Source organism: Cetorhinus maximus, chromosome 21 (genome assembly GCF_964194155.1).
Source record: "Cetorhinus maximus chromosome 21, sCetMax3.hap1.1, whole genome shotgun sequence".
NCBI classification, from domain to species: domain Eukaryota; kingdom Metazoa; phylum Chordata; class Chondrichthyes; order Lamniformes; family Cetorhinidae; genus Cetorhinus; species Cetorhinus maximus.
Genome location: NC_135899.1, coordinates 24,295,630 through 24,366,705, shown reverse-complemented (window position 1 = coordinate 24,366,705; position 71,076 = coordinate 24,295,630). Strand labels below are relative to the sequence as shown.

Genomic DNA, 71,076 nt, shown 5'->3' with positions numbered 1-71,076 from the left:
GCAGTAAGCTCAGAGCTTGCATGTTAACTTGCATTGTTGAAAATACAAATTGGCCAGAAAAAACAACAGACCTGAGGATTGGGAGCAGTTTAGAATTCAGCAAAGGAAGACCAAGGGATTGATTAAGAAGGGGAATATAGAGTACGAGAGTAAGCTTGCAGGGAACACAAAAACTGACTGTAAAAGTTTCTATAGGTATGTGAAGAGAAAAAGATTGGCGTCTCTAACCTCGGTGCAGCTCCCAACCTTGTCGACGTACCTGGCGAAAAGGTGAACACGTCGGCGACAGGGACGTAGGGGTTGTAGAGATGCACCATCACCACACGGTCCCGTTGCAACGGCAGAGCAAAGAGCGGCTTCACCGTCAGGATCTGCATCTCCGGCTGGTCTCTCTTCCCCTCGAACACCTTCAGGAACTTGACGCAAGCTGCCACTCGCTTGAAAGTCACGTCGAAATATCCAGCGCTGGGGAAGTCTTGCAGGGAGTAGATCTCCTCCGCTTCAATTCCACACACCTTCAACAGGATCCGCTTGATGAAGAAGGCCCGGTCCATGGATGCTCCCCCTTCGCTGTCCTTCACCGTGACCCGAGATGCGATGCTTGTAGGATACAGTATAATAATAATACATTAATGATACACGACTGCAAAATTTGTGGTAGTGGGGGACTGCGTTCACGCTCTCCCCTGAATTACTAATCAAAAAGCAGAATCTGAATTTTCTTCACTAGTCTAAATTCTCACCGCCTTTTCTTTAGTTACCTTTTCCCATTCGGAATTGTTCTGGTCATCCCCCAGAAAGTTTCACTTTCACCCCAGGCAACTTTTTTGCCTTGCCATTTATTTCCTGCCTGCCAAGTTACATTTTTGCACCTGCAATTCACCCACTCAAGCATTCTTTCAAAGCCGCCATCTAACACTTCACCCAACGTGTCAACACTCTCTGGACTAATTCCAGCCCCCATACCACCTTATCTCTCAACTTCTGTAGTAATCCAAACTGACATTACCTGTCTCATTTACTTTCATATTTTGAAGCATGTAGGAGCAGCCTGTCCCCTTGTTAAATATTAACTGTTAGCCAGGCCTTACAATCTAAAACTTACATGTTAGCCTCCGGTGTGTGAGGAACAGGAGCCCCACAAGAGACAATGAAAAGTCCTAATGTGAAGCTGTTTAAAGTCTTGTTATAATTCAGGGATGATGCGTGTTTTGGGCTGTGCGATCATTCTGACAGTTAATTTGGATTTGTAAAGAAGTCCGGAGAGATGCGGGGTGGGGTGGGAGGTGGAGGGTGTTGATAGAACAAGTCCGGAGACTGTTCTCATGGTGAGTTGGGTATTACATGGGGGCCTGAGAGAGAACATTGGAGTGGGCAAATGCGAGGTTAAAAATGGCACGTGGAATTTGCCGGCCACGAAATAAATTGCAGGGAGAAAATTATGCAGAGAAGGAATAATTGGCCGGTGATAATCGCAGCGAGGAAAATAATGGGGGCTGAATACTTGTGGGGAGGAGAAAAATGAAAGGCACCAGACATGTTTGAAGTGTAGGTTGAATTAGAAATGGTACAAAATGCTCCCTCTATTGGAAAACATTAAAGAAGCAACAAAATATGTTTTTGGATTTGGAAAAGCAGGGAGAGCGCGAACGCAGGCCCCCACTACCACAAAAAATGGAGGGGTGGAAGCAATTGCAGAATGATGATAAGCGATGCAGCGAAGGAATGGTTAACTGGTGATAATTGCAAGGAGGAAAAGAATGGGTAATGGATTTGCAGCGACAAAAATGAGAAGAATACAGCTAAGATTTTGAAATCTCTCAATGGGTTCGAGCACCTTGAATTATCATTGCTATTTTTGGATTTGTAAATCAGGGAAGAGCGCGAACGCAGTCGCCCACAACCACAAATTTTGCAGTCGAGTATCCCGCATTTGGGGACATCGCAGGCGTCAGCACACCCGAAGTGCAATGGGCTAGACTCGTCCTGGGAGAACCTTTTTATTTTTGAAAAATATACTTTATTCATAAAATATCTGGAAGAACATTCCAAACCATTTCAAAATCACCATCACAAAAGTACAATCAGGTTCAACTTTTACAACATGTATCACGAGGTGCATCAATAAAATCAATGAATCATTTGCAGACATTCATTTTGAGCTGTACAGCCTGAGGGGCTTTCAACAGTTCCCAGCCCCTCGGTGCACTATGGCAGAAAGGTCTTAGACAGCGACCTTTCCCCATTGCGCCTTTGCAGTGGCTGCCCAAAGCTATAGTGCGTCCCTCAGCACGTAGTCCTGGACTTTGGAATGTGCTAGTCTGCAACATTCGGTCGGGGACAACTCTTTGCGCTGGAAGACCAACAAATTTCGGGCAGACCATAGAGCGTCTTTCATCGAGTTGATGATCCTCCAGCTGCAGTTGATGTTTGTCTCGGTGTGTGTCCCTGGGAACAGCCCGTAGAGCACAGAATCCTGTGTCACAGAACTGCTCGGGATGAACCTCGACAGAAACCACTCCATCTCTCTCCAGACCTTCTTTGCAAAGGCGCAATCCTCAAGGAGGTGAACAACGGTCTTGTCCCCACCACAGCCACCTCGAGGGCAATGTGCAGAGGGGGTGAGACTCCTGGCATGTTGGAAGGATCTGACGGGGAGGGCCTTTCTCACCATCAGCCAAGCTACGTCTTGGTGCTTGTTGGAAAGTTCTGGCGATGAGGCATTCTGCCAAATGACTTTGACAGTCTGCTCGGGGAAGCATCCCACAGGATCCACCTTCTCCTTTTCCCTCAGGGCCTCTAAGACGTTACGTGCTGACCACTGCCTGATGGACTTGTGGTCAAAGGTGTTTCTCTGCACACATTTTTCCACGAGGGACAGGTGGTACGGCACGGTCCAACTACTTGAAGCGTTCCGCGGCAGCGTGGCCAGACCCACCCTTCGCAACACCGGGGACAGGTAGAACCTCAGCACGTAGTGACACTTGGTATTTGTATACTGAGGGTCTACGCACAGCTTGATGCAGCCGCACACAAAGGTGGCCATCAGTATGAGGGCGATGTTGGGCACTTTTTTTCCCCCTTTATCTAGAGGCTTGTACATGGCGTCCCTGCAGACACGATCCATTTTCGACCTCCAGATAAAGCCTTCTCAGCTTGCCCTGTCACCTTCAAAGATTTTTGTACATATATATCTTTTGTATAAATCTGATCCCCAGTGCCATTCCCTTGCATTCTCCCCGTAACTCTGCACATTCTTCCTTTTCAGATAACAGCCTAATTTCATTTTGAATGCCTTGATTGACCCTGCCTCCACCACATACACAGGCACCACAGCCAACTTGAGGGCACTGTGCAGAGGAGGTGAGACTCCAGAGATGTAGGAAAGATCTGGCGGGCCTTTCTCACCACCAGCCAAGCTATTTCTTGGTGCTTGTTTGAAAGCTCTGGCGATGAGACATTCTGCCAAATGACCTTGACAGTCTGCTCAGGGAACCATCCGACAGGATCCACCAACTCCTTTTCCTGCAGGGCCTCTAGGGCGTTAAGTGCAGAGCGATCCACAGCAGTGTGGCCAGACCCATCCTTTGTAACACCGGGGACAGGTTTTTTTTTTTGAAAAATATTCTTTATTCATAAAATATCTGGAAGAACATTCCAAAACATTTCAAAATCACCATCACAAAAGTACAATCAGATTCAACTTTTACATATGGATCACCAGGTGCATCAATACACCGGGGACAGGTAGAACCTCAGCACGTAGTGGCACTTGGTGTATGCGTACCGCAGGCCTACACACAGCTTGATGCAGCCGCACACAAAGGTGGCCTTCAGGATGAGGGTGACGTTGAGTGCATTATTATGTCCACCCACCCCAAACTTTTTGCCTAGAGACTTGTAGATTGTGTCTCTGTGAGCCCTGTCCATTTTCAGTCTCCAGACAAAGCAGGAGATGGCAGGGTCCGCAGTACTTTGCTTTTATTCTAATGAATCTTGTAAATATCAACTGTCTTTGTAAATGTAATGAGCAACACACAGTGTTGGAAGAAACTGATTCGGGTTTGTGCCTTATGTAAAGTTAATTTTGAACGGTGATGTAATGTACTTTTATAGAGTTCATGAATAAAGCATATTTTTCAGAAAAAAATGAATTGTGCAGGTCCTGTTTATCTCATATTGCAACAGATTAGACAGGATAGACAATGCTTCAGGGAGAAGTATTTTTATCGGGGAATATGTCTTAGGTTCAATTAAAAGGTGAACTCCTTCACTTTGGAATGTGGGCCTACCAAACACCCTCCAGGCTCAGTCCAGTCCTCTGATCCCAGATTACTCCGGCTGCTTGGCTTCATGTCCTGTGTCCACTGGGAACTTGTCCTGTTGTGGGTGAGGTGCACGGTTTAGGTCTCAACTCATGACCACTGTCTTGTCCAAACGTGGGACAAGTTTGAGCAGCGCTGATTCAAGGGCTCCTCATTCAGAATCTAGTTTTTTTAAAAATTTCCTCAGAATAGACCAACCTCTCTCTGTTTCCAGGAAAGTCTATTCCCCAGAGGAATGGGAAGGTCCCTGTGATTAGTGTGACTTTTCCAGTACCCTTGGCTGAGGAGGCGGCGGCCAGAATTTGTGCTGCCCACTCACTGACAAACTTGGTGGGTCCTGAAGCCAGTGAGGAGGGTCTCCTGTAGAAATGGCACTTCCACCAGTCCATCTACATAGATTTGTTTCATTTTGCCTGTTTGGGTGTTGGGGTCTATTGAGATGTATGGATAGAATGATGAGTCCAGGCTGCTTGTTTCATGTTGTGCCTCTGACTCTGGAGGCCACCCGGTTGTGCAGATATTTCCTAGTCAGCTTATTGGATAGTTTGAGTTGTAGCTATAGCCTGTTTGTACATTTCTCTTGTATCTAACTTCCTGTTTTTCTCCTTATCTCTCTCTCTCTTTCACTTTCGATTCTGCTGTAATTACTTTCCTCCCTTCCTCTCTTGAATCCCTTCATCTACTGAGTTATTTTTTTTAAATGATGTTAAGTAAAGCTTGGCGGCTAATTGTTTCCTGGTGCATTCTCCATGGAAATGCCTCTACCAATCAGAGTCTGCTTGCCAATCCATCAACACTCTTTCCTCATGCAGTATAAATTGTTGTTCTGTTTAGCATTGGTATTCTTGCAAATTGTCCTGATGAGTGTAAGAAGCAAAGCTTCTACAGCTTGTCTCTATTTTTAACAATACTCAAGGTCTGTACTACCAAGAGACTAGATGTTAATTCCCCTCCAACTTTTCTCTCTTCAACAGTTTTCCTTTTGCTTCTTTTAGCCTCCACCCCTTTTCTCTTCTCTTCCGGTGTCTGTACCTCTCTCCCTCTCCTGTTTTGAACCATCCCATAGCCTCCAGCACAGATTCCTTGTGTATTTCTGAAGGTCAGTGGGTCACTGTGCTGCCGCTGGGAAACACCAGGGGACTTGGTGGAGGGTGGAGAGGGGGTTGCGGTCAGGGGGGTGGGGTGGCAGTGGTATGGGGGGTGGGAGGGGTAGGGTGTAGGGGTTGTTGCAGAATTCCTGATCGGGATTGTAGGAAGTCTAAATCCCCAGGGAGGAGTGGATTCCAATCACACAACCTCTAACCCTTCGGAACTCCAAGAAACACTCTGAATGCCCACTTCAAAAAGAGCAAGTTGTTTAATAATTCGCAGCAGTAAATTAAGTTGCTGACAGCATTAGTTTAACACCCCCCCAACCCCAACTTCAGCCTCTCTGATAAAAGCAAAATACTACAGATGCTGAAAATCTGAAATCAAACCAGAAAATGCTAGAAACACTCAGCAGGTCTGGCAGCGTCTGTGGAGAGAGAAACAGAGTTAACGTTTCGAATCCAATAGGACTGCTCTGAAGAAGAGTCACATTCAACTTGAAACATTAACTGTGTTTCTCTCTCCACAGATGCTGCCAGACCTGCTGAGTGTTTCCAGCATTTTCCATATATTTTAAATTTCAGCTTCCCTGACTCTGGATGTGAAAACAGCGAATCCCTGGCTCATCGCCTCCGAGGATCTGATCAGCCCGAGCGTCGGAGGCGAATGGGGTGAGTTTCATATGGTGGGGGGGTGAGTTTCACACAGTGGGGGGTGAGTTTCACACGGTGAGGGGTGAGTTTCACACAGTGGGGGGTGAGTTTCACACGGTGAGGGGTGAGTTTCACACAGTGGGGGGTGAGTTTCATGTGGTGGCGGGGGTGAGTTTCACACAGTGGGGGTGAGTTTCACACGGTGGGGGGTGAGTTTCATGTGGTGGGGGGATGAGTTTCATGTGGTAGGGGGTGTGAGTTTCACATGGTGGGGGTGAGTTTCATGTGGTGGGGGGTGAGTTTCACACAGTGGGGGGCGAGTTTCATACGGTGGGGGGTGAGTTTCACACGGTGGGGGTGAGTTTCACACGGTGGGGGTGAGTTTCACACGGTGGGGGGCGAGTTTCATACGGTGGGGGGTGAGTTTCACATGGTGGGGGGTGAGTTTCATGTGGTGGGGGGTGAGTTTCACACAGTGGGGGGCGAGTTTCATGTGGTGGGGGGCGAGTTTCATACGGTGGGGGTGAGTTTCACACGGTGGGGGGGTGAGTTTCATGTGGTGGGGGGTGAGTTTCATGTGGTGGGGGGTGAGTTTCATGTGGTGGGGAGTGAGTTTCATGTGGTGGGGGGTGAGTTTCATGTGGTGGGGGGTGAGTTTCATGTGGTGGGGGTGAGTTTCACACAGTGGGGGGCGAGTTTCATACGGTGGGGGTGAGTTTCACACAGTGGGGAGTGAGTTTCATGTGGTGGGGGTGAGTTTCACACGGTGGGGGGGTGAGTTTCATGTGGTGGGGGGTGAGTTTCACACGGTGGGGGGAGAGTTTCATGTGGTGGGGGGGTGAGTTTTACACAGTGGGGGTGAGTTTCACACAGTGGGGGTGAGTTTCATGTGGTGGGGTTGAGTTTCACATGGTGGGGGGTGAGTTTCATATGGTGGGGGTGAGATTCACACGGTGGGGAGTGAGTTTCACACGGTGGGGGTTGAGTTTCACACGGTGGGGGGTGAGTTTCACACGGTGGGGGGTGAGTTTCATATGGTGGGGGTGAGATTCACACGGTGGGGGGTGAGTTTCACACGGTGCGGGGTGAGTTTCACACAGTGGGGGGTGAGTTTCACACAGTGGGGTTGATTTTGACACAGGAGGGGTTGAGTTTCATACATGGGCAATTCTACATGGGATGCCTCTTTTGGATACTGATGTTTCACTTGGGGGTTATGTCTGATGGGTGAGGGTGGGAGTGGGAGTGGGTGGTAGTTTCAAAATGTGGGCTGTTCACAAATTGTTTCAAAAAAGGGTCTTTCACACACATGGAATTTTACACCAAAGAGAAATTTTCACTGGAGTAATCTTTCACATGAATGGCGTTTACACGGGGGAGTCATTAATTAGAGTTGGTTTGGAGACCTGATTTTTGTTTCCATCTGTTTAGCAATGTCCAAGTGAGGTTTTAACTGAATAATCATTTCAAAATTCAACGAACTTTTATACCTGATGAATCTGCATCAAACAGTGGCCGCAGGGAGTGGTAAACAAGGCAGAATAGTGCGGGTTTGCACAAAGTGTGGTCGCGGGCGGGTAAAACGTTGTTGGTGGTGCATTTTGACGCTGTATCGTCCCAAATCCACCGCATTATTCATGTACTCCCGGGAAACACGCCGTTTCCATGGCGAACGGGCTCTCATTCGCCCGCCCGCCATCACCCCGCTGCTGCATCACGCCGGGCGCCATATTTAACGTCCAGCGGCAAGCACACATCTCGGTGCTTCCAGACCACCGATGCTTACAGAAAACATGGCCCTGAAACTGAAGAACCTGGGACTGCAGCCGTCAGACTCAGCGGCACATCCCTCCAGCGCCTTTTGGATGCTGTGGAGGCTCGCCGGGATGTCCTCTAACCCCGCTCTGGCTGCAGGATGGGCAGCAACAGCACTAGCCTGGCTTGGGAGGCGGTGGGCAGCCCTTCAAAAGAGGACAGCCACCCAGTGCCGCAAGTGGATGAATGATCTCCATTCCGCCAGGGTAAGTCACTCTTCTCATCACTCTCAACTCACACACTCACAAACCCATCACACACCCACAGGGCCCTCACTCACTGCCGGATCAAGGGACATCACCATTCACTCTTTCATACACACCATCATTGTCCTCATCCCATCCATGGGACCACTCACCACCCACACAGGCCAGGCACACTTATCATCTGGCCTGGCAGATCCTGTTTGCACTTTCTCCATCTCTACTCATGCAGGAACAGCTGGCACACAACAACAGGGAGGGGTCGCAGACCAGTGGCAGAATGCCCGAAATCAAAGTCCTCATGGGCTTTGAAAACAGAGCCATCCAGCTGGCCGGCGAGGATCTGCACTGTTCCTGTGCTGACAGTTTGGTGTTGCTCTACCAATCGAGGGTCCAGCAGTGTAACATCCATCAGACAACCATGCAGTGAGTGATGTGCCCTCTTCCACAGGTCACTGCCATGCACTAATTATCTCCCCTTGCTTTTGCAGGCACATCTGCCAAAACAGCCAATGAAGTCCACGACCCAGGACCTCCAATCAAGCCCCGAAGAAACCTCTGAAGTGGAGTCTGGAGGCACTGTTCCTGAAGTCCCGTCACAGTGCTCACCCACACCCTCCACCAGCGCAGAGACACACACCTCGGTGGGACCTAGCTTTAGAGTAGCCTCGGGATCACAATCTGGTGAGCATATCACACTGCCTGATCCACAGCAGGAGCTGCTGCAGGATTTAGCACCACTGGGACATGGAGGGCATCCACTGCCAGTGAACATGTAAGTGACTGTGGTGCTCAATTTCTACACCAATGGCTTCTTTCAGGGCTCCACAGGTGACCTCTGTGGGATCTCACAAGCCTTCACCCACAAATGCACCCAGACATTGAAGTTGGGCTTTTGGGGGACTCTGCTCTCGTCTCCAATATATTCTCTTCCCCAACCTCCCAGCCACACCTCAGCTCTCTTGTGTATTCTCTCTGGCATTGCCTTCATTCACTCACTCATTGGAAAGCCGTCGATAAGCACTATCTACATTTGCATTCCTGTGACTGCTGTTATTTTTTTTTTGTAAAAATATACTTTATTCATAAAATATCTTCAATCACATTCCAAACCATTTCAAACACAACATTACAAGGGTACAATCCAGGTTAAACTTTTACAAAATGTATCACCAGGTGCATCAGTACCAACAATATTACAATCATTTACAGCCTTTCATTTTGATCTGTACAGCCCGAGGGGCTCTAAACAGTTCCCAGTCTCTCGGTGCGCTGTGGTAGAAAGGTCTTAGACAGCGACCCTTCCCCATTGCGCCTTTGCGGCAGCTGCCCCAAGCTTTAGTGCGTCCCTCAGCACGTAGTCCTGGACTTTGGATTGTGCCAGTCCGCAACAATCGGTCGGGGACAACTCTTTGTGCTGGAAGACCAACAAGTTTCGGGCAGACCAAAGCACCTCTTTCACCGAGTTGATGATCCTCCAGCTGCAGTTGATGTTTGTCTCGGTGTGTGTCCCTGGGAACAGCCCGTAGAGCACAGAGTCCTGTGTCACAGAACTGCTCGGGATGAACCTCGACAGCAACCACTGCATCTCTCTCCAGACTTTCTTTGCAAAGGCACAATCCACAAGGAGGTGAACAACGGTCTCTTCCCCACTGCAGCCACCTCGAGGGCAACGTGCAGAGGGGGTGAGCTTCCTGGCGTGTAGGAAGGATCTGACGGGGAGGGCCTTTCTCACCACCAGCCAAGCTACGTCTTGGTGCTTGTTGGAAAGTTCTGGCGATGAGGCATTCTGCCAAATGACTTTGACAGTCTGCTCGGGGAACCATCCCACAGGGTCCACCCTCTCCTTATCCCTCAGGGCCTCTAGGACGTTACGTGCTGACCACTGCCTGATGGACTTGTGGTCAAAGGTGTTTTTCTGCATAAATTTTTCCACCAGGGACAGGTGGTACGGCACGGTCCAACTACTTGGAGCGTTCCGCGGCAGCGTGGCCAGACCCATCCTTCGCAACACCGGGGACAGGTAGAACCTCAGCACGTAGTGACACTTGGTGTTTGCGTACTGAGGGTCTACGCACCGCTTGATGCAGCCACACACAAAGGTGGCCATCAGTATGAGGGCGATGTTGGGCACGTTTTTTCCCCCTTTATCTAGAGGCTTGTACATCGCGTCCCTGCGGACACGATCCATTTTCGACCTCCAGATAAAGCGGAAGATGGCTCGAGTGATCGCCATCGCGCAGGAGTCTGGAATGGGCCAGACCTGCGCCACGTACAGCAACAGCGAGAGTACCTCACACCTGATGACCAGGTTCTTACCCGCAATGGAGAGGGAGCGTCGCTCCCACATGCCCAGTTTCCTTTTCACCATAGCCACTCGCTCCTTCCAGTTTCTAACGCATGCCCCGGTCCCTCCGAACCGTATCCCCAGCACCTTCAGGCCGTCAGCCCTGACAGTGAAGGGGACAAAGGATCGGTCAGCCCAGTTCCCAAAGAACATGGCCTCGCTCTTCCCACGATTTACCTTGGCTCCCGAGGCCAGTTCGAACTGGTCGCAGATGTGCATCAGTCTGCGCACCGACAGCGGATCCGAGCAGAGGACGGCGACGTCGTCCATGTACAGGGAGGCTTTTACCTGAGTGCCTCCACTGCCTGGGATCGTCACTCCTCTTATGCCCGGATCCTTCCTGATGGACTCGGCAAAGGGTTCTATGCAACACACGAAAAGGACAGGCGAGAGAGGGCAGCCCTGCCTGACTCCAGATTTAATCGGAAAGCTATCTGTTTCCCACCCATTGATTGAGACTGCGCTACTGATGTTAGTGTAGAGCAGTTGGATCCAATTTCGAATTCCCTCCCCAAACCCCATTTTGGAGAGCACATCCCCCATGTAGGTGTGCGATATTCTGTCAAAGGCCTTCTCCTGATCCAAGCTGATGAGGCAGGTATCCACACCCCTGTCCTGTACATAGGCAATCGTATCCCTGAGCAGCGCCAGGCTGTCAGAGATCTTCCTGCCTGGCACAGAGCAGGTCTGGTCAGGGTGAATCACCAATTCCAGAGCGGATTTGACCCGGTTGGCGATGACCTTGGACAGAATCTTATAGTCCACATTCAACAGTGAAATGGGTCGCCAATTTCTAATTTCCTCCCTTTCCCCCTTGTGCTTGTAGATGAGGGTGATGATGCCTTTCCTCATGGATTCTGACATGCTGCCGGCCAGGAGCATACTCTCGTACACTTCTAGCAGGTCTGGGCCGATCAAGTCCCACAGAGCCGAATACAACTCCGCCGGCAAGCCGTGGCTTCCGGGGGTTTTACTCTTCTCGAAGGACTCGAGGGCCTTAGTCAGTTCATCAGGAGTTAGCGGTTTTTCCAGGCTCTCCCGCGTACTGTGGTCTAAGACCTCCGTGATAGAGGACAGGAAGGACTGGGAGGCCGTGCTGTCCGTGGGCTTCACGTCATACAGTCCGGCATAAAAGGATTTGCTGATCCTCAGAATGTCGGACCGTGATGACTTTACTGAGCCGTCTTCTTCCTTCAGGCTGCTGATCACAGAGCGCTCTCTGTGTACCTTTTGGAAGAAGAAACCTGAGCACGTCTCATCCTGCTCCACGGAGCGGACCCTGGAACGGAAGATGATCTTGGAGGCCTCCGAGGCAAAGTGCGAGGCTTGCTGGCCCTTCACCTCTTGGAGCTCCTCCTTGACATCGACCCCCATCGACTGCAGCCGGAGCAGATTCTGCATCTTTTTCTGGAGTCGGGACATTTCCCTCTGTTCCTTTCTAGCTTTCTGGGTGCCTTTGCGGATGAAAAACCTCTTGATGCTTCCCTTGATCACTTCCCACCAGTGTGTCAGGGACTCAAAGAGGGGTTTCACGGTTCTCCAACCTTTGTAATCCCTCTTGAGCTCCTCAATGTTCTCTGGGGTCAGCAGTTGCACATTTAGCTTCCATGCCCCCCTGCCCACCCTCAGGTCCTTCTCCAAGTGGCAGTCTGCCAGTAGGAGGCAGTGGTCAGAGAAGAACACCGGCTTGACCTCGGTGGATCTGACTGTGAATGCACGGGACACAAACAGGAAGTCTATCCTGGAACGAATGGACCCGTCTGGCCGCGACCAGGTGTATCTACGCTGCGCTCCGTCTGCAGGGTTGCTGAAGACGTCGTGCAGCTTGGCATCCTTAACTGTTTCCATCAGGGATCTGGACGTAGCGTCCAATCTGCTGCCGGCCCTGCCGGATCGTCCAGCCGCATCGATGATGCAGTTGAAGTCACCGCCCAGAATGACCGGCCTGGAGGTCGCCAGCAGCAGTGGGAGCTGCTGAAAAACCTCCAGCCGCTCAGCCCCTTGTGCCGGGCCATACACGTTAATTAACCGGAGTGGAGCGTTCTTGTACATTACGTCTGCTACGAGGAGTCGCCCGCCCACCACCTCCTTGACCTCGGAGACGGTGAAGTTGCCTCCCCGCAGCAGAATACCCAGGCCGGAGGAACGAGAGTCGTTTCCGCCCGACCAGATCGATGGCCCGTGGGACCACCATCGTGACCATTGCCTGTAGGAGCTGAGGTGCGGTATCGCACACTCCTGCAGAAACAACAGGTCAGCTTTGACCTTGGCTAGGTAGTCCAAGGTCGCAACACATCGCGTAGTAGATTTAATGCTACGCACATTTATGGATACAATCTTTAAACCCATTTTAAAGCATTTATTCTCCTACCAAACCCACTGTCTCTGAGAGTCCCAGACCTTTAGTCTGCTCCTTCATACCCGTAGTGAGCTCAAATTCCTTCACTTTGGATGGGCTGAGGTAGATCTCCTTGGCCGTGTTCTGCTCCAGTGGCATCTGGAGGTTCACGTAGGGAGCGGGTTTTGAGATGACCTTTGCTGGAGAAGCTTCTCCAAACCTCACCCCCTCTGGGGTGTTGCTGTTCCCGGCTTCCTGGAGCTGGGGTGCGATGATTGCCTCACTGCTCCCAGATTCCAGGGGCTGTGGTGCACTGGCCTCCTCAGGTTGCAGGCAAAGTTGGGGTGCGCTGGTCTCCTTGTTGTCTCCAATTTTCTGGAGCTCGGGTGTCTCGTCCTCCAACGCCCTGGAGCTTTGCCGCCTCTTCTGTCGGTACCGCTCTGGCACTTCATCATCCGAAGAGCTGCTGCCCTTGTCATCCGTGTCGGATGGGAGACGCCTCTTGCCGCTTCTCTGGGAAACGCCTTTGCTTCTTCTTCGCTCCCTCTTACTTTTCTTGTTCTTCACCGTCCGCCACTCCCCCTGCTGCTTTTCCACTGCTGCCTCCTCCTCCATTGATTCGCTGTCCTGAGGACTGGGAGGTTCAGGGGGTAGTGCTGTTGATTGGCTCTCTGTTGCCTCAATCTCTTTCTCCACCTTGTCTCTCTCTGTGTCCTCCTTTGTCCCGTTGAGCTCCCTGGGGGCCTTGGTGGTTGGAGTGACACGGAACATTTCTTCTGCTTCCCCCTGGTCGGCTTTGGCTGCCTGTGCGTAAGTACGGCAGCGTTTGGGGCAGGTCCTGTAGAGGTGACTTGCCTCGCCACACAGGTTGCAGCACTTGGCCTGTTTGCAGTCTTTTGTCTGGTGCCCTTCCTGTTTGCAGATCTTGCAGAGGGAGGCGCTGCAGTTGGCCGCCACATGACCAGCCTTGCCGCATGAGCGACAATGCTTGGGTTGCCCAGCGTAGACCAGGTAGCCCCGGTTTCCCCCGATAGCGAAACTGGAGGGAGGGTGGAAAATGGCTCCCTTACCATCGGTCTTTAGCGTGACCTTAAACAGGCGTTTGCCTGTCCAGATCCCCAAGTCGTCTCGAATCTCGGTGCCGCTCCCCACCTTATCGAAGTACCTGGTGAGGAAGGTGACCACGTCGGCGACAGGGACGAAGGGGTTGTACACATGCACCATCACCTCACGTTCCCGTTGCAACGGCAGAGAAAAGTGCGGCTCCGCCGTCAGGATCTTCATCTCCGGCAGGTCTCTCTTCTCCTCGAACACCCTCAGGAGCCGGACGCAGTCTGCCACTCGCTTGAACGTCACGTCGAAATAACCACCTTTGCGGGAGTCGTGCAGGGTGAAGATCTCCGTAGCTTGGAAGCCGCACGCCTTCAACAGGATCCTCCTGGTGAAGAAGCCCCGATCCATAGGTGATCCTCCTTCGCTGTGGTTCACCGTGACTCGGACGGTGATAGGTAACCCACGGTATGGATTTGGATTGCGATTGGTTATCGCCCTTCCATCCCGACCTTGCCTTGGCAGGACCATGGTGTCGCCCCTGCAACACTTGATCTTAGCCAAAAGGTGTGACTGCTGTTATTGCCAAGCTTGCAGTGTAGTGCTCAGGCTGATCATAATTTATCAGCAGCTCACAGCAGTTTGTAGCATCTGCTCTTTCCTCCTCAACATCAGACTGTGACAGTATCGTCTGTTGCAACAGAATCACTCTGGGAAACTCAATATTGGGGGGACAATTTACCACTTTGCCCGTTTGTTTTCCCCAAAACATGTATTTCACGCATTTAGACAAACAACTTTTAAATAATAATAACACTTTTAAATTGACTGTTTTGCATTCATATTACATGATAACTTAAATTCTCGGAATTTGGCAGTTTTTTTGCCACACCCTCCAAACTTAGCCACTCTAGGCAACTGCTTAGTTCACCGAGTGGCTGCATCAACCCTGATGCCAGCTGAGCCACCCCCTCCAGCCCCTTCCGAATCTTATTTGTTTCAATAAGATCAACACTCATTCTTTTAAATTCCAATGAAGTCCAGCCTCCTCAACCTTTCCTCATAACACAACTCTTTCACTCTAGGAATCAACAGAGTGAACTTTCTTTCAACTGTCTCCAATGCAAATATATCCTTTCTTAAGCAAGGAGGCTAAAACTGGATGCAGTACTATATGTGTGGTCTCAACAATGCCATGTACAGTTGTAGCAAAGCTTCCCTATTTTATATTCTATCACTATTGCAATAAAGTTCACTATTCCATTTGTCTCCCTAATTACCTCCTGTACCTGCATGCTAACTTCTTGTGATTCATTTACGAGGATACCCGTATCCCTCTGTACTTCAGCATTCTGCAGTCTCTCCCATTTATATGGTATTCCGCTTTTTTATTCTACCCACCAATGTGGACAACCGAACATTTTCCCACATTTTATCCTATCTGTCAAATGTTTGTCCACTCAATAAACTTTACCCACATCCTATTGAAGACTCTGTGTCCTCTTCACAACTTGCTTCTCTATCATTGTATCATCAGTAAATTTGGTTACAATACACTCGATCCCTTCATCCAAGTTATCAATATGGATTGTAAATAGTTAAGAGCCCAGCGCTGATCCCTGTGTCACCCCACTTGCAAATGACCCATTTATCTCTGCTTCCTGTTAGTTAGCCAATCCTCTATCCGTGCTAATATATTACTCCAATAGCATGAGCTTTTATCTTGTGTAGTACCCTTTTACATGGTACCTTATTGAAAACCTTGCAGACATCCAAATACACAACATCTCCTGCTTGGCTTTTACCCGCCCTGCTTGTTACATCCTCAAGGAACTCTAATTTTTTTTTCAAACACTGTTTACTGATTTCCATTCATAAAACTGTGTTAACTCTGTTTGATTGCATTATGACTCTCTAAGTATCCTGCTACTACTCCCCTTACATTTTCACAATGACAGATGTTAGGCTAACTGGCCTATATTTTCTACTTTCTGTCTCCCTCATTTCCTGAAAACAGTGTTACATTTGGGCTCATCGTTCCACAATCTAGAGAATTTTGCAAAATTACAAACAATGCATTCACTATCTCTGCAGTTACTTCTTTAAAGGCCCAAGGATGCAGGCCATCAGGTCCAGAAGACTTGTCAGCCTTTCGTCCCAATAGTTCTGATGAAGGGTCCTACGGACTCGAAAGGTTAACTGTGTTCCTCTCTGCAGATGCTGTCAGACCTGCTGAGTTTTTCCAGCTATTTTTGTTTTTGTTTCAGATTTCCAGCATCCAGAGTATTTTGCTTTTATCCTTACTTTCATGTTAAATTCCTCTCATAATAAAGGATAGCACTCCATTAGCCTTCTTGATTACAGGCTGTACCTGCATATTAACTTTTGGTGACTCATGCACGAGAACACCTAGATCCCTCTGCACCTCAGAATTCTGCAGTCATTCTACATTTAAGTAATATTCTGATTTTTTTACTCTTCCTGCTGAAATGAACAACTTCATATTTCCCTACATTGTACTCCATCTGCCAGATTTTTGCCCACTCACTCAACTTATCTATATCTGTCTGCAAACTCCTTATTATCTCCTTCACAACATACTTTGCTATCTATCTTTGTGTCATCTGCAAATTTAGCTACCATGCCTTCGCTCCCCTTGTCTAAGTCATTGATGTAAATTGTAAAAATTTGAGGCCGTAGCACAGATCCTTGTGGGACTCCACTAGTGACATGCTGCCAATCGGACAAAGACCCATTTATGTATTCTCTGTTTTCTGCTAGCCAGCCAATCCTCTATCCAGCTAATAAGTTGCCCCCTATACCATGAGCTTTTATTTTCTGCAGCAGTAACCTTTGATGTGACACCTTATCAAATGCCTTCTGGAAATCCAAGTCCATTATGTCTACAGGCTCCCCTTTATCCACAGCACATGTTACTCCTTCAAAGAGCTCTAATAAATTGGTTAGACATGATTTCCCTTTCACAAAACCATGCTGACTCTTCCCACTTACCTTAAGTTTTTCTCAGTGTCCAGCTATAATCTCTTTAATGATTATTTCTAACATCTTCCCCATGATAGACGTCAAGCTAACTGACCTATTGTTTCCTGTTTTCTGCCTCCCTCCCTTCTTGAATAGAGGGGTTATATTTGCTACTTTCCAGTCTGATGGAACCTTCCCAGAATCTGGGGAATTTTGGAAAATTAACACCAATGCATCCACTACCTCATTAGCCACCTTTTTTAAGACCCTAGGATGAAGTACATCTGGACCCAGAGACTTGTCAGCTTGCAACTCCATCAGTTTGCTCAGTACCACTTCCCTAGTGGAGAATCTGTTAATCAATGTTTTAATCTATTTTCTAAGTCCACTGTAGCCAACCCTGTCTTCATATCTTTGTAATTGCTTTTATTTAAGTCTAAAACACTAGTTTGAGACCCAAGGTTCTCACCATAAAACCGAATTTGAAATTCTGTCATCTGTTACGACCAAATTGTTATTCTCCCGGGTGAGGAGGGATGAACTGGCTCCCCTTCTTTATTCAACCCCCTTGTACACTCTATGAACTCATTGTTAAGGCCACCTTTGTCAGTTGGATTGTCCAATCGATGTGAAGATTAAGATTGCCCACAATTTTTTAAAAAATGAAACCCCAATTATTTGTTGATTTAGCTACGGCTAGGGGGGCTATAGACTACCCCCACCAGTGACTCCTTTCCCTTGCTATTTCTTATCGCCACCCAAAATGATCCTACATTTTGATCTTCTGAGCCAAGATCATTTCTCACTACTGTACTGATCTCATCCTTTATTTACAGTACTACACACCTCCTTTTCCTTTCTTCCTATCCTTCCAAAATGTCAAATGCTTTGTCCTTTCTCCTCAACTTTCTAAATTTCCACTCACATGATCTCTCCCCCCCTCCTTGTTACATTCAACCATCGGGTTGCCTGCAAAGCGCTTTTGATAATAACATGCCACCAAGCACAACCAGTCGCTATAGATTCCACCGTCTGATTTTCCAATGCTCCGCACCACCTTTTAACAGCAGACATCTGATTGAAAGGGGTATTTGACGACAGGATGACATCCCGCTGCAGAGAGAGTGAAGGCTGCTGAAGGACAGGGAGGAGCAGAGAAGCAAAACCCAATGGAAAAAAAAAAATGGGACTGGATGGAAAGCCAGAGAGAACAGAAAGAAGCCAAGCTATGGTGGAGTGGAGACCACTAGTTGTATTTGTGGGCGAGATGGTGGCATAGTGGAAATGTCATTGGGCTAGCAATCCAGTGGGCCCAGACTAATGTTCTGGGGGCAAAGGTTCAATTACAATCAGTCATTCTGGGCGGTGACTTCAACTGCATCATCGATGCGGCTGGATGATCCAGCAGGTCCAACAGCAGATTGGACGCTATGTCCAGATCCCTGATGCAAACAGTTAAGGATGCCAAGCTGCACGCCGTCTTCAGCAACCTTGCAGATGAAGCGCAGCGTAGATACGCCTGGTCGCGGCCAGATGGGTCCATCCGTTCCAGGATAGACTTCCTGTTTGTGTCCTGAGCGTTCGCAGTCAGATCCACCGACGTCAAGCCGATGTTCTTCTCTGACCACTGCCTCTTACTGGCTGACCATTACTTAGAGGAAGACCAGAGGGTGGGCATGGGGGCATGGAAGCTAAACATGCAACTGCTGACCCCAGAGAACATTGAGGAGCTCAAGAGGGATTACAAAGGTTGGAGAATCATGAAACCCCTCTCTGAGTCCCTGACACACTGGTGGGAAGCGATCAAGGGAAACATCAAGAGGATTTTCATCCTCAAAGGCGCCCAGAAAGCTAGAAAGGAACAGAGGGAAATGTCCCGACTCCAGAAAAACATGCAGAATCTGCTCCGGCTGCAGTCGATGGGGGTCGATGTCAAGGAGGAACTCCAAGAGGTGAAGAGCCAGCAAGCCTCGCTCTTTGCCTCGGAGGCCTCCAAGATCATCTTCCATTCCAGAGTCCGCTCCGTGGAGCAGGATGAGTCGTGCTCACGTTTCTTCTTCCAAAAGGTACACAGAGAGAGCTCTGTGATCAGCAGCTTGAAGGAAGAAGACGGCTCAGTAAAGTCATCGCAGTCTGACATTTTGAAGATCAGCAAATTGTTTTATGCCGGATTGTATGACGTGAAGCCCACAGACAGCGCGGCCTCCCAGTCCTTCCTGACCTCTATCACGGAGGTCTTAGACGACAGTACGCGGGAGAGCCTGGGCAAACCACTAACTCCTGACGAACTGACTAAGGCCCTTGAGTCCTTTGAGAAGAGTAAAACTCCCGGAAGCGACGGCTTGCCGGCGGAGTTGTATTCAGCTCTGTGGGACTGGATCAGCCCAGACCTGCTAGAAGTGTACGAGAGTATGCTTCTGGCCGGCAGCATGTCAGAATCCATGAGGAAAGGCATCATCACCCTCATCTACAAGCACAAGGGGGAAAGTGAGGAAATTAGAAATTGGCGACCCATTTCACTGTTGAATGTGGACTATAAGATTCTGTCCAAGGTCATCGCCAATTGGGTCAAGTCCACTCTGGAATTGGTGATCCACCCTGACCAGACCTGCACTGTGCCGGGCAGGAAGATCTCTGACAGCCTAGCGCTGCTCAGGGATACGATTGCTTATGTGCAGGAGAGGGGTGTGGTCACCTGCCTCATCAGCCTGGATCAGGAGAGGGCCTTTGACAGAATATCGCACACCTACATGGTGGATGTGCTCTCCAAAATGGGGTTTGGGGAGGGAATTCGCAATTGGATCCAACTGCTCTACACTAACATCAGTAGCGCAGTCTCAATCAATGGGTGGGAATCAGATAGCTTTCCTATTAAATCTGGAGTCAGGCAGGGCTGCCCTCTCTCCCCTGTCCTGTTTGTGTGCTGCATAGAACCCTTTGCTGAGTCCATCAGGAATGATCCGGGCATAAGAGGATTGACGATCCCAGGCAGTGGAGGCACTCAGGTCAAAGCCTCCCTGTACATGGACGATGTCGCCGTCTTCTGCTCGGATCCGCTGTCGGTGCGCAGACTGATCCACATCTGCGACCAGTTTGAACTGGCCTCAGGAGCCAAGGTAAATCGTGGGAAGAGCGAGGCCATGTTCTTTGGGAACTGGGCTGACCGATCCTTTGTCCCCTTCACCGTCAGGGCTGATGGCCTGAAGATGCTGGGGATATGGTTCGGAGGGAGCAGGGCATGCGTTAGAAACTGGAAGGAGCGAGTGTCTATGGTGAAAAGAAAACTGGACATGTGGGAGCGACGCTCCCTCTCCATTGCGGGTAAGAACCTGGTCATCAGGTGTGAGGCACTCTCGCTGTTGCTGTACGTGGCGCAGGTCTGGTCCATTCCAGACTCCTGCGCGATGGCGATCACCCGAGCCTTCTTTCGCTTTATCTGGAGGTCAAAAATGGATCGTGTCTGCAGGGACGCGGTGTACAAGCCTCTAGATAAAGGGGGAAAAAAACGTGCCCAATATTGCCCTCATACTGATGGCCACCTTTGTGTGCGGCTGCATCAAGCTGTGCGTAGACGCTCGGTACGCAAACAGCAAGTGTCACAACGTGCTAAGGTTGTACCTGTCCCCGGTGTTGCGAAGGATGGGTCTGGCCACGCTGCCGCGGAACGCTCCAAGTAGTTGGACGGTGCCGTACCACCTGTCCCTCATGGAAAAATTTATGCAGAGAAACACCTTTGACCACAAGTCCATTAGGTAGTGGTCAGCACGTAACGTCTTAGAGGCCCTGAGGGAAAAGGAGAGGATGGATCCTGTGGGATGGTTCCCCGAGCAGACTGTCAAAGTCATTTGGCAGAATGCCTCATCGCCAGAACTTTCTAACAAACACCAAGACGTAGCTTGGCTGGTGGTGAGAAAGGTTCTCCCCGTCAGATCCTTCCAACACGCCAGGAGTCTCAACCCCTCTGCACATTGCCCTCGAGGTGGCTGTGGTGGGGACGAGACCGTTGTTCACCTCCTTGTGGATTGTGCCTTTGCAAAGAAGGTCTGTAGAGAGATGCAGTGGTTTCTGTCGAGGCTCATCCCGAGCAGTTCTGTGACACAGGACTCTGTGCTCTACGGGCTGTTCTCAGGGACACACACCAAGACAAACATCAACTGCAGCTGGAGGATCATCAACTCGGTGAAAGATGCTTTTTGGTCTGCGCGAAACTTGTTGGTCTTCCCGCGCAAAGAGTTGTCCCCGACCGAGTGTTGCAGACTGGCACATTCCAAGGTCCAGGACGTGCTGAGGGACGCACTAAAGCTTGGGGCAGCCGCCGCAAAGGCGCAATGGGGAAGGGTCGCTTTCTAAGACCTTTCTGCCACAGTGCACCGAGGGGCTGGGAGTTGTTTAGAGCCCCTCGGGCTGTACGGCTCAAAATGAATGTCTGCATTGAATATTAATTGTATTATAATTGAATTGAAGCACCTCAGAGAGCAACATGATGTATGTTGATAACTCCAATACCATTGTCTGATTGTCTGCATTGACCATATTGAATTGATTGTAATATTCATTGATTGTATTGATGCACCTTGTGATACATATGTAAAAGTTAAATCTGATTGTACTTTTGTAATGGTGATTTTGGAATGTTTTGTAATGGCCTTCCAGATATTTTATGAATAAAGTATATTTTTCAAAGAAAATAATATATTTAAATCAGAGATGAGGAGGAATTACTTTTCTCAAAGGGTCGTGAATCTGTGCAATTCCCTACCTCAGAGTGCAGTGGTTGCCTGGACGCTGAATAAATTTAAGGAGGGGATAGAAAGATTTTTAATTAGTAATGGGTTGAAAGGTTATGGGGAGAGGGCGGGAAATTGGAGTTGAGGCTGAAATAAGATCAGCCATGATTGTAATGAATGGCGGGGCAGACTCGAGGGGCTGAATTGCCTACTCCTGCTCCTAATTCTTATGTTCTTGTGTTATAGGAGCAGGAGTCGGTAATTCATTGCTTCCAATCCCTTCTGTTTTTTAATTAACTCGCGGCTGATTGTATATTAACTCCATTTAGCTGCTTTTGGTTCCATGTTCCTGAATAACCTTGTCTGACAAAAATCTATCGCACTCAATATTAACATTTTCAAATGACCCCCCAGCATCATCGGCTTTTAGGGTGTGAGAGAGAGAGAGAGAGGTTCCAGGTTTTCACCAGCCTTTCTGTGAAGAAGCGCTTCCTGACATCGCCCCTGTGTAGCCTAGCTCTTATTTTAAGGTTACATTTGTTGTTTTGGACTCCCTTAGCGGGAGCAATAATTTCACTCCATCTATCCATCAACCATTTTAAACAGGTCAATTGGATGAATCCTTCATCTTGCAGCTGGAGGGAGTACAGACTGAGGTTGTGCAGCCTGCCCTCACACTTTAACCCTTTTAGGCCCGGTATCATAATGGTGAATCTGCACTGTACCCCTTCCAAGACGAATATATCCTTCCCATGGTACTGTGTCCATAAGTGAACGCTGTCTTCCCAATTGGGGAAGGTGTTGGTGTAGTGGTGATGTCACCAATAATCCAGAGACCCAGCCTAATGCTGCAGGGTATAGGCTCAAATCCCACTGGTGGAATTTAACTTCAATTAATAAATCTCGAATATAAGGCTAGTCCCATTCATGGTGACCATTAAACTATCATCAACTGTCGGAAAAAAAACATTTGGTTTGCTAATGCCCTTTAGGGAGGGAAATCTGTTATCCTTACACAGTCTGGCCTACATGTAATTCCAGACCCACAGCAATGTGGTTGACTCTTAACTGCCCTGTGAAATGGTCATTCAGCTCTAGGGCAATTAGGGATGGACAACAAATGCTGGCTCTGCCAACGATGCCCACATCCCATGAAAGAATAAATAAAAAACAAGTAGGAAGTTAAGGATCACTGGGGGTTGTATCTGGATGAATCAGACAGCTAGTTGAGAAAACTATTTTAACCTCCAATCGAGTGTTAATATTTATTCATTTCTGGGATGTGGGCATAGCTCGCAGTTATTGCCCACCTCTAGCCAGGGAATTCCCCACAAAATGGCACCGCACTATGGGCCGAATGTACTACATGATTCTATGATTGGATTAACCGTTCACTTCTGCCCAGCACCGGTCAGACCTGATGATTCAAGTGCCTAGACCAGAGTTGAGAGTTCCCTGAAAAAAGACTCCCCTCGCTTTTTTTGACTTTTCCTTTGCTTCCCTTGTTACTGACATGTGTGTTGATATTCGGGTAAGACTGTTCAGCGTTTAACAATAACACATGCATCCTGCATTGTGGCACATGACAACCGGGGAGCACACTCTCCCTCTTCCCTTCCCATGAGTTGGAATTGTAGGATAGAATTGTAAAACAGAGAAGGGGTAACTGATAAACTAATAAGTAAATAAATGATATTATCCTAAAATTGATATCGAACCAAATTATGAAAAATCTAAGGCCTGTGGGATTAATTTAGCTCTGATGTCTTTGTCTTCTTTCTTGTACACTGTGGTTTAGAACTCATCTTGCTTTCAAATCCCTCTAATGGGCTTCCCCTCCCCATCTCTTTAAACTCCTCTTGTAACAGTGGTGGCCATGCCTTTAGCTGCCTAAATCCTAAGCTCTGGAATTCCCTCCCTAAACCATTCCGGCTCTTCGTCCCCCATTCTTCCTTGACAATACTCCTTCAATCTACTTTTCACCAAATGTTTGGCCATTTGCACTAAAATCTTCTTATGTGGCTGCATGCCTGGCTGCGCTTTATACGCTTCTTGGAAATTTTGTTACATGAAATTAGCCATATAAATTTAATGTTTCATTTGTAGCAAATATGTAAAAGGTGACTCATGGATTCTGTGACACATTTAAAGCGCCGATTTAGAGATGCCAGTCTGTTTGAGGGTCGCTGGTACGTAGTGTCACTCATAATCCAGCGGCTGGGCAAATGCTGTGGGGGACATGGGTTCAAATCCCATCAAGGCAATTCAATTAATGAACCTGGAATTGAAAGCTACTCTCAGCAATGGTGACCATGATTGCTGTAAAAACCCATCTAGTTCACTAATGATTCATGGGAAGGGGAAGGAAATCTGCCGTCCTTACCCGGTCTGGCCTACATGTGGCTCCAGATCCACAACAATGAGGTTGACTCAACTGCTCTCTGAAATAGCTGAGCAAGTCACTTAGTTCAAGAGCAATTTAGGGATGGGTGACAAATGCTGGCCTTGTCAGTGATGCCCATGTGAAAGAATAAAAGGATTTAACAGACCCTTTGGCTAAGACTAGAGAGGCTAAGACTAGAGAGGAAATCAAAAATAACATTTTTATAATTTTATTCTTTCATGGGATGTGAGTGTTGCTGACTAGACCAGCATTAATTGTTCATCCCTCATTGCCCTTGAGAAGGTAGTGGTGAGCTGCCTTCTTGAACCACTGCAGTCCATGTGGTGTAGATACACCCACAGTGCGGTTAGGAAGGGAGTTCCAGGACTTTGACCCAGCGACGGTGAAGGAATGGCGGTATATCTATATTTTTTTGAAAAATGTACTTTATTCATAAAATATCGGGAAGAACATGATAAAACATTTCGAAATCGCCATCACAAAAGTTACAATCAGATTCAACTTTTACACATAGATCACGAGGTGCTTCATTAAAATCAATGAATATTACAATAATTTCAATATGGTCAATGCAGACAATCAGACAATGGTATTGGAGTTATCAACATACATCATGCTGCACTCTGAGGTGCTTCAATACATTTATAATACAATTAGTATTCAATGCAGACATTCATTTTGAGCTGTAAAGCTGGGGCTTTAAACAATTCCCAGCACCTCGGTGCACTGTGGCAGAAAGGTCTTAGACAGCGACCTTTCCCCATTGTGCCTTTGCGGTGGCTGCCCCAAGCTTTAGTGCGTCCCTCAGCATGTAGTCCTGGACTTTGGATTGTGCCAGTCTGCAACACTCGGTCGGGGACAACTCTTTGCACTGGAAGACCAACAAGTTTCGGGCAGACCAAAGAGCGTCTTTCACCGAGGTGATGATCCTCCAGCTGCAGTTGATGTTTGTCTTGGTGTGTGTCCCTGGGAACAGCCCGTAGAGCACAGAGTCCTGTGTCACAGAACTGCTCGGGATGAACTTCGACAGAAACCACTGCATCTCTCTCCAGACCTTCTTTGCAAAGGCACAATCCACAAGGAGGTGAACAACGGTCTCGTCCCCACCACAGCCACCTCGAGGGCAACGTGCAGAGGGCGTGAGACTCCTGGCGTGTTGGAAGGATCTGACGGGGAGGGCCTTTCTCACTACCAGCCAAGCTACATCTTGGTGCTTGTTGGAAAGTCCTGGCGATGAGGCATTCTGCCAAATGACGTTGACAGTCTGCTCGGGGACCATCCCACAGGATCCACCCTCTCCTTTTCCCTCAGGGCCTCTAAGACGTTACGTGCTGACCACTGCCTGATGGACTAGTGGTCAAAGGTGTTTCTCTGCATAAATTTTTCCACGAGGGACAGGTGGTACGGCACGGTCCAACTACTTGGAGCGTTCCACGGCAGCATGGCCAGACCCATCCTTCACAACACCGGGGACAGGTAGAACCTCAGCACGTAGTGACACTTGGTGTTTGTGTGCAAGAGGTCTATACACAGCTTGATGCAGCTGCACACAGAGGTGGCCATCAGTATAAGGGCAATGTTAGGCACGTTTTTTCCCCCTTTATCTAGAGGCTTGTACATCATGTCCCTGCAGACACGATCCATTTTCGACCTCCAGATAAAGCGAAAGATGGCTTGGGTGATCACCATCGCGCAGGAGTCTGGAATGGGCCAGACCTGCGCCACATACAGCAACAGCGAGAGTGCCTCACACCTGATGACCAGGTTCTTACCCGCAATGGAGAGGGAGCATTGCTCCCACATGCCCAGTTTTCTCTGCACCATAGACACTCGCATGCTCCTGTTTCTAACACATGCCCCGGTCCCTCCGAACCATATCCCCAGCACCTTCAGGCCGTCAGCACTGACGGTGAAGGGGACAAAAGATCGGTCAGCCCAGTTCCCAAAGAATATGGCCTCGCTGTTCCCACGATTTACCTTGGCTCCTGAGGCCAGTTCGAACTGGTCGCAGATGTGGATCAGTCTGCGCACCGACAGCGGATCTGAGCAGGAAACGGCGACGTCGTCCATGTACAGGGAGGCTTTGACCTGAGTGCCTCCACTGCTTGGGATCATCACTCCTCTTATGCCCGGATCATTCCTGATGGATTCAGCAAAGGGTTCTATGCAGCACACAAACAGGACAGGGGAGAGAGGGCAGCCCTGCCTGACTCCAGATTTAATCGGAAAGCTATCTGATTCCCACCCATTGATTGAGACTGCGCTACTGATGTTAGTGTAGAGCAGTTGGATCCAATTGCGAATTCCCTCCCCAAACCCCATTTTGGAGAGCACATCCACCATGTAGGTGTGCGATATTCTGTCAAAGGCCTTCTCCTGATCCAGGCTGATGAGGCAGGTGTCCATACCCCTCTCCTGCACATAGGCAATCGTATCCCTGAGCAGCGCGAGGCTGTCAGAGATCTTCCTGCCCGGCACAGTGCAGGTTTGGTCAGGGTGGATCACCAATTCCAGAGCAGATTTGACCCGATTAGCGATGACCTTGGACAGAATCTTATAGTCCACGTTCAACAGTGAAATGGGTTGCCAATTTCTAATTTCCTCACTTTCCCCCTTGTGCTTGTAGATGAGGGTGATGATGCCTTTCCTCATGGATTCTGACATACTGCCGACCAGAAGCATACTCTCATACACTTCTAGCAGGTCTGGGCCCATCCAGTCCCACAGAGCCGAATACAACTCCGCCGGCAAGCCGTCGCTTCCAGGAGTTTTACTCTTCTCGAAGGACTCAAGGGCCTTAGTCAGTTCGTCAGGAGTTAGCGGTTTGTCCAGGCTCTCCTGTGTACTGTCGTCTAAGACCTTCGTGATAGAGGACAGGAAGGACTGGGAGGCCGTGCTGTCTGTGGGCTTCACGTCATACAATCCGGCATAAGAGGATTTGCTGATCCTCAAAATGTCGGACTGTGATGACTTTACTGAGCCGTTTTCTTCCTTCAGGCTGCTGATCACAGAGCTCTCTCTGTGTACCTTTTGGAAGAAGAAACGTGACCACGACTCATCCTGCTCCACGGAGCGGACTCTGGACCGGAAGATGATCTTGGAGGCCTCCGAGGCAAAGAGCGAGGCTTGCTGGCTCTTCACCTCTTGGAGTTCCTCCTTGACATCGACCCCCATTGACTGCAGCTGGAGCAGATTCTGCATGTTTTTCTGGAGTCGGGACATTTCCCTCTGTTCCTTTCTAGCTTTCTGGGCGCCTTTGAGGATGAAAAACCTCTTGATGTTTCCCTTGATCGCTTCCCACCAGTGTGTCAGGGACTCAAAGAGGGTTTTCACGGTTCTCCAACCTTTGTAATCCCTCTTGAGCTCCTCAATGCTCTCTGGGGTCAGCAGTTGCACGTTCAGCTTCCATGCCCCCATGCCCACCCTCTGGTGTTCCTCTAAGTGGCAGTCAGCCAGTAGGAGGCAGTGGTCAGAGAAGAACACCGGCTTGACGTCGGTGGATCTGACTGCGAATGCACGGGACACAAACAGGAAGTCTATCCTGGAACGGATGGACCTGTCTGGCCGCGACCAGGTGTATCTACGCTGCGCTCCGTCTGCAGGGTTGCTGAAGATGTCGTGCAGCTTGGCATCCTTAACTGTTTCCATCAGGGATCTGGACGTAGCGTCCAATCTGCTGTTGGACCTGCCGGATTGTCCAGCCGCATCGATGATGCAGTTGAAGTCGCCGCCCAGAATGACCGGCCTGGAGGTCGCCAGCAGCAGTGGGAGCTGCTGGAAAACCGCCAGCCGCTCGGCATTATGTGCTGGGGAAGTCTTACAGGGAGTAGATCTCCTCCAATTCAAATCCACACTCCTTCAACAGGATCCGCTTGATGAAGAAGGCCCAATTCATGGGTGCTTGTCCTATGCTGTCCTTCACCGCCACCCAAACAGTATTACGTACCCCATGGTATGTGGTCGACTGGTTCTAGCCATCGCTTCACGACTATATGTTTTGGAATGGTGATATATTTCCAAGTCAGGATGGTGAGTGGCTTGGAGGGGAACTTCCAAATAGTGATGTTCCAAATTGTCTGCTGCCCTTGTCCTTCTTGGTGGCAGTGGCTGCAGATTTTCTCCCATTCGGGTCATTTGCAGTAGATTGTTTTGCAATTTACTTCCCAAATGAATGCACTGGGACCTATTGTGAGGAACACACGCCCGGGTCTGCCAAATTGAAGAGAAATGTGTAAATCATTTGGGGCTTAATGAAGAGCAGTCACCACCTGTAGGGAACAACCAACAACATCTGCAGTTATCGGTGGCTTTACAAATCCAACCGTAAGAAGCACAAAGCAGCATCCTTGTCATAGTCGGATTTTAAAAAAAAACAAATTCAGCTAGGCAATTGGAATGTGAACCTTTATATCCAACAAGCTAGAATTTAAAAAGGAGCAAGGTTTTTTCTACAACGATATAAAGCACTGGTTAGACCACATGTGGGAGTAACTTGTGTGCAGATCGGCGCATACCAATTTAAGAAGGAGACATTGGTCTCGGAGAGCGTGCAGCTCAGATTCACCAAAACATTATCCGGGCACCAAGAGTTAGGTTGTCAGAGATTAGATAAATTTAGCGTGTCGTGCCTGCAATTTAAAGGAAATAGGATAATTTGATTGCGTTGTTTAGAATTTTGAAAGGCTTTAGCTAGCACGGGGATGTAGCTCAGTGGTAGAGCGCATGCTTTGCATGTATGAGGCCCCGGGTTCAATCCCCGGCATCTCCACTTTTGCGGAGCAGGGGCCGAATGGCCTATTTGTGCTCTTAATTGACATGTAACAGATGATGAGAAACTGCTCTCACTGGTGAAAGGGCTGGGGGATTGTGACTATGATGTCCCAGAAAGGGAAACAACCTCAAAGTCACCGCCAGGGAATAATGCAGAGAATTTAGGAGGCATGGTCAAAAAGCTGTACAAGTGTGCAGCTCCTCCCCATCCCTCCCCCAAAAAGCAGTAAATGCTAGCTGAAATAATATCCCTAGATCTGAGGTCGATAATTTTTTGCTAACCAGGGATATGGAGACAAGCTTGCATTGATGAAATATTGCAAGCTTGCAATAGTCAAAGATGAAATCAGGATGTTGACATCCTGGATCTCCCCCAAATATACTTTATTTATAAAAGCTGTAAAAGCACATTGCAAAACATTTTGAATTGAAAATTACAGAAAGTGCGATGAAATTCAACGCCTCTCTGTACAGCATGCTTGCCTCTGAGGTGCCACCAAACAATTGCAGTATTCCTGACATGTACAATATACATTTACAGGTCAGGCATACCAGCTGAATGGCGGAAAAGGCTCATGGGGTCAGGTTCTTATTTGCTTAGATAAGGGTGTGCTAGGGGGAATACAGTAAGAATTTGTTGAAGGAGAATTACTTAGAAACCCAGGCAGTCAATGCCATCAAGTACATTAACAGTTAAGGATTAGATGAGCTTTGCACACCCTTAAAACCTGGGACCTATACTGGAGACGGAGGGCAGAAAGAATATAGATTAAGTGTCCTGCGCAAAGGTTGAAAATAATATAGAATAAGTGTGCCCTTCAACAGATAAGGAAAGGCCAGATGGTTCCAGCTTAGATTGGGGGAGAAGGCTCTGCCTGGGTGTAGGAGGATGTATGTACCTAATTGCTGACAAGATCAGAATCTGAACAATGTTCTTGTACATGTCCAGTAATGTATAAATATGCTGAATACTTGTAATTTAGCATAGTGCTACCTCAAACTGCTTTGAGGTGGTTCTCTCCTTGCGATTGCTCGAATAAATGATTGTAACCTGTACCTGAGCCTCTTGTGGTTCATTCATCAAAGGTACCACAACAGGGTGACACCTCAGAACCAGCTTGAGGCAACACATATCCACATGATACCAGGGGTGACTGGGATAATACCAGGAATTTGGGACTTCAGTTATGTAGAGGGCGTTAAGAGGAGAACTAACAGACGTACAAAATTATGAAAGGGGTGTGGATAGAGCCTGTTTCATCTGGCAAGTGGGTTGCTAACCATACTTAGAGTCATAGAGTCATAGAGGCCTACAGCACAGAAAAAGGCACTTTGGCCCATCGAGTCTGCACCGGTTGATCAAGTACCTAACTATTCTAATCCCATTTTCCAGCACTAGGCCCATAGCCTTGTATACCATGGCATCACAGGTGCATATCCAAATACTTAATAGATCTAAAATGATTGGCAAAGTCGAGGAAAAATAAAAGGAAACGCCTCCCTACACAAGCATTCAAGAGGGCATTAGATGATCATTTGAATGGAAACAATGTGCAGGGGTATGGGGAAAAGGCAGGGCAATGGCACTAGGTCATAATGCTCACTTGGAGAGCCGGTGCAGACATGTTGGGTTGAGTGGCCTCCTTCTGTGCTGATAAGACTCTGTGATTCTGTGATTGCTGAAATCTCAAGGACACTACCTGAATCAGGTCTCCAACAGCCAAATACTGGGCTTGTTTCCACTGGAGTTCAGAAGAGTGAGGGGTGATTTGATTGAAGTATACAAGGTCCTGAACGTCCTTGACAAGGTGGATGTCGAAAGGATGTTTCCTCTTGTGGGTGAGTCCAGAACTAGGGGGCACTGTTTTAAAATTAGGGGTCGCCCTCTTAGGGCAGAGATGAGGAGGAACTTTTTGGGTTGTGCAACTTTGGAACTTTGCCTCAGAAGATGGTGGAGGCAGGGTTATTGAATATTTTTAAGGTGGAGGTAGATAGATTCTTGTTAGGCAAGAGAATCAAAGGTTATCGGGTTAGATGGGAATGTGGAATTTGCAACACAGGACGATCAGCCACGATCTTATTGAATGGTAGATCAGTCTCGAGGGGCCCAATGGTCTACCCCTGTTCATATTTCTAATGTTCGTAAAGCGCCTCGAGTCAGGCGGAAGCTATTCTGGAATTGTCCATCTGCAACAGCCCTTTTCCGGGAAGAAGCGCGAGTTTAAAAGTGGAAACTAGCCCCCAGAACATTGCAGTGAAATTGGTCAGGAAATCATTAAATGCAAAAGGTGTTCAGGAACCGAGGAGCATCGAAACCGAAAGGGGGTTCGAATCAGGAAGTTCCGAGCGTAAACATGGCTTCTCGACAGCAGCCCGAGAGCTGGACCAAGGAGGTAAATTGTCCCATTTGCCTTGATTTCTTCGACGACCCGGTTTCACTGGCGTGTGGACACAACTTCTGCCGCTCCTGTATCACAAGGTGTTGGGCACAGGGGGAGAGGAATCCCTGCCCGGAATGTAGAGAGGAGTTTCCGGACAGAAAACTCACGGTCAACAGGAATTTAGCGAGATTGGCGGAGAAGGCTCGAAAATTAAAGCTGAATCCGAAAGGGAATGAAAAAAAACTTCACTGTGAGGAACATCAGGAAGAATTGAAACTGTTTTGTGAAACTGACAAGAAACTGATCTGTTACACTTGTCGGGATGCGCGGGAACACAAATCTCACAATTTCATGCCGATTAAAGAAGCTGTTGAAATCTACAAGGTAACATGGAGCAGATTTTATCTCCAGATTATTTTATCACACTTTCACAGTCTGACCCTTTCTGTGAATTTCTGTCCATTGAAGGGTTCGATTGAACGGAAGTTTAAAAAAATCAAAAAGAAATGAGAGAGAGCAGAGGTGCAGGGTAGCGAAGAGGCGAACGATACTCAAAATGTGACAGGATGGGGCAGAAAATTTAAACAGAGAAGTGGGCCAGAAATTAGAACCAGAATGAGTGATAATGGTAAAAAGTCAAAGCTTAAGGCTCTTTATCTGAATGCACGCAGCATCTGTAACAATATAGTTGAGTTGACAGCACAAATAGAAATAAATGAATACGACTGGATAGCTATTACAGAAATGTGGTTGCAGGGTAACCAAGACTGGGAACTCAATATTCAAGGGTATCGACATTCCAGAAAAATAGGCAAAAAGGAAAAGGAAGTGGGGTAGCTTTGTTAATAAAGGAAGGTATCACTGCATGTTGAGTAGTGATATTAGTGCAAAAGGTCATGGTGTGGAATCAGTTTGGGTGGAAATAAGGAATAGCAAGGGGAAGAGGTCAAGGGTGGGAGCTGTCTATAGGCTCCCTAAGAATTACCTCATTGTAAGACAAAGTATAAATCAGGAAATAATGGAGGCATGTAAGAAGGGTGTTACGATTGTCATAGGTCATATTGACTGGACAAATCAGATTGGCAAGATAACATGGAAGACAAATTTGTAGGGTGCAGCAGGGATTGTTTTTTAGAGCAATACATTGCAGAACCTACCCATTAACAGGCTATTTTAGATCTAGTAATGTGTAATGAGGTGGGATTATTAAGAGACATCGTAGTTAAGGATCCTCTAGGGGGTAGCGATGACAATATGGCAGGATTTCAAATTCAGTTTGAGGGCGGGCAACTCGGATCTCAAACCAGTCTCCTCAACTTAAATAAGGGCAACTACAGAGGTATGAAGAAAGAGTTGTCTAAATTGGGCTGGGGAAATAGACTAAGGGGAAGGTCAGTGGATGAGCAGCAGCAGACAGTTAAGCAGATATTTCATAACGCTCAGCAAAAATTTATCCCAATCAGGAAGAAGGACTCGATGAGAAGGATGAACCACCTATGGTTAACAAAGGTGGTCAAGGAGAGTATCCAATCAAAAACTAAGGACATACAAAGCGGCAAAAACTAGTGGTAGACCAGAGGATTGGGAATTTTTTAGGAACAAGCAGCGAATTACTAAAAAGCTAATAAAGAGGGAGAAAATTGATTATGAAAGTAAATTGGCAAGAAATATAAAAACAAACAGCAAGAGCTTCTTCGGGTATATGAAAAGGAGAGTGGCTAAAGTGAGCATGGGACCCTTGGAGGGTGTGACTGGAGAATTGCTAATGGGGAACAGGGAAATGCCAGATAATTTAAACCAATGTTTTGCATTGGTCTTCACGGTGGAGGACACTATAAACATCCCAAAGATATCAGATAAGCAAGGAGCTAATGGGAGGAAATATCTTGTAACAGTCTCTATCACGAGGGACAAAGTATTTGACAAACTAATGGGACTAAAGGCAGACAAGTCACCAGGGCCTGATGGCCTGCATCCAAGGGTTTTGTAGGAAGTGGCTCCAGATATAGTGGAGGCATTGGTCAAAATATTTCAGAACTCTCTGGATTCCAGGAGGGTCCCAGTGGATTGGAAAACCTCTAATGTGACGCCCTTGTTTAAGAAGGGAGGGAGACAAAAAGCAGGAAACTATAGGCCAGTCAGCCTAACACCTGTCATTGAGAAAATGTTAGAGTCCATTGTTAAGAAAGGAATAGCATGGCATTTAGAAAAGCTTAATGCAATCAAAGAGAGTCAACATGGTTTTGTGAAAAGGAAATCATGTTTGACAAATTTGTTAGAGTTCTTTGAGAATATAACAAGCAGAGTTGGTAGATGTAGTGTATTTGGATTTCCAGAAGACATTCGATAAAATGCCATATAAAAGGTTATGGCACAAGATAGGAGCTCACAGTATTGGGGGTTATGTATTAGCATGGATTGAGGATTGGTTAACACACAGAAGACAGAGAGTCTTTTTCAGGTTGGAAAGACGTAATTAGTGCAGTGCCGCAAGGATCAGTCCTAGGGCCTCAATTATTTACTATCTATATTAATGACTCAGAGGAGTGGGCAGAGTGGAATGTATCCAAATTTGCTGATGATGCAAAAATAGGTGGGCGGACATATTGTGATGAGGATATAAGGAATCAGCTAGGGTATATAGATAGGTTGAGTGAGTGGGCAAAAACTTGGCAGATGGAGATTAATGTAGGAAAGCGTGAGATCATGCACATTGGTCGGAAGAATCAAAAGGCAGACTATTATTTAAATGGAGAGAGAGACTCCAAAAAAGTGCAGCATAGAGGGATATGGGTGTTCTTGTACATGAAACACAAAAAATTAGCATGCAGGTGCAGTGAGTAATTAAGAAGGGAAATGGAATTTTGGCCTGTATTGCTTGGGGGTTGGAGTTTAAAAATAGGGAAGTCTTGTTACAACTGTACAGGGTGTTGATGAGGCTGCATCTGGAGTACTATATACAGTTTTGGTCCCCATATTTAAGAAAGAATATATTGGCATTGGAGGCAGTTCAAAAGAGACTCACTAGACTGATTGCTGGGATGAAGGGGTTGATTTATCAAGAGTGGCTAAACAGGTTAGGCCTTTATTCATTAGAATTTAGAAGAATGAGGGATGACCTTATTGAAATGTACAAGATTCTGAGGGGACTTGACAGGGTAGAGGTTGAGAAGATGTTTCCTCTAGTGAGGGAATCTTGAACTAGGGGATATAGTTACAGAATATGGGGACACTCATTTAAAACTGAGATGAGAAGGAATTTCTTCTCTCAGAGGGCATTGAATGTCTGGAATTCTTTACCCCAGAGAGTTGTGAGGCTAGATCACTGCAAGAATGAGAAGAGGAGTGAGATAGATTTTCGAAATATCGGGGAGTTGATGGCTATGAGGAGCTGGCATGAAAGAGGAATTGAGGCCTGGGGCAGATCAGCCATGATCTTATTGAATGGCGGGGCAGGCTTGAGGGGGCGATTGACCTACTGCTGCTCTTATTTCATATGCTCTTATTTCTGTCCCAGGATCAGCTGAAATCATCTTTACAATCTCTCACAGAGAAGAAATCAGTGTTTCTAGAAACGGAACTGAAACAGATACGAAACATTTCTGAAGTTAGGGTAAGTTCTCCCTGCACTGGTTTTCTGGGATCTCGGTTAGATTTTTTTTGTTCCCTTTATCGCAGTAAAGGAATATTTTTCACATTTTACTTGGCAGAAACAGACGAACAGTCTGCAAACCCACATCACATCCGAGTTCAGGGAAATGTACCAGGTTCTTACCGAGAAAGAGCAGCGTTTATTCCGAGATCTCAGGAGACAAGAGGAGGAGATTCTAGATACGATGGAGAAAAACCTTCGAGAAATTCAAGGCAATTTAAATTCTATTGAGGAGGAGCTTTCAAAGTTACAGGAGCAAATGGAACAACAAGATGGGCTGATATTTCTGAAGGTGAGGGTTGTATTGTGGGGTTTTTTTTTAATGCATTTGTGGGATGTGGGCTTCACTGACTGGGCCAGCATTTATTGCCCATCCCTAAGTTGCCCTTGAGAAGGTGGTGGTGAGCTGCCTTCTTGAACCGCTGCAGTCCATATGGTGTAGGTACACCCACAGTGCTGTTAGTGAGAGAGTTTCAGGATTTTGATCCAGCAACACCGAAGGAACAGCGATATAGTTCCAAGTCAGGATGGTGAGTGGCTTAGAGGGGAACTTCCAGGTTGTGGTGTTCCCAGGTGTCTGCTGCCCTTGTCTTCCTAGATGGTAGTGGTCGTGGGTTTGGAAGGTGATGTTGAAGGACCCTTGGATAATTCCTGCAGTGCATCTTGTAGATGGTACACACTGCTGCTACTGTGCATCGGTGGTGGAGGGAGTGAATGTTTGTGGATGTTGTGCCAATCAAGCAGGCTGTTTTGTCCTGGATGGTCTCAAGCTCCTTGAGTGTTGTGGGAGCTGCACTCATCTAGGCAAGTGGGGAGTATTCCATCACACTCCTTACTTATGCCTTGTAGATAGTGGACAGGCTTTGGGGAGTCAGGAGGTGAGTTACTCATCACATTATTCCGAGTTTCTGACCTGTTCTTGTACCCACAGTATTTGCATGGCTAGTCCAGTTCAGTTTCTGGTCAATGGTAACCTCAGGATGTTGATAGTGGGGGATTGAGTGATGGCAATGCCATTGAGCATCAAAAGGTGATAGTTGGATTCTCTCTTGTTGGAAAATATCATTGCCTCGCATATGTGTGGTGCGACTGTTACTTGCCACTTGTCAGCCCAAACCTGGATATTGTCCAAGCCTTGCTGCATTTGGACATGGACTGCTTCAGTATCTGAGGACTCGCAAATGGTGCTGAACATCATGCAATTATCAGCGAACATCCCCACTTCTGACCTTATGATGGAGGGAAGGTCATTGATGAAGTAGCTGGTTGAGCTGAAGACACTACTCTGAGGAACTCCTGCAGTGATGTCCTGGACCTGAGATGACTGACCTCCAACAACCACAACCATCTTCCTTTGTGCTCGGTATGACTCCAACCAGTGGAGAGTTTTCCCCCTGATTCCCATTGACTCCAGTTTTGCTAGGGCTCCTTGACGCCGCACTCAGTCAAATGCTGTCTTGATGTCAAGGGCAGTCATTCTCTGGTGGCCACACTGAAATAATTAGAGCATTTCAGGAAACATGTGAAACGGATGTAGCCTGATTGTTTTAGCCTTTCCGAGGCTGATCTGCTATTGTGACTGAACTGGCCGGCTCTCATTTAGTGTGCTGTAATCCAGAAATGAATTTTAAATTATCGCAGGATTTCTGACAGATGAATGTTCTGCGGGAGCTCACATTTCATTCCAGTTGCATTGTGTGAGGGTGAGGTGGGGTGGTTGTTATGGGCATCACAGTCGCTTGTGCCTAATCTTAACTCTAAGTGTGCTGAGGGAGTTCAATTGGGCCCACTGTGTCTGTGAGTGAGACGGCTGTCAGGTTTCCAGAACCTGACGATAGAAATCACTTATTTACGCACATCCTTCTATCAGGTCCTTTCCATGCGTTATTGGGATACACTGGCTTAGTGGTAATGGTAAAGGCTAATGATGGCACGAGCTCAAATCCTTTTCCTTTGGTGAGATTTTTGGCTCTCTGTCTGGTTTTCTATGAGAGTCCGGATATCTTTTTAGCATCTTCTGATAATGTTGGTGCAATTTCAGCTCTGCGGATACGGATGGTCAGTTTCCGTTAACTCAGTCTTGTGTTTTATTTATTTCAGGAGGAAATATCGCAAGCGAGGAGGTAAGATAACATGTGTACAGAAATCAGCACAATTTTGTGAAACAACGCAGCAAAGTGCTTATGGTCATTTTATAAAACCAACTTTTTTTTAACAAAAAATATTTGCAGGACCAGTGAGGACTATGATAAAGTATCATTGGTAGATGACAAGCTGTCGCTCGGGAAATTCCATGGCCCTTTACAGTACACAGTGTGGAGAGAAATGCTAGGCTCCATTAACACCGGTAAAACTCGTACATTCCTTTATCTGATATATAAATCCAGGTGCAAAGGTCCTAAACCAGTTTCTGTCCCCATACCAAAAGATCACTGCTGTCCATGTCTTTGCCAGTTATAGTGAGCATTCAGGAGAGCGCCTGGTGACAAAGTGGGGATCATCTTCCGGTTCATGTCTTCAATGGCAAAGTGTACGAGGTTCAGTCAGAGGGAGGAAAAGCTTTGGGATTATGGTTTTGTCAAACTTGCTATGGAGGCGGTGAATTGTGGTTTTCCCAGCTGGGCGCTTACCTATTTGAGCTTAGGGGGCACAGTCACTGTGTGCACTAGTCTGTCGTTTATTTTCATGATTAAGGCACATGTGAGGAGATGAAATTCGGCTGGATACAGGCAGGAACTTTGAGCCATGTAGGCGTGCGGGTTTGATAGACCCGACGTCTGAAACAAGGAGATTTGATGCAAATTCTTTTACAACGTGTTAGGCAGGATTAGTTGGGGCTGCTTAATGAAGATGTATTCTGTTCTGGAGTGTCTCTTGTACAGGTTCTGGTAGGAGATGAATGCCTTAAGTCTGCAGTGCACATCATGGGCACGACTTTGCTCTTGGATTTTTCCGAGCCCTTGTCCCGTGTCCCTGGGGCTTGTCCCGTTTGGGGTTAAGGGCACAGTTTGGAGCTCACGGTTCCTGTGCTACCCACAGGTGGAGCGAGTCTGGCGATATCTGATGGAGGAAACCCTCACTGCTAACATGGAGCTGAAGCATCAATTTGGGGTCCTCCTAACGTTTTTGTTCAAATTCCATGAGGCTGGAATGACCTCTCCTTCCCCAGGAGTGTGTATATCTCCAGAGCAATGGGTAGGTTGCTGGTGGTTAGTGTGACTTCCCGCTCTTCCAGGCTGAGCAGTCAGAATTTGTCCCACCCACTCACTTATCGACTCGGTGTGACCTGAGGGCGGCGAGGAGGGTCTCCTGTAGAAATTCTGCTCCCACCTGTCCTTCCAAGTTTCATTTCGGCTGACTGTGTGTAGGAATCTATCGAGATTTATGAAGATAATGGTGTCAGTTTGCCCTGCCCATGCTGCTTGTATCATGTTGTATCTCTGAATTTGGGGGCTATTGGTTCTTGTGTGCTTGGTCAGGTGTTTGGACAGAAAGATGTGTGGCTACAGCCTTTTTGTTCGTTTCGCTATTGTGTCTACTTTCCTAACGTTCCCTCTCCGAATTCATTATTTTTCTCTTTCTCTTTCCTCCTGTGGTAACTCCTTTCCTACCTTTTACTCTCTGTTCCTCTGTTGAGTTTTTAAAAATGAAATCAATTTCCCTTCTCCTCCTGCTTCTCTCTTCCCCTCTGCAGCAGTCCCCTCTTTCTTTTGGCTTTTTACACTTTCCTTCCTTCTCGCTTTCTTTCCTGTGTCTGTACCTTCCCCCCTTGTGCAATTATAGAGGTAAGTTGAGAACAGCAGAGGACTGGCGAGGGGGTGGCCAGGGGTCTGGCGAGGGGGGGTGGGCAGGGGTCTGGCGAGGGGGGGTGGGCAGGGGTCTGGCGAGGGGGGTGGGCAGGGGTCTGGTGAGGGGGTGGGCAGGGGACTGGCGAGGGGGTGGGCAGGGGCCTGGTGAGGGTGTGGGTAGGGGTCTGGCAAGGGGGTGGGCAGGGGTCTGGTGAGGGGGTGGGAAGGGGCCTGGCGAGGGGGTGGGCAGGGGCCTGGCGAGGGGGTGGGCAGGGGCCTGGCGAGGGGGTGGGCAGGGGTCTGGCGAGGGGGTGGGCAGGGGTCTGGCGAGGGGGTGGGCAGGGGCCTGGCGAGGGGTTGAGCAGGGGTTTGGCGAGGGGGTGGCCAGGAAACTGGTGAGGGGGCGGGCAGGGGACTGGCGAGTGGGTGGGCAGGGGTCTGGCTAGAGGGGTGGGCAGGGGACTGGTAAGGGACAGGGCAGGGGGCTGTTGAGGGTGTGGGCAGGGGCCTGGTGAGGGGGGTGGGCATGGAACTGGCAAGGCAGCGGGAAGGGAACTGGTGAGGGGGTGGGTAGGGAACTGGTGAGGGGGTATGCAAGGGTCTGGCAGGGATGGTGGGCAGGGTGCTGGCACGGGCAGTGGGCAGGGGTCTGGCAAGGGGCAGGGCAGTGGACTGTTGAGGGGGGTGGGCAGGGGTCTTGCAAGGGACAGGGCCATGCACTGTTGAGGGAGGTGGGCAGGGGTCTGGCAAGAGTGGTGGGCACGGTTCTGGCACGGGCAGTGGGCAGAGGTCTGGCAAGGGGCAGGGGTCTGGTGAGGGGCTGGCCACAGGGTTTCTGCTCGGGATCACAATGTCAGAGAGACCCCGGAAGGGTATACCCCCGGATCAGAGTAGATTCCAATTGCAGAACCTGGACCCCTTTAGAAACACTCAAAGCTGCGAGACAAAAACCTAGAAACTGCACTAAGGTCTGCTAAATCTGATTCTAAATTTTGCTGAAGGAGCAAATCTGCAAAAGCTTTGCACTGAATGGTGGGAGATGCTTAATTGCTTATATATGTGAAGTGATTGTCAGTGTACATAAAATCATCTACATAAAACTTTCCTAAAGTAAACACTGTGTATGATGGAATACTAAAATAAAAATAGAAATTACTCAGCAGGTCAGGCCACTACTCTGAATGGTCAGTCTAAAAAGTGAGACTGTTTTTCAACGATTCACTTCAACAAACTAAATCACTATCTGTGTCATTTGAACTCCTCCCTCCCCACCTCAGTTCCAGCCGCTCTGACTCTCGATCCGAACACAGCCAATCCCTGGCTCATGGTGTCTGAGGACCGGACCAGTGTGAGACTCGGGGGAGAACTGCAGGAGCTGCCTGACGCCCCGGAGAGGTTTGATCGCGGGGCCTTTCTCCTGGGCTCGGAGGGGTTCACATCAGGGAGACGCTACTGGCAGGTGGAGGTGGGGACTAAGACGTGGTGGGGCGTGGGAGTGGCCCTAGAATCTGTGGCCAGGAAAGGAGACATCGATCCGACACCTGAGGTCGGATACTGGACGGTGTGGCTGTTCCCCAAAGGTGGCTACGTTGCCCGCACCTCCCCCTCACTGACCCCCCTCACCCTGAGTGCGGGCCCCCGGAAGATCGGGGTGTTCCTGGACTATAAGGCCGGGCAGGTGTCATTTTACAATGCGGACAACATGTCCCATCTCCACACTTATACCCATACTTTCACTGGGACACTGTTTCCCTTCTTCTGCCCCGGTCCCAATGAGGATGGGGAAAACTCAGCACCACTGAACATCTGTGGGCTCAGAGGTCACTAACTGGGCCACCCCATAATTGCACACAACCCACCTGCCTGCTCTCAGTTGTAAACTCCTCCAAATGCCCAGGACAACTGGGTTGCCGATGTTTTGTTGCCGATGCTTGTTTGGTCCATCTGCAGAGTGGAAGAAACTCGTGTCAACTGTTCCAGAGGATCGTGTAAAAATAATCATTAAAAAAAACCCCTCCAGAATAAAGAATTATCAGGACATAGCGACTGAGAGCATGAAATCATGGGTAGAAAGACACCAAGGGAATCAGAGACTCCAGTTAGGAAGTTGAAGGTTAAACAGGAGCAAGGGAAGGGAACAAGGGTGAGAGAGAACACCGGCGGGAAATACATGAGAAAGGGGGCAACCCGAGGCATGGCAAAGCTTTTCTGAATCAATCACAGAATCTTTACAGCGCAGGAGGACGCCATTTGGCCCGTTGAGTCTGCACTGGCTGTCTGAAAGAGCATTCTGCCTAGAGGCACTAAAGAGGATCGCGCAGGAGGTCGGAGCATTACAGGCGATCCCAGTGCCGAAAGGGGGATGGGTGAGGTTCTTTTACAAAGTGGCCAGTCCGTATAACCCAGCTCTGCAAGGGAGAGTGTGGCATAGTGGTCATGCCCCTGGTCTAATAATTTACAAATGCAGTCTAATACCCTTGGGCATGGGCTCAAATCCCACCATAGCTAGTGGGATTTGAGTTCAGATAAGTAAAGCTGGCTGTAGTAATGGTGAGCATGGGGCTATGATTGATTGTTTAAAGCATATCTGGTTTTGCTAATGTCCCTCATTGGTCTGGCTTACACATGACTTAGTTAGTAGCTTGAGGCAAAAGTTATGGAAGGGGTGTGATGAAGGGGGTTGAAAGGATTTGGGAAGTAGCCTATAAAATGTGATTAGAATGACTTGTTTTAGTGGAGGTTAAGTTCTGAACTGGGCTGTTTGTCTCAGATGTTCTATATCTATGCTGTAACTTCTATGTCTTTATCTGTACACTCATTCAGGCTCTGTATACTTGAGAATATATTGTACACAAGATGTGAATCAATGCAAAAATAGTGAAGCCTGTGGCAAATCCTGTTATTTTGTTGTTAACCTGTCTGTAGACAACTTGTTGCTGTTCGCATAGTGTTGGGATACAAATAAATAAAGCTTTTTTTTTGCAAAAATATACTTTATTCATAAAATATCTTCAACCACATTCCAAACCATTTCAAAATCACCACCACAAAGGTACAATCAGGTTCAACTTTTACAACATGTATCACAAGGTGCATCAGTACAAACAATGAATATTACAATCATTTTCAGACATTCATTTTGAGCTGTACAGCCCGAGGGGCTCTCAACAGTTCCCAGCCCCTCGGTGCACTGTGGCAGAAAGGTCTTAGACAGCGACCTTTCCCCATTGTGCCTTTGCGGCGGCTGCCCCAAGCTTTAGTGCGTCCCTCAGCACGTAGTCCTGGACTTTGGATTGTGCCAGTCTGCAACACTCGGTCGGGGACAACTCTTTGCGCTGGAAGACCAACAAGTTTCGGGCAGACCAAAGCGCGTCTTTCACCGAGTTGATGATCCTCCAGCTGCTGTTGATGTTTGTCTCGGTGTGTGTCCCTGGGAACAGCCCGTAGAGCACAGAGTCCTGTGTCACAGAACTGCTCGGGATGAACCTCGACAGAAACCACTGCATCTCTCTCCAGACCTTCTTTGCAAAGGCGCAATCCACAAGGACGGAGAGGGAAAAGTAATGATTCACTAACCACCCAGTACTGTGGTTTACCTTTGATAGTATGATACTCATCCTTGAGTTTAACACTTTTCGTTTAACTGCACTTTCATATACAATAATTTGATCTTATTCTTGTGAGGGGGAATAAATAGAACAAAACAGGAATTTGGCATTCGCAGGCTACACACGGAAAATGCGCACCACAGAGCTGTTTCAATCGATCACTCGCCAGTATCTGCGGGTATCTTCGGGAAGTGGGAGGCGGCTGTGGGGATGGGGTATGTCGGGAAGTGGGAGGCAAGTTGGCGTTCGGGGTTAGGTGAAATCCTCGGTCAGAGGAGCTGGAGGAGGTCTGCACCGCCTCTCCTGTTCAGTCACATCCCTCTGGTTCGTTCTGGTCAGCAACTTGCGTGGTAGTTTAAACCAGGTCCTTAAATGGAAACCCTCTCTGGCGTGCCTCTGCCGTTTTTCTCCCATGTGCCTGCGGCTCTCGCTGCTTTAGGTTTGGATGCGCTTTGTCCGTTTGGTGGCCTGGAGTTTCCGCTTGGTTGTATTGTCCCCTAACCCTACCCCCCACCCCCCAACCCAGCCCCTGCCCCCAACCCCCATCCATGCAAAAGGCCTGGAAACTCAAAGAGAAAAAAAAATAACTTCGCAAAGCAGGCACATATTACAGCTGGACCTTCCAATGAGCACACACATAATAAACGCCGAATACTGCAGGTGCTGGAGGTCTGAAATGAAAACAGAAAGCGTTGGAAAAGCTCCGCTGGTCTGGCAGCATCTGTGGAGAGAGAAACAGAGTTAACGTTTCGAGTCCAGTGGGACTCTTCCTTGGTACGCCTGCTGGAGAGAGCTGGTCACCAGACGGATGTGTTGTCCTGCCAAGCAATTCACTTAGACCTTTTCTGATCTGGCCCCCCTTCAGGCGTAAACCTTACTGGGGTGGCCGCTTTTCTGGGGCAGCAGCGCAGCCTGGACGTTGGGCAGGACCCCACCCTGGGCTATGGTGACCCCTCGCAGCAACTTGTTGAGCTCCTCGTCATTGCGGATGGCGAGCTGCAGGTGACGGGGGAGTGGGGGGGGGGGGGGGGGGGGGTGATGCGTGTCTTCTTGTACTGCACAGTTTATCAATCTCCCTCAAAAATGGCAGTTTACACGCACCCTTACATTGACTTGCCTGGTTGAGTGCAGCTCCAACAACACCCAAGAAACTCGGCACCATCCAGGACAAAGCACCCCGCTTGATTGGCACCCCATCCACCACCTTGAACATCCACTCCTTCCACCACTGAGGCAGAGTGGCAGCTATTTGTACCATCTAGAAGATGTACTGCAGCAACTCACCAAGGCCCCTTCGACAGCACCTTCCAAACTCGCATCCTCTACCACCTAGAAGGACAAGGGCAGCAGATGGATGGGAACACCACCATCTGGAAGTTCCTCTCCATGCCAGTCACCATCTTGGCTTGGAAATATATCGCTGTTCCTTCAGTGTTGCTAGGTCAAAATCCTGGAACTCCCTTCCCAACAGCACCGTGGGTGTACCTACACCACATGGACTGCGGCAGTTCAAGAAGGCAGCACACCACCGCCTTCTCAAGGGCAATTAGGGGTAGGCAACAAAAATGCTGGTCTCACCAGTAACACTAATGTTCCATGAAAGAATAATCATTCTAAAGAACCTTCATTGATGACTTGATTAACTCTGGACTTGACTATTTCAGTGCACTCCTGGCCAGTCTCCCACATTTTACCTTCCATAAACTTGAGGTCACCCAAACTTTGCTACACTTGCAGCAAGTTCCATTCCCCTATCACCTCTGTGCTTGCTGACCTACATTGGCTTCGGCCAAGCAATGGCTTGATTTTTAAATTCTCATCCTTGCTTTCAAATTGCTCCATGGCCTCACTCCTTCCTATCTCTGCAATCTCCTCTGACCCCACAATCCTCCAATATCGTCACTCCTCTAATTTAGGCCTCTTGTGCATTCCAAATTATAATCACTCCACCAGTGGTGAATTGTCTCCCCCAGCAGTGGAGGCTGGGTCGTTGAATATATTCAAGACTGAGTTAGATAGATTTTTGATTGACAAGGGAGTCAAGGGTTACGGGAGTTTGGGTGGGTGGGGCGGGTGCAGGCAGGAAAGTGGAGTGTGATGATAGATTCTTTTTAATATGCTTGAGATTATGGCAGTATTCTGTAAAGGAAGGTGTGTGTGTTTTTGTGTGTGTGTATGTGCACACGTGCATGCATATGTGTGTGTCCATGATTCATTCAACTGGGGGAAACAGCTTATCTCTGAGAATGGTGAGATAAAAGATTAATGGTGTTAGGATCATGCATTTGTAATGAGGGATTATGGTGTGTTTGAGTTACAAGTAAATAGGTTGGATTTAAAGTTTACATTGTAAGATAAGTGGGGGCTTGGCTTTTCAGTTGTTGAATTTCAAACAGAAGTTTAGAAGTGACAAGGAACTTTTACAACTTACAAGGGTTTCATAGGTAAACAGGGGAAGGTATATTAAATTTTATTGACCAAGAAGTAGAGGCAATAGGAAAACATAGCAGATGTTTATATTTGGAGAAGTTGAGTTCAAAGAGGTGTTGAGGACAATGGAATTTGAGAGGAAAGGGAAAAAGATATTAAAGGAAAGAGGTTTAGCTGATTTGGTGTGGCCATGGGGGAGAACCCACTGAAGAAAGCTACTGTGATTTGGAGTGCCGAAAAGCTGTGAAAGTTTTGAATTTGAAAAAAGTCACTCAGTTTCAAGCCAGGAAAGTCTTTGGCTGGGATTTTCCGACCACGCCTTGGTGGGACCTGCTGCTGGGGTTGTGGCAGCCCAGCCAAAAGCTCATTGATTTATGGTGAAACTGGATGATCCCAGTGGCAGGTGGGACTGGAAAATCCTGCCCTTTGTTTTCAGAAAGCCATTTGTTTCTGAACCCTCTTTTTGGATTTTCACATCTGAGTGGAAGTAGTTGAGGAGTCGAGTGGTATGCCTTTATTAAAGTGACAACAGTTCTTTGCTTTGGGTAATATTACTGGATTTTTACGGTTAAAAATCTATAAGGGAGTTGTTGCCAAGAAGGTGGTTTATTTGTGTGTTTTGACCAAGTAAGTTTTTTTTTGGGGTGGGGGTGGGGGGGGGGGGTGGGGGGGGGGAGGCGGGGGGGCTATTCTGTCTGTTTTAACTGTGTAATTTTAATCTGATGTGCTTAAGTATGTTTTTCCTTTCAATACATCTTTTAGTTTTTAAAATCCTAAAGGTGTTACTGAGTTTCTATGCTTTTGGGGTCAGTAGCTTTTCTTCCTCATTTTCAAAATACAAAGAAAAAGGTTTATGATCAGTGATACAGGTTCCCCTCTGGGGTCTAGCTTGCTCAGCAGTAATGTCTACTGAGTATGTAACAGGAGTTAAAGCCACATCAGGTCAGCCATGATGTTATTGACTGGCAATGCAGACTCGAGGGGCTGAATGGCCTCATCCCGCTTCTATTTCTTATGTTCTTATGGTGGCCATGCCTTCGGTTGCCTGGACCCCAAGCTCTGAAATATCCACCCTATACTTCTTCACTTCACTTTCCCCCTTGACGCTCCCTAATCTGTAATCTTTGACCAAGCTTTTGGTCTCCTGACCTGACATTTCCTTATGTGGCTGGGTGACATACGTTATTTTATAATGCTCCTGTAAAAGCGCCTTGCGACATTTTTATTATGTTCTAGGCACTGTATAAACATAAGTCGTTGTTAGGGCACAGACTGAGAGCTAATAAAAGTATTGAAAATTATGAAGGAATTTTGATAGCACAAGCGGGAAGAAACTCAGTGGATTGGTAACCAGAACCCATGGATTACAAATAATTAGCGAAATACCTGGAAGGGAAGTGAGGGAACATTTCCTCACTAAAAAGAGTAACTTAGTACTGGAAATAGTGATAGTATCAGATTCCACTGTAATTTGCAAAATGCCATGGTAGGAGAGGACTATTTCCAGGGTAGCTCATCGTGAGAGATGAGAAGACCCAGACGCCAAGGGCCGATTTAAAAAAAAAATGCATGGGATGTAGGCATGGCCACGATTTATTGCCCTTCCATAATTGCTCTTGAACTGAGTGACTTGTCTGGCCGTTTCAGAGGGCAGCTAAGAGTCAATCACATTGCTGTGGGTCTGGAATCACATGTAGGACAGACCAGGTAAGGGCAGCAGATTTTCTTCCCTAAAGGGACAGTCGTGAACCAGATGGGTTTTATTAACAACAATTGGCTTTCAATTCCAGATTTAGCAATTGAATTTAAACTCCACCAGCTGCCTTGGTGGGATTTCAGTTCAAGTCCCCCGGAGCCTACTGGCCCACTGACTAGTACAAGGCCGTTACCGCTACACCACCATGGCCATTTTGCCACCAACAAATCAAGTGAAGGAGGTTTTGATAATTTCCCCTAACGCTGAATGGTCCGCTGTGTTGTAAAACTCTGTTGCCCACAGAAGGTAAAAGGAGTACCTTTGGGATTTGATTGTTGGAGGCGTGTCCCAGCTCTCATAGAAAGCGGCCGTGCCCACCCACCTTCAGCTGTAGTGAGGATTGAACATAAAATTTTTTCCAAACAATTTGTAGGTTATCTTCAAGGTGATGTCCCCTTCCCCCACCCACCTCCCCCAGAAATTCAGCAAGGCTCCGACCAGTCCTCACACTTGCTTCTCTTTTATATTGTTAGACTCTGAATTATGAGCAGACATGTTTCCCAGTAGGAAAACACATGCCCCGTATGTTGAGCAATGAAATGCTGCAACTCCAAAAAAAAAGGGATATTAAGAAAGAAACTGCAGGTTAGAAGCACATTAGTGTGTGTAGGTTTAAATATTTGAACAGACCCAGCGGAATTATTGCAGCTAGTTTCTGAAAAGTTCACGTCATCTACAACGGATGGGGGCAACTATTTCAGCTTTCCTCCTTACCGCAGGTTGCACTCTGAGGTGCCTCAATGCCCTTTCAACGCTCTTGATATTCGCAATGCATATTCCATGTCAGGCATACAGCCCCAGGGGTTCTACACAGCTTCCAGCCCCTCGGTGCACTGTGGCAGAAAGGTCTTAGACAGCGACCTTTCCCCATTGCGCCTCTATGGCGGCTGCCCCAAGCTTTAGTGCGCCCCTCAGCACGTAGTCCTGGACCTTGCAATGTGCCAGTCTGCAACACTCGGTCGGGGACAACTCTTTGCACTGGAAGACCAACAAGTTTCCAGGCTGTATGGAGAAAATTTTGAATTCTGTTGCACTCCCTGTAATATTCAATTTGAAATGTTTTTGCCCTGGAGGTCTATGCCTGACATGAAATGCATAATGTAAATACTAAGGGGAGTGCAATCGCACTGAGGCAGCTCATAGTGGAAGTTGCTGTATGGAGAGAAGTTGAATTCTATCGTGCTTTCTGTAATATTCAATTTGAAATGTTTTGGAATGTACCTTTACTAATTTTATAAATAGAGTGTAATTTTGGGGGAAAAGGAACAATAACGTCAACCCTTTAGAGCGGGTTTCCTGGCTCCGTGCAATATTAAACTGATGCAGGGAGTAAACCGGTTTGTCAATTGAACCCTTCAGTGCGCGGAAAGCAAATTGGCGGTGTTGCCCATAAGACAGAGGAGCAGAAATTAGGCCATTAGGCCCATCGAGTCTGCTCCGCCATTCACTCATGGCTGATAAGTTGCCCGAACAAGAGCTTTTACAGGAAACTGAAATAACCTTTTGCCTATTAAATATCGTCCTGCAGGGAGACCTGTGGGCGGGATCCAGCTGGAGCTGAATGGAAGAAATGAATTCTGAGTATTGCAGTGAGCCCAATGTGTTCAAGAATTTGGAAACCGAAAGCGGGTTCGAATCAGGAAGTGCTGAGTGTGAACATGGACTCCGGACAGCAGCCCGAAAGCTGGACCGAGGAGGTAAATTGTCCCGTTTGCCTTGATTTCTTCGACGATCCGGTTTCACTGGAGTGTGGACACAACTTCTGCCGCTCCTGTATCACACGGTGTTGGGCACAGGGGGAGAGGAATCCCTGCCCGGAATGTAGAGAGGAGTTTCCAGACAGAAAACTCACGGTCAACCGGGTCTTAGCGAGATTGGCGGAGAAGGCTCGAAAATTAAAGCTGAATCCGAGAAGGAATGAAAAAAAACTTCACTGTGAGGAACATCAGGAAGAATTGAAACTGTTCTGTGAAACTGACAAGAAACTGATCTGTTTGATTTGTAGAGATTCGCGGGAACACAAATTTCACAATTTCATGCCGATTAAAGAAGCTGTTGAAATCTACAAGGTAACATGGAACAGATTTTATCACCAGATTATTTTATCACACATTCACTGTCTGACCCTTTCATCCTGTGAATTTCTATCCCTATCCCAGGATCAGCTGAAATCATCTTTACAATCTCTCACAGAGAAGAAATCGGTGTTTCTGGAAATGGAACTGAAACAGACACGGAAGATTTCCGAAGTTAGGGTAAGTTCTCCCTGCGCTGGTTTTCTGGGATCTTGGTTAGTTTTGTTCCCTTTATCGCGGTAAAGGATTATTTTTCACATTTCACTTGGCAGAAACAGTCGAGCAGTCTGCAAACCCACATCACATCCGAGTTCAGGGAAATGCACCAGGTTCTCACTGAGAAAGAGCAGCGTTTACTCCGAGATCTCAGGAGGGAAGAGGAGGGGATTCTAGATACGATGGAGAAAAACCTCCGAAAAATTCAAGGCAATTTAAATTCTATTGAGGAGGAGCTTTCAAAGATGCAGAAACGAATGGAACAACAAAACGGGATGAGATTTCTGAAGGTGAGGATGAGATTACGGCTCAGTTGCAAAATAGCCGCTAAACATTGAAATAAATGGAGTATTTGCAGAAAAGAGTATTGAAACCCGGGTGTAACCGATTGCTTTGTCAATAGGGTCTGCTATTGTGATTGAACCAATTATTTATATATATACACACACACATATCCTCTCTCTGTTACACACACACACATATCCTCTTTGTCATACATACACACATATCTCCTTTCTGTCACACACACACATATCCCCTCTGTCACACACACACATATCCCCTTTTTGTCACACACACATATATTCTCTGTCACACACATATCCCTTTTCTGTCACACACAGACACACATATTCCCTCTCTGTCACTTACACACACATATCCTCTCTCTGTCTCACACACACACATACATCCCCTCTCCATCACACATATATATTCTATCTCTGTCATACACACACAGACATATCCTCTCTCTGTCACACACACAATCTCTCTCTCACACACACAAACCCTCTCTCTCGCACACACACAATCTCGCTCTCACAAACACAATCTCTCTCTCACACACAATCTCTCTTTCACATACACACACTCTCACACACACACCCTCTCTCTCTCACACACACACTCTCTCTCACACACACACTCTCTTTCTCTCTCTAACACACACACTCTCTCACACACACTCTTTCACACACACTCGCTCTCAAATACATTCTCTCTCACACACACATACTCTCTCCCTCACAGACACACGCACACACTCTCTCTCACACATACATTCTCTTTCACACACACTTTCACACACTCTCTCTCACATACACACTCTCCCTCACAGACAGACACACACGCTCTCTCACACTCTATCTCACGCACACACATATAGACTATGGATCAGATGTGGTTTTCATCAACTCAGATTTATGTTTTATTTTAGGTGGAGACGTGTCAGAGGAGGAGGTAGGATATACTGCTTTTTTTTAAACTCTGCACAATTTAGTACAGTACAATGAATCAGCAGAATGTTTAATAACTTCAGCTGTTTAACATTTACAGGAGCAGTCGGGACTACTGTGAACGCCCAATAGCCGAGGGCAAGCTTTCGATCGAGAAGTTCAACGGCCCTTTACAGTACACAGCCTGGAGAGAAATGATAGACGCCATTAGCCTAGGTAAAACTCTTATCTTCCTTTTCCTGATGGACAAAGGCAGATGAGAAGACCCTAAACAGGTTCCAAGTCCCCAGATTCAATCATGCCTGGTGTCCGGCTCTGAAGGGCTGGGCCTCGGACATTATTTCATAGTCAGTGTTAAAGGGTCTGTATGGTGACCATGTGGAGGTAATCTCACTGTTCATCGTCTCCAAGATATCGTATACAAAGTTCAGTCAGAGGATAAAAGCTCTGCCTTTACGGAGTATACTGGAATACCGCATGGTGTCACCTATACGCTGAATGACTGTGATGACATTAGTAGCATCCGGTCCATCAGGTCTTTGTAAGTCTTATGCATTTTTTTCCAAGCTTGGAGTTCACCGTCTGAATTGAGGGGAGAGTGACCACATGAAATAGACCTGTCAGGCATTTCCCACTTTAAGGCACGTAGAGGTGAGGTAGGCGGGAGCTCCTTGTCACGTAAGAGGGAAGCGTTGAAGTTCCAACGTCTAGGTTGCGGATAATGGGCACAGTTCCTGCTTTTCTCATATTCCGACAGATTAGGCGGGATGAGCGATGTTTCTTTGGGAAGGAGCATTCTATCCGGGAGTATGTCTTGCCGAGGTTCAAGTAGAAGGTAAACTCCTTCACTGGGCCCAACTCACTCTATTGGTGCTGGGGCGGGGGCGGGGGCGGTGGTGGGGCAGGGAGATGGTGGCTAATGATAATGTCTAATGCTCAAGGGACATGGGTTCAAACCCCACTACAGTTAATTAAGAATAAATCTGGAATACGAAGCTAGTCTCAGTGAAAGCGACCGTGACAACTACCATCCACTACCATTGCTGTGAAAACGATCGGATTCACTAATGCCCTTCAGAGAAGGAAATCTGCCATCCTTGCCCGGCCCGGCCCCCATGTGGCCTGGCCTGCAGCAATGTGGTTGACATTGAAATGCTGTGGCAAGCCACCTCAGTTGAAGGGGCAATCAGGGACAGGCAGCAAATGCTCGCCTTGGCAGTGACACCCACGTTTCGGTGAAAGAATAAACAGAAGACAAATATAAACATTCTCCAGGACCAGGCCGGAACTTTGACCTGGCATTGCTGCAGCTGGTTACTCTCGTGTCATATTTCAACTGGGAGCTTGTGTTATTTGGAGTCTCAGCGCATGGCTTCTCTACGTGTGGCAAGCGTGAGCGGCGCTGATGCCAGAGCTCCTCATCTGAGACGCAGCACGTTGGATTCCCCGACTCCCTATTTTCCAAAATTCATTAAGATGGAGCAGCCTCCTCCTCCAGGAATGTGTATCCCCAGGGTAATTTTTAAAAATTCACCTACAGGATCGCTGGCTAGGTCCGCCTTTGTTGCCCATCCCTAATTGCCCCTGAGAAGGTGGTGACGAGCCGCCTTCTTGAAGCGCTGCAGATTAGTGTGACTTTCCACTGCCCTTGGCCGAGGCCAGCATTTCTCCCAAGCACTCGGTGCGTTCTGAGGGCAGTGCGGAGGGTCTCCTGTAGAAATGACGCTTTCACCTGCCCTTCCATGTAGACCTGTATTGTTTTGGCTGATTGAATGTTGGAACTTATTGAGATTTATTATTGGATTTATGGATATAATCGTGGCCGGTTTACTGTGCCCAGGTTGCTTGTTTCATGTTGTGACTCTGACTCTGGTGAGGAAGGGGGGGTTACCCGGTTGTTAGTGTCTGTTGTAATCCTGGTCAATTTGTTGGACAGATTATTATTATTACTTGTTATTTCAGGGGATGTGGGTGTCGCTGGCAAGGCCAGCATTTCTTGCCCATCCCTAATTGCCCTTGGGAAGGTGGTGGGTGAGCCGCCTTCTTGAACCGCTGCAGCCCATGTGGTGTAGGTACACCCACAGTGCTGTTAGGGAGGGACTTCCAGGGTTTTGACCCAGCGACAGTGAAGGAACGACGGATATATTTCCAAGTCAGGGTGGTGTGTGGCTTGGAGGGGAACTTGCTCTGGGGTGGTGTCCCCATGCGTCTGCTGCCCTTGTCCTTCCAGGTGGTAGAGGTCGTGAGTTTGAAAGGTGCTGTCGAAGGAACCTTGGTGAGCTGCTCCTTCCTTCCCTTCCTTTGCCGAATCGCTTCATTCTCTTTTACTGTTGAGTTTTCTTTTGATACAGTTAATTCTCCAGCTCCCCTTCGTTCTCTCTCCCCGTCTACATCAGTTCCACTCCTTTTAGCTTCTTTTACCCTTGCCTTCCTTCCCTTCTCTCTTTTTCTTCCGTCACTGTACTTTTCCTCTTTTTCCGTTTCCAAGCCAAACCGCAGCATCGGGCACCCGATTCCTAAAGGTCAGTGGGGTCACTGCGGCCTGAGGCCAGCCGGACACTGCAGAGTTCCTGACATTGCTCGCCATGTCCAGCAGGGGTCAGAGCAGATTCTAAAAACAAAACCTGGGTCCCTTTAATAAAAAAGCTTCCCCAACATCACCTTCCACCTCCCCCAATACCCCGAATGGCCACTTTAAAAAGGAAAAATGCTTTTTAAAAAAAATAAATCACAGGAACAAACCAAACCACTGACTGTGTTATTTTAATTCCACCCCCTCCCCTCCCTCTGAACCCCGTTCCAGCCTTTGTGACTCTGGATCCCAACACAGCGAATCCCTGGCTCGTGGTGTCTGAGGACCGGACCAGTGTGAGACTCGGGGACAAACGGCTGGAGCTCCCTGACACCCCGGAGAGGTTTGATCCTTGTGCCTGCGTCCTGGGGTCGGAGGGATTCACGTCAGGGAGACACTACTGGGAAGTGGAGGTGGCGAACAAGACATGGTGGGGTTTAGGAGTCGCCCGAAAATCTGTCGATCGGAAAGGGAGATTCCACCCGAGACCTGAAGCCGGATATTGGACGTTGTGGCTGGACTCCAAAAGTAACTATGTTGCTGGTACCTCCCCCTCACGGACTCACATCGCCACGAATGTGAATCCCCGGAAGATCGGGGTGTACCTGGACTATGAGGGTGGACAGTTGTCATTTTACAATGCGGACAACATGTCCCATCTCCACACTTTCAGCCACACTTTCACGGAGACACTCCTTCCCTTCTTCTTTCCTGGACTGAAGGACAACAGGGAAAATTCAGCACCGCTGACAATCTGTCGTGTCAGAGTTCACTAACAGGACCATCCCACCTTTCCGCACCATCTACCTGCTCTGCAAAATGATGGACATCCTCTCAGTCACAGGTTATTCGGATGGTCCACGTGTCATTTCAGGTCAGGTCGGGAACAACTGATTGACAGTGTTTTGTTGGTGATCTTTGGTTAATCCATGCAGTGGTGCAAGCTAATCTGAAACCTTCCGGAGACTCCCATAAAAATCAAATTTAAAGGAATGTTGAGAATCATGGGGGCGCTGTAATGGAGAGAATTAAAACATGGACAGAAATGCATCAAGGGAACCATGGACTCCAGTTGAGCAATTAAAGATGAGGATGGGCAGCGGGGAGGAACTAGGCTGAGACAGAACCCCAGTGGAAAGTACATGACAAAGGGAAGCCTTCTGGAATATGGCAGTACTTTTACGGATGGTAATGGTTCTCTTCTGTAACTGAATGATCTCCTATTTCAAGGTCTCCCATTGTTCAGTTACTGATTTGCCCACCAATGTTTTATCCTGATACACATGGGCTAGATCTCTTTCTAACTCACTGATATGAGCCTCACCCAGTCACGTGTTTTGATACTTCATTGTTCCTTTTTCTGTTTCATAAACCTGTTGATATTATGATCACTATTTCCCAAATTCCAATACCCTTCCCCCTACCACCACTAAATCATACTTCACCAGCTGAACTTCATTCGCCAGCACTAGATTTAGGATTGCTTCCTTCCTCGCTGGGCTGGAAAATACAGATCAAGAAATTTCTCTTCCAGGCATTTTATAAATTCTCTACCCCACCCCACATTTGACCTTTCCAATTACCACCTATACATCAGGATAATTGACATACCTCATTATCATTACAGCTCTTGCATCTGTCTGTAATTAGCCTACCAGTTTGCTCGCTAACTCCTTCCCACTATTTAGGAACCTGCAGTATACACCCTGTTAGGGGGAAGAAAGTAAGTGAGAATTTATGGTAAGGGAGAATTCATTATAAGGGAATGAATTACTTAAATTAGAATCTACAGGCAGGCCAGTGCAAACCAGTAAATCAACAGTTAAACCAGATGAACTTTGTACATCCTTAGGGCTTGCAATCACCAGCAAGGTCTTGGGAGCTAGACTGGACATGAAGGAATTAAAAATAAGGTAGATGAGGTGACCTGGGAGTCAGGCTGGAGACTGAGGTTAGAAAACAACTAAGATGAAGTGTGCTCTTCAACAGATAGGGGAAGGGCAGATGGTCCCAACTTAGATAGGAGAGAAGGTCTCTGCCTGGGTGAAAAGTGGGATGTACCTGATGCCAGAGATGTACCTGATCAGTGAAGCATAAATATGCTGAACACTTGTAATTCAGCAGAGTGCTATCTCAAGCTGCCTTGAGATAGTTCTCCCCTTGCAATTGCTCGAATAAACGATTGTGACCTGTACCTGTGACCCTCCTGTGGTCCATTTGTCAAAGATACCACAACACACCCAGCAGTCAGGAATGTTAAGTTTTCATTAAGCACCTTCTTGGAACCTGGTTTCTGTTTCTGCCACTAACTCATAGCCAATAATAAAAAAAAAAACGCTGAATGGGTGGGACAGAGCATTTAGAAATAGACTGTTTCCAGTGGTTGAGGAGTCAACAATGAGGACTATGGATCAAAATTATTGTAGATCTAGAATGGGGAGCAGGAGAAACCACGACAAAGGGAGTCATGAGGCTTTGGAATTGATTTGCAGGGTTGGTGGCTGAGGCATATCTATGTCAGCACACATGCGTAGCTTGAAGAGAGACATAAAGAGAGAAAAAAGAAGGGTTGAAGAGGATGGTGCTGTGAACCAAAACAAAATAAAAAGGTGAAGTGTGTGAGCTGGAGGAGATGTTGTCATTTGTAATAACCTTCTTGCCATTCGGACTTGTAGGCATCTGCTTCCTGTTCATAAAGTGCTAGGAGGCAATCATGGAAATGGAGAAAGGTTAATGATTCAGTAACAACTCAGCATGTTCATCTTGTTGGTTAACTTTTGACACAATGGCACTGGGCGAATAACTTATAATTGGATGCAACACTTTCTGTTTAACTGCACCTTTGATTTACAAAGTTCCAATAGAATAAGTAAATAGATAAAATGAAACTGCTGTTTGTAACCCACAGGCTAAATTCAGGACATGCAAGTCAAAGGGCTGCATAAATCAACCAGGCGCCAGATTTATCCAGATATGTTTAGGGAGGAGGGGAGTGGGGTTTGTGCTTTGGCAAAAAGGAAGAAATAATGAGAATGGGCTGCATAGATTCATAGCAAAATAAGACATTACTGAGATTTTTTTTAGAGTATCTGATAGTGTGTTTAGACATTTCCTAGGATGGAACAGTCCAGATCAAATGGACAAAACCTTAAAGTTAGAGCTAGGCCCTTCAGGGATGATGACAGGAAACACTCCTTCACACATGAGTTAGTGGAGATCTGGAACTCGTCCTCCAAAAGCTGTTGAGGCCAGAGGCCAATTGAACATTTCCACATGGAGTTTGATAACGTTTTTGGTATGTGGCTTGAACTGCTAAATGGCCCAACTCTGATCCAATGTTCTTATGGACTTCTATCCCATATTCTGGAATTTGCTGGTAAGATTGTTCTTAAACATTGGAGCTGATGTGAACGGAGGGTTGGTGGGGCGGGGGGGCGGAGGGTGGGGGGTGGGGGGCAGAGAGAAGGAAAGCTTCGATGGAATGGTGCGCTGGCCAATAAATTAGTTACAAGAAGAACATGTTCTCAAGTGCCTTAAGGGGTGCATTTAAAAATGATTTTTACATAGTGCCTTTAATGTCATCAAACAAAGCAAGATGTTTCACAGGAGCATATACAGCAAGACATGTCACTGAGCAACATAAGCACATATCAGGTCAGATGATCAAAAGCTTGGTCAATGTGGCAGGTTCCACGCAATGCCTTAAGGGGGAAGGTAAGGTAGAGAGGCAGAGAGATTTCGGGAGGGAGTTCCAGGATTTAGAGTCGAGCCAATTGAAGGAATATCCACCGATGATGGAGTGGTTAAAATCAGGGGTGCAGAAGATGCCAGGATTCGATAAGCTCAGAAAGCTCGAAGGGTTGTGAGGCTGGAGGAGATTACAGAGGGCAAGGCCATGGAGGGATTTGAAAACAAGGAGGAGCACTTTAAAGCCAAGCTGTTTCTTCGCCAAGAGCCAGTGTACAGCAGCGAGCTCAGGGGTGACAGAGGAACAGGACTTGATGATAATTAAGGCACAGGCAGCAGAGTTTTGGATGACCTGAAGTTTACGGAGGGTAGAATGTGGGAGACCAGCCAGGAATGCATTGGAATAGTCAGGCCTAGAGGTAACACATAGAATCATAGAACAGTTACAGCACAGAAGGAGGCCATTCGGCCCATTATGTTCAAGTTGGCTCTCCGCAACATGCATGAATGTGAGTTGCGGTGGGAGATGAGATGAGACAGAGCTGAAGTCCAACAAAGTTACTGAGGTGGGAAAAGACAGTCTTAGTGATGGCACAGAGTATAGCAGGAAGTTCACCTTGGGGTGAAATGTGGCATCCAGGTTGCAAACAGTTTGATTTATTCTCAGGCAATTGCCACCTAGAGGGATTGAGGCAGTGGCCAGGGAAGAGTTTGGAGCAGGACCAAAACAATGGCTTCAATCTTCCCAATATTTACTTGACTAGAGAAGTGTAAATGTGGGCTCTGTGTCTGCCTATATGCAAATTATATAGTTTCTGTACATTATACAATTTACATGCACACATATAATGCATATATATATATAAATATAATGGGATATGATCAATATAATCATTCTCCTATAATGATGGTTACACATTTGAAACCAAGGTGCTGAAGCATTCCTTCTGAATAACACTATGTATAAATCCAGCAAATTGAGTTGGGTTTATTTTAAGCGGGTGAATTTATGGCAGATTGTCTTTAAAGCTCTGAAATTTGGCTCTAAAATGCACTGTAAAGTGAAATTGCTCTTCTCAAGCAGTTTAACTTACTGTTCCCTTTACAATCGCTATTCTTGCATATCTGTCCTGATGAGTGCAAGACAAAAAGTTTTGACAGCATGTCTCTTTCTTCAGCAATGCTCAAGAATTGTTTCCTGACACCACGGTGGAAGGGATTAGCTCTAATTTTAAGGTTCTGGACCAGACCAGAGGAAATAATTTCTCTTCATCTCCCCTATCAAACTCCTTAATTGTCTTAAGCACCTCATTTAGATCATCACTTAATCTTCTATATTCAAGGGAATGCAAAGTGAATTCCTGCGGCCTGCCCTCATTATTTAGCCTTACTGTTCTAGTATCATTCTGGCCAATCCCTTCTGCATCCCTTCCACATGTAGTATATCCTTCCTGAGGGTCTACGAGCAGCTTGATGCAGCCGCACACAAAGGTGGCCATCAGTATGAGGACGATGTTGGGCACGTTTTTTCCCCCTTTATCTAGAGGCTTGTACATCGCGTCCCTGCGGACACGATCCATTTTCAACCTCCAGATAAAGCGAAAGATGGCTCGGGTAATCGCCATCGCGCAGGAGTCTGGAAAGGCCCAGACTTGTGCCACGTACAGCAACAGCGAGGGTACCTCACACCTGATGACCAGGTTCTTCCCTGCAATGGAGAGGGAGCTCCCACATGCCCAGTTTTGTTTGCACCATAGACCCTCGCTCCTTCCAGTTTCTAACACATGCCCCAGTCCCTCTGAACCATATCCCCAGCACCTTCAGGCTGTCAGCCCTGACGGTGAAGGGGACAAAGGATTGGTCAGCCCAATTCCCAAAGAACATGGCCTCGCTCTTCCCACGATTTACCTTGGCTCCCGAGGCCAGTTCAAACTGGTCGCAGATGTGGATCAGTCTGCGCACTGATAGCGGATCTGAGCAGAAGACGGCGACATCGTCCATGTACAGGGAGGCTTTGACCTGAGCGCCTCCACTGCTTGGGATCATCACTCCTCTTATGCCCGGATCCTTCCTGATGGACTCAGCAAAGGGTTCTATGCAACACACAAACAGGACAGGGGAGAGAGGGCAGCCCCACCTGACTCCAGATTTAATAGGAAAGCTATCTGATTCCCACCCATTGATTGAGACTGCGCTACTGATGTTAGTGTAGAGCAGTTGGATCCAATTGCGACTTCCCTCCCCAAACCCCATTCTGGAGAGCACATCCACCATGTAGGTGTGCGATATTCTGTCAAAGGCCTTCTCCTGATCCAGGCTGATGAGGCAGGTGTCCATACCCCTCTCCTGCACATAGGCAATCGTATCCCTGAGCAGCGCGAGGCTGTCAGAGATCTCCCTGCCGGGCACAGTGCAGGTCTGGTCAGGGTGGATCACCAATTCCAGAGTGGACTTGACCCGATTGGCGATGACCTTGTACAGAATCTTATAGTCCACATACAACAGTGAAATAAGTCACCAATTTCTAATTTCCTCCCTTTCCCCCTTGTGCTTGTAGATGAGGGTGATGATGCCTTTGCTCATGGATTCTGACATGCTGCCGGCCAGAAGCATACTCTCATACACTTCTAGCAGGTCTGGGCTGATCCAGTCCCACAGAGCCGAATACAACTCAGCCGGCGAGCCGTCACTTCCGGGCGTTCTACTCTTCTCGAAGGACTCAAGGGCCTTAGTCAGTTCGTCAAGAGTTAGCGGTTTGTCCAGGCTCTCCCGTGTACTGTTGTCTAAGACCTCCGTGATAGAGGACAGGAAGGACTGGGAGGCCGTGCTGTCTGTGGGCTTCACGTCATATAATCCTATCTGAACTCAATGTTGGACCAAATAGAGCAACTTGCCGAAAGCAAAGTCAAACCGGATGCTTTTATCTATTCTGGGGCCCAGTTGCTCCCCTGTATGACCTTCCGGCTGGCACATGGTCTGCAGGAACGAGTTGCCATGGAACTTGATAATTGTCTTTTTTTCCCCCATCGCACTATGTGGCTTGGCAAATGCAGCCTAAAACGTTTCTTTCAGTGTTTCCCGAGTGCTTGCCTCGAAGTCTCATTGCATCCCAGTTACACTCTGTCATCGTCAACTCTTTTTTTCCCCCTCTCCACAGATGCTGTCGGACCTGCTGAGTTTTTCCAGCATTTCCTGTTTCTGTTTCAGGTTCCCAGCATCCGTGGTGTTTTTTTGTTGCTTTTATTTGCTGTCCGTCAGGGTTTGGGGGTGGAATGTGTGTGTTGGAATCATTTGTGTTTTTGAGTGACATTGATGTTCAGTTCCAGGACCTGACACAAGAATGACAACCCACATCCGGCACCGTCACTTCTTAACTAGGATCATAATTCTTGGCCCTGTTTTCGAATATATCCTCTTCCTCTGGTTCATGGGATGGGCAATAAATGCTGACCTAGCCAGTCACGCACTCCACCCCCATCCCTAATTGCCTTGCCCAGAGGGCATTGAAGAGTCACATGTTGACCAGGATGGCTAAAGGGCATTAATGAGTCAGATGGGTTTTTACATCAGCTGACAGTGGTTTCATTGCCTTTCAGATTTATTTTCTTTTAATTATTGAATTCAATCTCCACCGACTGCTGTGGTGAGATTCAAACCCTGGTCCCCAGAGCATTATGCTGGGTCTCTGGATTACTAGCCCAGTGTCAATGACACTGCACCACCACTTCCCCATGTGGCTCTCTATCTGTGTGGCATCAGGTTCACAAGGGAAAATGCTCAGAGCAGACTAGAGGCAGCAGCACTGAACGCCACTGAAATAACACACACCACACACACCCCTAGAAAAAGGTTGGACAGTGACATACATAACTGAAATAAAACTTCGCAGGTCAACCTTCATGAGTAACTGAACGTCTCCACCTTTGTCACGTGCCGAAAAATGACTATTTATTCATCGCTGGTTCGGAATTAGCAACAATCTGCAACAATGTGGGTCTCCGGTAATTTGCGGCCAGTCACCATTAACTCACATTTGTGTTTCATTTATTTCAGGAGGTAATGTGCCACAAGAGGAGGTAGGTCACCAAGTCTACTGAAATTCTGCAGTCTACTCAAACAACTCAGCAATGCCTTTATGGACAATTTACGACATGAACTGTTCCTATTTACAGGACCGGCGAGGATTACTGTGAACGACCATTAGCAGAAGGCAAGCTGTCGCTCGGGAAGTTCAAGGGCCCTGTGCAGTACACAGCGTGGAGACAAATTAAAGAGGCCCTTAACCCTGGTAAAACTCTTCGATTCCATTTCCTGACCCATAAGCATGCAGCAGAAGAGCCTAAACCAGCCCCCAGACCCATAGGTTAAATTAAATGCTAATTCTTTTGTCTAGTCCAGAGTTCTGGTCTGGACCTTGGTCAATATTTTATTGTCAGCATTCAGGCGTGTGTGATGATAATCATGTTTTTATTCATTCACAGGGTGTGGGCTTTGCTGACTAGGCCAGCATTTATTGCCCATCCCTAATTGCCCTTGAGAAGGTGGTGCTGAGCTGCGTTCTTGAACTGCTGCACTCTATGTGGTGTAGGTACACCCACAGTGCTGTTAGGGAGGGTGTTCCAGGATTTTTGACTCAGCAACAGTGAAGGAACAGCGATATATTTCCAAGTTGGGATGGTGAGTGGCTTGGAGGAGAACTTCCTGGTGGTGGTGTTCACATGTGTCTGCTGCCCTTGTCCTTCTAGATGGTAGCAGTCGTGGGTTTGTAAGGTTCTGCCTAAGGAGCCTTGGCGAGTTCCTGCAATGCATCTTGTAGATGGTACACACTGCTGCCACTGTGTGTCAGTGGATGAGGGAGTGAATATTTGTGGATGTGGCGATGACCTTATGTCATACTGTCTCCAGTAAGAAGTCGGAGGGGAGAGAGCCCTGTGATCATGCAAAACCCGGTAGGGTGACAGTCATTTGGGCTTGAATATTTACCCCGGGGTGCGGGAGAAGCTGGTGCGGCCGGAAACAGATGTAAGACCAACTCCCGGATCGCGATCTTACGCTGGCTGCCCAATTAACGGCCAGGCAGCGTGAAACCCGCCCTGGGAAAGGCTCAGCACTGCCGGTGGGGGTCGGAAGAGAGCTGCGGGGGCGCCCGAGGGCAGCGGGGGCACCCGAGAGCTGCGGGGGCGCCCGAGAGCTGGGAGCCCATTGAGAAGCTGCTGGGCTGTCCCCGGCTGGACAGGGAGTACCACGCCCAACTGGAACAGGAACTGCCCACGGCAGAACAGCCTGCCCAGGTGAGTTAAGAGTTGAAGACACGTCGCTGCAGGCCTGTGGGGGGTAGGGGGGGAGTACGTGTGTTAGCCCGGGGTTACTAGTCCCTCGTCTCCCGCCCCCCACCCAGTCTCTGCTGCCTTGCCCTTCTCCGAGCTGAGTAAAGTCAGGCCGAGGGGGGTGGGATTACTGCGTGCTGGCTCTATAAATACATCTGACGTCCTCTGACTTGTCAAATGCGATAAACTGCGGAGGCAAAACCTCCCAATGAGCAAGTGTTCCTATATTTTACTCCAGCACAGCACAGGGATTAATTTGGGATTGAAACAGGGCTATGGGGAGAGAGCGGGGCAGTGGGATTGGTTGGGATTGTTACAGGGCAATGGGGAGAGCGTGGGGCAGTGGGATTAGTTTGGGGTTGATACAGGGCCATGGGGAGAGAGCGGGACAGTGGGATTAGTTTGGGTTTGATACAGGGCTATGGGGAGAGAGCGGGACAGTGGGATTAGTTTGGGGATTAATACAGGGCTATGGGGCGAGTGTGGGGCTGTGGGATTAGTTTGGGGATTGATACAGGGCTTTGGGGAGAGAGTTGGGCAGTGGGATTAGTTTGGGGATTGATACAGGGCTATGGGGAGAGAGCGGGACAGTGGGATTAGTTTGGGTTTGATACAGGGCTATGGGGAGAGAGCGGGACAGTGGGATTAGTTTGGGGATTGATACAGGGCTATGGGGCGAGTGTGGGGCTGTGGGATTAGTTTGGGGATTGATACAGGGCTTTGGGGAGAGAGTTGGGCAGTGGGATTAGTTTGGGGATTGATACAGGGCTATGGGGAGAGAGCGGGACAGTGGGATTAGTTTGGGTTTGATACAGGGCTATGGGGAGAGAGTGGGGCAGTGGGATTAGTTTGGGTTTGATACAGGGCTATGGGGAGCGAGCGAGGCAGTGGGATTAGTTTGGGTTTGATACAGGGCTATGGGGTGAGAGCGGGACAGTGGGATTAGTTTGGGTTTGATACAGGGCTATGGGTAGAGAGCCAGACAGTGGGATTAGTTTGGGATTGATACAGGGCTATGGGGAGAGAGCGGGACAGTGGGATTATTTTGGGTTTGATACAGGGCCATGGGGAGAGAGCGGGACAGTGGGATTAGGTTGGGGATTGATACAGGGCTATGGGGAGAGAGCGGGGCAGTGGGATTAGTTTGTGGATTGATACAGGGCTATGGTGAGAGAGCGGGGCAGTGGGATTAGTTTGGGTTTGATACAGGGCTATGGGGAGATAGCGGGACAGTGGGATTAGTTTGGGTTTGATGCAGGGCTATGGGGAGAGAGTGGGGCAGTGGGATTAGTTGGGGATTGAAACAGGGCTATGGGGAGAGAGTGGGTCAGTGGGATTAGTTTGGGTTTGATACAGGGCTATGGGGAGAGAGCGGGACAGTGGGATTAGTTTGGGTTTGATGCAGGGCTATGGGGAGAGAGTGGGACAGTGGGATTAGTTTGGGTTTGATACAGGGCTATGGGGAGAGAGTGGGACAGTGGGATTAGTTTGGGCTTGATACAGGGCTATGGGGAGAGAGCCAGACAGTCGGATTATTTTGGGATTGATACAGGGCTATGGGGAGAGAGCGGGGCAGTGGGATTAGTTTGGGTTTGATACAGGGCTATGGGGAGAGAGCGGGACAGTGGGATTAGTTTGGGTTTGATACAGGGCTATGGGGAGAGGGCGGGGACAGTGGGATTAGTTTAGGTTTGATACAGGGCTATGGGGAGAGAGCCAGACAGTGGGATTAGTTTAGGATTGATACTGGGCTATGGGGACAGTGGGATTAGTTTGGGTTTGATACAGGGCTATGGGGAGAGAGCGGGGCAGTGGGATTAGTTTGGGGATTGATACAGGGCTATGGGGAGAGAGCGGGGCAGTGGGATTAGTTGGGGATTGATTCAGGGCTATCGGGAGAGAGCGGGACAGTGGGATTATTTTGGGTTTGATACAGGGCCATGGGGAGAGAGCGGGACAGTGGGATTAGGTTGGGGATTGATACAGGGCTATGGGGAGAGAGCGGGGCAGTGGGATTAGTTTGTGGATTGATACAGGGCTATGGTGAGAGAGCGGGGCAGTGGGATTAGTTTGGGTTTGATACAGGGCTATGGGGAGATAGCGGGACAGTGGGATTAGTTTGGGTTTGATGCAGGGCTATGGGGAGAGAGTGGGACAGTGGGATTAGTTGGGGATTGAAACAGGGCTATGGGGAGAGAGTGGGTCAGTGGGATTAGTTTGGGTTTGATACAGGGCTATGGGGAGAGAGCGGGACAGTGGGATTAGTTTGGGTTTGATGCAGGGCTATGGGGAGAGAGTGGGACAGTGGGATTAGTTTGGGTTTGATACAGGGCTATGGGGAGAGAGTGGGACAGTGGGATTAGTTTGGGCTTGATACAGGGCTATGGGGAGAGAGCCAGACAGTCGGATTATTTTGGGATTGATACAGGGCTATGGGGAGAGAGCGGGGCAGTGGGATTAGTTTGGGTTTGATACAGGGCTATGGGGAGAGAGCGGGACAGTGGGATTAGTTTGGGTTTGATACAGGGCTATGGGGAGAGGGCGGGGACAGTGGGATTAGTTTAGGTTTGATACAGGGCTATGGGGAGAGAGCCAGACAGTGGGATTAGTTTAGGATTGATACTGGGCTATGGGGACAGTGGGATTAGTTTGGGTTTGATACAGGGCTATGGGGAGAGAGCGGGGCAGTGGGATTAGTTTGGGGATTGATACAGGGCTATGGGGAGAGAGCGGGGCAGTGGGATTAGTTGGGGATTGATTCAGGGCTATCGGGAGAGAGCGGGGACAGTGGGATTAGTTTGGGTTTGGTACAGGGCTATGGGGAGAGAGTGGGGCAGTGGGATTAGTTTGGGTTTGATACAGGGCTATGGGGAGAGAGTGGGGACAGTGGGATTAGTTTGGGAGTTTGATACAGGGCTATGGGGAGAGAGCGGGGACAGTGGGATTATTTTGGGTTTGATACAGGGCTATGGGGAGAGAGTGGGACAGTGGGATTAGTTTGGGCTTGATACAGGGCTATGGGGAGAGAACCAGACAGTGGGATTATTTTGGGATTGATACAGGGCTATGGGGAGAGAGCGGGGCAGTGGGATTAGTTTGGGTTTGATACAGGGCTATGGGGAGAGAGCGGGACAGTGGGATTAGTTTGGGTTTGATACAGGGCTATGGAGAGAGAGCGGGGACAGTGGGATTAGTTTAGGTTTGATACAGGGCTATGGGGAGAGAGCGGGACAGTGGGATTAGATTGGGTTTGATACAGGGCTATGGGGAGCGAGCGAGGCACTGGGATTAGTTTGGATTTGATACAGGGCTATGGGGTGAGAGCGGGACAGTGGGATTAGTTTGGGTTTGATACAGGGCTATGGGTAGAGAGCCAGACAGTGGGATTAGTTTGGGATTGATACAGGGCTATGGGGAGAGAGCGGGACAGTGGGATTATTTTGGGTTTGATACAGGGCTATGGGGAGAGAGCGGGGCAGTGGGATTAGTTTGGGTTTGATACAGGACTATGGGGAGAGAGCGGGACAGTGGGATTAGTTTGGGTTTGATACAGGGCTATGGAGAGAGAGCGGGGACAGTGGGATTAGTTTGGGTTTGATACAGGGCTATGGGGAGAGAGCCAGACAGTGGGATTAGTTTGGGATTGATACAGAGCTATGGGGAGAGAGCGGGGCATTGGGATTAGTTTGGGAATTGATACAGGGCTATGGGGAGAGAGCGGGGCAGTGGGATTAGTTGGGGATTGATACAGGGCTATGGGAAGAGAATGGGGCAGTGGGATTAGTTTGGGTTTGATACAGGCCTATGGGGAGAGAATGGGGCAGTTGGATTAGTTTGGGTTTGATACAGGGCTATAGGGAGAGAATGGGGCAATGGGATTAGTTTGGGGACTGATACAGGGCTATGGGGAGAGAGTGGGGGCAGTGGGATTAGTTTGGGGACTGATACAGGGCTATGGGGAGAGAGCGGGACAATGGGATTAGTTTGGGTTTGATGCAGGGCTATGGGGAGAGAGTGGGACAGTGGGATTAGTTTGGGTTTGATACAGGGCTATGGGGAGAGAGTGGGACAGTGGGATTAGTTTGGGCTTGATACAGGGCTATGGGGAGAGAGCCAGACAGTCGGATTATTTTGGGATTGATACAGGGCTATGGGGAGAGAGCGGGGCAGTGGGATTAGTTTGGGTTTGGTACAGGGCTATGGGGAGAGAGTGGGGCAGTGGGATTAGTTTGGGTTTGATACAGGGCTATGGGGAGAGAGTGGGGACAGTGGGATTAGTTTGGGAGTTTGATACAGGGCTATGGGGAGAGAGCGGGGACAGTGGGATTATTTTGGGTTTGATACAGGGCTATGGGGAGAGAGTGGGACAGTGGGATTAGTTTGGGCTTGATACAGGGCTATGGGGAGAGAACCAGACAGTGGGATTATTTTGGGATTGATACAGGGCTATGGGGAGAGAGCGGGGCAGTGGGATTAGTTTGGGTTTGATACAGGGCTATGGGGAGAGAGCGGGACAGTGGGATTAGTTTGGGTTTGATACAGGGCTATGGAGAGAGAGCGGGGACAGTGGGATTAGTTTAGGTTTGATACAGGGCTATGGGGAGAGAGCGGGACAGTGGGATTAGATTGGGTTTGATACAGGGCTATGGGGAGCGAGCGAGGCACTGGGATTAGTTTGGATTTGATACAGGGCTATGGGGTGAGAGCGGGACAGTGGGATTAGTTTGGGTTTGATACAGGGCTATGGGTAGAGAGCCAGACAGTGGGATTAGTTTGGGATTGATACAGGGCTATGGGGAGAGAGCGGGACAGTGGGATTATTTTGGGTTTGATACAGGGCTATGGGGAGAGAGCGGGGCAGTGGGATTAGTTTGGGTTTGATACAGGACTATGGGGAGAGAGCGGGACAGTGGGATTAGTTTGGGTTTGATACAGGGCTATGGAGAGAGAGCGGGGACAGTGGGATTAGTTTGGGTTTGATACAGGGCTATGGGGAGAGAGCCAGACAGTGGGATTAGTTTGGGATTGATACAGAGCTATGGGGAGAGAGCGGGGCATTGGGATTAGTTTGGGAATTGATACAGGGCTATGGGGAGAGAGCGGGGCAGTGGGATTAGTTGGGGATTAGTTTGGGTTTGATACAGGCCTATGGGGAGAGAATGGGGCAGTTGGATTAGTTTGGGTTTGATACAGGGCTATAGGGAGAGAATGGGGCAATGGGATTAGTTTGGGGACTGATACAGGGCTATGGGGAGAGAGTGGGGGCAGTGGGATTAGTTTGGGGACTGATACAGGGCTATGGGGAGAGAGCGGGACAATGGGATTAGTTTGGGTTTGATGCAGGGCTATGGGGAGAGAGTGGGACAGTGGGATTAGTTTGGGTTTGATACAGGGCTATGGGGAGAGAGTGGGACAGTGGGATTAGTTTGGGCTTGATACAGGGCTATGGGGAGAGAGCCAGACAGTCGGATTATTTTGGGATTGATACAGGGCTATGGGGAGAGAGCGGGGCAGTGGGATTAGTTTGGGTTTGATACAGGGCTATGGGGAGAGAGCGGGACAGTGGGATTAGTTTGGGTTTGATACAGGGCTATGGGGAGAGGGCGGGGACAGTGGGATTAGTTTAGGTTTGATACAGGGCTATGGGGAGAGAGCCAGACAGTGGGATTAGTTTAGGATTGATACTGGGCTATGGGGACAGTGGGATTAGTTTGGGTTTGATACAGGGCTATGGGGAGAGAGCGGGGCAGTGGGATTAGTTTGGGGATTGATACAGGGCTATGGGGAGAGAGCGGGGCAGTGGGATTAGTTGGGGATTGATTCAGGGCTATCGGGAGAGAGCGGGGACAGTGGGATTAGTTTGGGTTTGGTACAGGGCTATGGGGAGAGAGTGGGGCAGTGGGATTAGTTTGGGTTTGATACAGGGCTATGGGGAGAGAGTGGGGACAGTGGGATTAGTTTGGGAGTTTGATACAGGGCTATGGGGAGAGAGCGGGGACAGTGGGATTATTTTGGGTTTGATACAGGGCTATGGGGAGAGAGTGGGACAGTGGGATTAGTTTGGGCTTGATACAGGGCTATGGGGAGAGAACCAGACAGTGGGATTATTTTGGGATTGATACAGGGCTATGGGGAGAGAGCGGGGCAGTGGGATTAGTTTGGGTTTGATACAGGGCTATGGGGAGAGAGCGGGACAGTGGGATTAGTTTGGGTTTGATACAGGGCTATGGAGAGAGAGCGGGGACAGTGGGATTAGTTTAGGTTTGATACAGGGCTATGGGGAGAGAGCGGGACAGTGGGATTAGATTGGGTTTGATACAGGGCTATGGGGAGAGAGCGAGGCACTGGGATTAGTTTGGATTTGATACAGGGCTATGGGGTGAGAGCGGGACAGTGGGATTAGTTTGGGTTTGATACAGGGCTATGGGTAGAGAGCCAGACAGTGGGATTAGTTTGGGATTGATACAGGGCTATGGGGAGAGAGCGGGACAGTGGGATTATTTTGGGTTTGATACAGGGCTATGGGGAGAGAGCGGGGCAGTGGGATTAGTTTGGGTTTGATACAGGACTATGGGGAGAGAGCGGGACAGTGGGATTAGTTTGGGTTTGATACAGGGCTATGGAGAGAGAGCGGGGACAGTGGGATTAGTTTGGGTTTGATACAGGGCTATGGGGAGAGAGCCAGACAGTGGGATTAGTTTGGGATTGATACAGGGCTATGGGGAGAGAGCGGGGCATTGGGATTAGTTTGGGAATTGATACAGGGCTATGGGGAGAGAGCGGGGCAGTGGGATTAGTTGGGGATTGATACAGGGCTATGGGAAGAGAATGGGGCAGTGGGATTAGTTTGGGTTTGATACAGGCCTATGGGGAGAGAATGGGGCAGTTGGATTAGTTTGGGTTTGATACAGGGCTATGGGGAGAGAATGGGGCAATGGGATTAGTTTGGGGACTGATACAGGGCTATGGGGAGAGAGTGGGGGCAGTGGGATTAGTTTGGGGACTGATACAGGGCTATGGGGAGAGAGCGGGACAATGGGATTAGTTTGGGTTTGATACAGGGCTATGGGGAGAGAGTGGGGGTAGTGGGATTAGTTTGGGGATTGATACAGGGCTATGGGGAGAGAGCGGGGCAGTGGGATTAGTTTAGGTTTGATACAGGGCTATGGGGAGAGAGCGGGGCAGTGGGATTAGTTTGGGTTTGATACAAGGCTATGGGGAGAGAGTGGGGGCAGTGGGATTAGTTTGGGTTTGATACAGGGCTATGGGGAGAGAGCGGGGCAGTGGGATTAGTTTGGGGATTGATACAGGGCTATGGGGAGAGAGCGGGACAGTGGAATTAGTTTGGGGATTGATACAGGGCTATGGGGAGAGAGCGGGACAGTGGGATTAGTTTGGGGATTGATACAGGGCTATGGGGAGAGAGCGGGACAGTAGGATTAGTTTGGGGATTGATACAGGGCTATGGGGAGAGAGCGGGACAGTGGGATTAGCTTGGGGATTGATACAGGGCTATGGGGAGAGAGCGGGACAGTGGGATTAGTTTGGGGATTGATACAGGGTAATGTGGAGAGAGTCCGGCCAAATAAGGCCCGCCCAGCGTGAGATGCGAGCGGCAGAGCTGCCCGTATGGGGCAGGGGGAGGAAGGTGAGCGGGGCGGGCACGAACCTCGAGCATGCGCGCAAGTGAGCGCTTCAAAATCTCCCTGAGGCACAGACCGCGGCTCTCGGGCGCCCCCACCCGGCTCTCGGGCACCCCCCCCCTCCCCCCGGCTCTCGGAATGTTCCAACTCCGTCGACTGGACAGACTGGCGCCTCCTCAAATTTAGGGGTGCTGTCAAGACACCGATCTTCGCATCCCCCGCACCCCCCACCCTTCCACCTCCTGCCCCCACCCCCCAAATTCAGATCAGACCACGCGAACACGCCGCACTGAGAAAAATAAAACTAATTCTTTTATTGGACTTATTAAACTGCTCTGCACTACCACTCCAACTACAATCAACTCTCTACAAGCGTAGGCTGCTCTCCAAACTGAGGCGCCTGCGTGTGGGAGAGAGAGCGAGAAAGCAGCAGGGTTAACGCGTGGGTCTCGCAGCCTCCGGAGCCCCAGTCGCACTTCGCAGACGCTTCGGTGGGTCAGGCCGGCGGGGGGAAAATGGAAGACCCCCCATCCCACGTTGGGTTGGGCGGAGGTCGACGAGCTGAGGGACTGTCACAGCGGAGCTTCAGGTCAGCAGATGCCAGCGGAACAGCTGCACAATACATCAAAATTAGGAGCAGGAGGAGGCCACTCAGCCCCTCCATTCAATAAGATGGCGGGTTGGTCCGATTGTACCCTCAACCCCATATTCCTGCCTAACCCCCAACGCCCCCCAATATCCTTTCACCCCCCCTCCTCTCTCATCAAGAATCTATCCAACTTGCCTTAAAAATATTCCAAGACTCTTGCTCCCACCGCCTTTCGAGGAAGAGATTTCTAAAGACTCACTGCCCTCAAAAAAATTTCTCCTCGTCTCCGTCCTAAATGGGCGACCCCCTTATTTTTAAACAGCAACCCCCGCCCCACCCACCCCGTTCTAGGTTCTCCCACAAGAGGAAACATCCTCTCCACATCCACCCTGTCCAAGACCCCTCAGGATCTGAAAGGTTTCAATCGAGTCGCCTCTTATTCTTCTAAACTCCAGCGGATTCAAGTCGGGCCTGTCCAACCTTCCCTCATAAGACAGGCCGGCCATTCCTGGTATTAGTCCTTCTCTGAACTGCTTCCAACACATTTCTATCCCTCCTTAAATAAGGAGACCAGTACCCTAGGTATGGTGTCAATGCCCTGCATAACTAAAGCAAACCTCCCTAATTTTTTAGTCAATTCCCCTCGCAATAAATGAAAAGATTCTATTCGCTTTCCTGATTACCTGCTGTCCCTGCATACGAACCTTTTGTTATTCACGCACTAAGACACCCAGATCCCTCTGCATCTCAGAGCTCTGCAATCTGTTACAGTTTAGATATGTTTCTTTTTTATTCTTCCTGCCAAAATGGACAATTTCACATTGTCCCACATTATACTCTTATTTCCCAGATCTTTCCCTTTATAACCTCCTTCTGTCCTCTTCATAACTGACTTTCCTACCTATCTTTGTGTCATCAGCAAATTTAGCAACCATACCTTACAGTCCCTTCATCCAAGTCATTTATATAAACTGTAAAAAGTTGAGGCCCTAGGCCACTGATCCATCTGGCACATCACATCTTGCCAACCAGAAAATGATCCATTTATGCTTACTCTCTACTTCCTGTTAGCGAGCCAATCTTCTGTCCATGCCAATAAAGTTACCACCTACACCATGAGCTTTTATTTTCCACAATGAACTTCTTTCTGGCACCTTATCAAATGCCTTCTGGAAATCTAAGTACAGCACATCCACCAGTTCCCCTTTATCCACACCACACGTGACTGCATCAAAGAACTCTAATAAATTGGTTAAACATGATTTCTCTTTCACAAAACCATGAGGACTCTGCCTGATTGCCTTGAATTTTTCCAAGTGCCCTGCTATAACATCCTTAATAAAGCTTCTAAACATGACAAATGTTATGCTAACTGGCCTGATGTTTCCTGCTTTCTGTCTCCGTTCCTTTGAAT

At 48.3% G+C, this 71,076-nt stretch overlaps 2 protein-coding genes and 2 non-coding genes across 4 annotated transcripts; 3 read left to right on the top strand and 1 right to left on the bottom strand.

Moving 5' to 3' along the window:
* Positions 1-1,872: 1,872 nt before the first annotated feature.
* LOC144696205 (U1 spliceosomal RNA) lies at positions 1,873-2,035 on the bottom strand. Its single transcript, XR_013580117.1, has one exon. It is a non-coding gene; the product is annotated as a U1 spliceosomal RNA (small nuclear RNA).
* A 26,594-nt stretch (positions 2,036-28,629) lies between these two features.
* Positions 28,630-28,701, top strand: trnaa-ugc (transfer RNA alanine (anticodon UGC)). Its single transcript has one exon. It is a non-coding gene; the product is annotated as a tRNA-Ala (tRNA).
* A 2,043-nt stretch (positions 28,702-30,744) lies between these two features.
* Positions 30,745-41,411, top strand: LOC144695765 (zinc-binding protein A33-like). The gene is made up of 6 exons (XM_078566740.1): positions 30,745-31,468; positions 34,602-34,697; positions 34,795-35,028; positions 36,837-36,859; positions 36,968-37,083; positions 39,802-41,411. The coding sequence occupies exons 1-6, from the start codon at positions 30,983-30,985 to the stop codon at positions 40,350-40,352; spliced, it is 1,506 nt and encodes a 501-aa protein (XP_078422866.1). The 5' UTR covers positions 30,745-30,982; the 3' UTR covers positions 40,353-41,411.
* A 6,493-nt stretch (positions 41,412-47,904) lies between these two features.
* Positions 47,905-54,904, top strand: LOC144695766 (zinc-binding protein A33-like). The gene is made up of 6 exons (XM_078566741.1): positions 47,905-48,387; positions 48,478-48,573; positions 48,666-48,899; positions 49,826-49,848; positions 49,945-50,060; positions 52,648-54,904. Exons 1-6 carry the CDS (start codon positions 47,917-47,919, stop codon positions 53,190-53,192), a joined length of 1,485 nt encoding a protein of 494 aa, XP_078422867.1. The 5' UTR covers positions 47,905-47,916; the 3' UTR covers positions 53,193-54,904.
* The last annotated feature ends 16,172 nt before the right edge of the window (positions 54,905-71,076 follow it).

Coding starts and splice junctions, on each gene's coding strand:
- LOC144695765 (XM_078566740.1), top strand. CDS start 30,983: ATGCAAAAGGTGTTCAGGAACCGAGGAGCATCGAAACCGAAAGGGGGT. Junction 31,469..34,601: donor AAGCTGTTGAAATCTACAAG/GTAACATGGAGC, acceptor TTTCTGTCCCAG/GATCAGCTGAAATCATCTTT. Junction 35,029..36,836: donor ATGGGCTGATATTTCTGAAG/GTGAGGGTTGTA, acceptor TATTTATTTCAG/GAGGAAATATCGCAAGCGAG.
- LOC144695766 (XM_078566741.1), top strand. CDS start 47,917: ATGTGTTCAAGAATTTGGAAACCGAAAGCGGGTTCGAATCAGGAAGTG. Junction 48,388..48,477: donor AAGCTGTTGAAATCTACAAG/GTAACATGGAAC, acceptor TCCCTATCCCAG/GATCAGCTGAAATCATCTTT. Junction 48,900..49,825: donor ACGGGATGAGATTTCTGAAG/GTGAGGATGAGA, acceptor GTTTTATTTTAG/GTGGAGACGTGTCAGAGGAG.